The sequence below is a fragment of the Acanthochromis polyacanthus genome, chromosome 3 (assembly GCF_021347895.1).
Source record: "Acanthochromis polyacanthus isolate Apoly-LR-REF ecotype Palm Island chromosome 3, KAUST_Apoly_ChrSc, whole genome shotgun sequence".
Taxonomy (NCBI): Eukaryota; Metazoa; Chordata; class Actinopteri; family Pomacentridae; genus Acanthochromis; species Acanthochromis polyacanthus.
This window is the reverse complement of record NC_067115.1, coordinates 5,742,261-5,803,186: the sequence shown is the minus strand read 5'-3', so window position 1 is coordinate 5,803,186 and position 60,926 is coordinate 5,742,261. Positions and strand designations below refer to the sequence as shown.

Below are 60,926 nucleotides of genomic sequence, written 5' to 3'. Positions count from 1 at the left end.
TAAGATTATTAAATTTGCTTCATAGTACAGGCCTAAGGTTTATTTCCCTTTGATGTCATTTTGTTCTGAACTGACTTGCACCGAAAACATGGAGGCAACAGAAGAGCTTTTCCAAAATGTTTCTGAACCAGGATGATTTTAATGGAATCCCATCGTAGTAATGCTGTTGTGAAGAATAATTTGTATACATTACATAGCCAGAGTCATATGATATCAAAAGGGTGGCACATGAAACCTGATAAAGGAGTTTCCATCATTGCCAGGATGGAGAACAGTAGCCTTAGCAATGCTCTGGAGGGAGTCCCAGAAAACGCAGAAGAAGAGGAGCAGCCCAGCAACTCAAATCTTCAAAGATCTATCTACAAGACTTATGACATTCCTCTAGAGTATCCGAACAATCTATAGATATGTAAGGTCTCCATACAGTCCATGAAAAATTCCCTTCTTAGCAGGATTTGGGTTGTGAGTAAGGTGAGATAATCTGTTTGCTCTGTACAGAAAAATCAATTCTAAAATTCAGCTGAGGCTCCCATGATCATAATCACCGAGAATGTTTCTTTTCAAGTTAGAGTCTTAAATACAAATTCCCTCTGCATGTGTCCCTGTTGAGCTGCAGAGACGAAAAACAACAAACTGCAGACAGCTGGCATGGTTACATGAAGTTTTTTAATTCGGAATTATTAATTTGGAATTAAAGTTTTGTGCTTCGCGTTTACATGGAAATATTAATTTCGAATTAAGGTTTACATGGACCACACATTTGGGCATTGAAAAGGATTCTGACTGGACAGGGAGTGGACGTGACGTATCCTTGTTTACCGGAAGAAAACAAACTCCATTTGCCAAAGCATTTCTTTTCCCCAACAACACGGAGGAACAACTAAAAAGCACATTTTTTGCTTTGCTTTTTATTGTCGTTTTGAAACAGCAACTCCACAATGGCGTACTACTTCTGTTGCGCCAAGGTCTCAGAACGTGTACGTCGCTTCATCGCTAGGTGAGTGGAATTAACTGTATACATGAACAGAACGGGGCTGCACAGTGGAGTAGTGGTTAGCGCTTTCGCCTTGCAGCAAGAAGATCGCAGTTCAAATCCTGGCCTGGGCCTGGGATCTTTCTGCATGGAGTTTGCATGTTCTCCCTGTGCATGCGTGGGTTTTCTCCGGGTACTCCGGCTTCCTCCCACAGTCAAAAAATATGCTGAGGTTAATTGGTTACTCTAAATTGCCCGTAGGTGTGAATGCGAGTGTGATTGTTTGTCTGTATATGTAGCCCTGTGAGAGACTGGCGACCTGTCCAGGGTGTCCCCTGCCTTCACCCGAGTCAGCTGAGATAGGCTCCAGCCTCCCCCCCACCCCCAGTGAGGATAAAGCGGTGTATAGAGAATGGATGGATGGATGAATAGAACGTACACAGGAATTAGTTTATTCGGAATTAACATCTGAATAAACCAGGTAGTTTATTTGGAATTAACTTTTAAATTCAGAATTAAGTGTTTACAAGGAGATTTTAAAGCAGATTAACTTTAATTCCAAACTAAAGAGGAATTAAAGGTCTCATGTAAACGTACTGATTGTAGTACAGAATTTCAGCAGTTATTAACACTTTCAAAGTACATGGGGACATGAGTATTGCATTAATATATTAAAAATGTAACATACTCTGTAAAGGCTTCAGAGAACCCCACATTACTAGTCAGCAGTGTTCATCTTAATGACCCTTCCCATACCTCCAACTATGAGTAATATGCTTCTTGAGGGAAAAAATGGACATAATAATAAAAAATTCAAGGGCAATGAAGTAAAAACAACATCATTTAACAGCAAGATTTGCGTGGCATTTGTACAAATACATTTCTGAGGTATATTCAGTAGTTGAGCTGCTTTAATAAAAAAATTAAAAATAAACATAAAAGCCCTTTCTGCCTGTATACATTGACCTGCTTTCATTGTTGCTTAACTTCAGGATTGTTCATTGTAAGCACAAAATACGACATTCCTTCTCACCCATAAGACATCACAGACAGACTGAAGTGTTGTCCTACTTCGTAACAGTTGCAAAGTCTTTATATTGAACTGGCTGCATTATTTTTGTGTAATTTTTTCTTGTTGCTTTTACTGTTTGTTTGTTTTTTTAAAATCTGACCTAAATTCAGCATTATTACACAGTACATTTAGCAGAAACACGTATTGTGGCACCCCAGTGTTAATGGCATGCATGTCCACCCTTTGTGCACATGCAAGTGCAAAAATACATGCAACACGATCATAAAAAACGCTGTTCTACAGATCCAGCAGTGGTCAAAATGGTACCATTGCTTTAACTTATTTTCATTTGCACTTTGCTCCACATGTCTGAATCAGTGAACTTTCCCTTCAGAAGTCCCTTTAAAATACACAAAATCAAAAAGTGGACTTGTTTTTCCAGTACAGTAGAAATACATAAATAAGTTAAAGACCCGCCACTAAGTTATTTCTAGGTGCATCTTATTGTCCTAACAAGGAGGTCCAGGCTTCTTTAAGTCTGTCCAGTAATTCACCAATTCTTGTGAAGAACCAAGAATGAAGGTGATGACTTTGGAGAATTGACAGCGATTATATTTTGCGTTATAGGCCTGGAACTGGGAGGGATCTGGTGGTGACGTGGGCGTAAATCCCAGCTTTTTCATGCACATTCCAATATAAGCATCCTCAATGTTAAAAGGCTTGATTGATTTTGAGACCTCCACAAACTTCTCTGGGAGATCATTCGAAAAGACGTATCCCATGCCCAAAGTGTAGGTCGGGTACTGAGGATCTGGATACAGCTCCTCAGAGACGTACCACTTGGAGTTCTTTGATCGGACGACTGGCCTGTTCGTCATCAGCATTCCTGTCAGGTAGTTCGTTGTGGGGATGCCTGGCTTCTGCAGCATGATCACCAGATTGTCAATGTTCAGGAACATGTCGGAGTCAACCTTCATGGCGTAGGCTGCTGTGGGGCAACGTGTGGCCAGCCAGTCCATGATCACCATGGTTTTGATGGTCAGATTGATGTAAGAGTCCATGAAATCGCTCTGGATTAGGTCGTGGTACTGCGCATTCTCTTGCTGTAGTTTGCCAACATCACCTCCTTTAGAGAGACCCAACATGAACAAAGTGATCACCACCTCACCCTGGACCAAGCTCTCCTTGCTCCATGTCTGCCGGATTGCATCCCGAGCTGCCACATTATTTGGTGCCACTGGCACCATGAGGACCAGGAAAGGGTTCTGTTTGCAGACCTCCTTGTTATCCATTATGAAGTTGTAGTTGCGTGGATAGGCTTGGTGGTACTGAGTCTTTACAGGCTGTGCAGTAGAAGGCTCTGTGGTTGTCTGGATTTCATTGAGTATGTCCCTGTGCTTTGGATGGACCCGATAAGGAGGCATGTAAACTTTGTTGTTGTCACTGAAATGCCATTTATAGTGTCTTTGGAGTGAAAGGCTGGTCTGCCATGACACAGAGCTGTTGGAAAGAGCGTAACACAAGACAAAGACCACAAGACAAAGTAGAAGCAGGAACCGGAACCAGGACTGAAACAAAGGATTCGTCTGACGACATGGGTTCTGGATAGGTTGTCTGAAAGAAAAATAGGAAAGTTCAAACTGGTGAGTGTACTACTGCAAAATATGACCTGTTTAGAACATTGTAAATCCAATACACAGTTACCAGTAAATATGTTAGATTGGAAGGAAAGTACTCAGTTTAATGGTACAATGACGATGTAAAGCTGTTCTTTCTAATACTGAAATATTTATCATAACTCGACATGACATTTAAATTAATAGAATGGATGTGTACGTTAAATTGTGGTTCACAGTAAAGTAATCATCTAAATAAAATGAGCACGATTTCCTTGGAAAAAACAACAGAATTTTATAGCATAAAATATATTGTCTAACTGTGTGGCCATGGATAGATAGATATATACAGCCCCTGTCAAACATTTTGAGACGGGTTCTAATTTATTTGAATGAGAAAGTGTCTCAAAACTTTTGACAGGGGGTGTACATCCACACAATATTTCATACAATATATTCTTTGCCATGAGTGCATTACATGTGTGGGGATTATTTTTTTGTCATTTTGTTTTAAAAGAACTGTGACCAGGATATGTACTGACCAGGTTGTTTGCAGGACTTTTTTTGATGAACCTGTCAGTGTTTTCTAATGGACAAACCATGGTAAGTATGGTCACGTTGTTCCAAAATGACCTCAAATAATGCATATCTTTGGCATTTTGGCAATGCTCTAGCACTTTGTGGTGTTAAATCATGGATATTAAAAAGCGGCTGCATTTGTCAGCGCTTAAATTGAATGGCAGCTCACTAATGTTAGTTCTGGTTGGGTCTTAAGACCCTAAATTGCTTGCTCATAGCAGTAATTACAGAGTATTTCTCCTCGCTCCACAAGCACTGGGCCTTTCATTAAACACTGCTTGTGCAGTTTCTTTAATACATGCCCCATGGAAACCTGTCAGGCCTTGCTTGGCACTAGAACTTTACCGACATCTATTTGTGGTCAGCCACCATGGGTCCTTCTGCCAGAAATCAATCTCCAACTATTTAGCAGTGGTTTTGTTATCTTGTGAAATGAGACGATTAAAGTGGCAATATTAAAGATCTCAGCTATATTTGTCTTTGGTAGCACATCTTTGGCAACAATCCATAATTAGGTATGTTTTTGAACCTCACTGAACACTCATTTTTGGCTTCACACAAGACTTGAATCTTACCGTTCTGTGCTAGCAGCAACCTTCAGGGCTGACAGCCAATATTCAAGTGCCAAAAACTGCAGTTTCTTGAATGGCCACTTGAGGCTGTCTCCAAAAGCAAGTCAGTCCCTACAGACTACAGTGGTAAAATGCCCAACAGCCTGATACAAAAAATGGTTTTGGTCTCTACAGCTAATTGCCCTGTTTTTCACAACTGCTTGGGGTGAATTTTAAATGTATTAACCCTCCTGTTGTCCTCATTTACAGGCACCAAAAAATATTGTTTCCTTGTCAGAAAAAACGGTGCATGATTAAGACCATGATCACTGAGTGATGGGTTGATACAATCACTGGAAAGTCAATGGTCACAAGATGCTTGAGTGACTTTCCTCAGATTTACTCATCCTCTGTCATTTTTTTTAAATTTTTAATTGTTTTGCAGAAATAAAAAGCATCAGAACGCACAAACTGCTAAACAACAGGAGAGGACAGCTGCGTGATGGGACCAGGTGAGGCCTGCTCAGAAAGATCTCGTAGCACCAACACCTGGGCCTACAAACACCTACAACACACCTTAAATTATGATTTCTGCAGCCTTCAGCGTGCAAGTTTTAACGAACTCCCCCTCAAAGTACGGCTTTGATGCTAACGCTGTTTTGCTAGCAATGAGGTAACTGGCTTTCACTGCAGCATCGCTGACCTCACGGCTCCGGGTGAAAACAGATTGCCGTTTGCTCGAACCCGCCAACAATTCATTTATGTTCTGCCTTCTCAGTTGTCCTTCCAAGCTGTTGTATTTTTCGCCATGGCGAGTCTCATAATTGCGCCGAAGATTAAATTCCTTGCTTGCATACACACCAAGCACACAGGTTTGTCATTCAACTCGGTGAACGAACAGGAAGTGGTCCATCTGTCTTGGAAAATATTACACTCCATGTCCACTTTTTTCTTTGTTGACAAAGACGTCTTGCCGATGAGGATAGCGTGGACAGAAAGACGCCGACCTCCGCCTTCAGAGCGGATCAGGTGCCAACGGCTGACACGGAAGAGCGACCGAGGATAGCGTGTCCTGGCACAGTCAGGGGCAGCAGCAGGCCCCGCAGGACTGACAGCCAGCTCCGTGGAGCCGGCCTCAGACGCCATGACTGGAGCTGCTGGCTTTGTTCATTAAATTAAACGTGTCTGCACAAATTTTAGCAGCATTGTTGGTGACACTTCAGCAATGACACTGTCAGAGCAAAAGTGAGCAGTGCAGGCCAGCATGAACACAGACCGCCATCATGAGGACAGGCGCGGATGCATGTCACAGCAAGGGGAAGGGAACAGGTGAGCAGCGGTGTGTAAGAACAATGACATGACCAAAACCTAAGCAAACGTGCGTAAAACATGCATCCATCTGTTTGCAGGGATAGATAGGTTGAAATACAGTCTGTTGCAAACAGAATGCACAAGATATGAAGCCGTTAGAATGACTACTAAATAAATGATCAGAATTGATCCTCATTTTAGTGTACAAGCACAGTGTGCTCCAGATAACAACAAACACCTTTAATCTGTCTTTGTTGAACGAAGAAGATAAACGTTCCCAGGGAAAGGAAAAAAGGGGGAAACCTTGAATTTAAAACTGGTCAGACAAGCTCTGACAAGTTTGAGAGTCTCAGAGTTTGACGGAGTGTGTGCCTAGTCCTGGCACAGAAATAACTGGAAACCATAAAATTACTTGAATTACAGTAATCATTTCCTGGCTCATAGTAACTTGCCCTTCAATTTACACCTTTATCTTCTGCTTCAGGTTCAACCAATGGCCCAAACACTGCGTTAGAGGAGCTCACAGAAAACTAATTACAGAGCCAGGCTTTATTATTAATAATGGAGGCTGAAATATGTTCAGAATAAAATCATTGGTGTGTGCTTCTGAGCGTAAAATACACACCTGCCTAGATAGGTGTTAAACAGAACCATCTTTTCCAAACTTATCCCCATGGTTAAAATGAACTATCATAGTAGAGTCAGAAGGCCATCAGTGCTGACCAGTAGCTCTGCTGGGCCTCTTTTGGCTCAGAGGAAATTAATATCAGACAGTTCGGTCAGCTGATATGCGACCGCAAAAGTGATCTCTTTAATGTATTTGTCGTATCGGTGTCATATTTACATACATAGATCTACCAATGACGGTAACTGGATTAATTCCAGCCTTCATTCATCCTACAGGATGATGCACTAGATTAAATACATCTTTCACTTCGAAGGGAGTTCAGTTAAGTTCTCTTACCTTTTCTGTCCATTTCCAACTGAGCCAAAGTCCTGATCCCCCATAACTGCCTTCCTTGTTTCCTTAATTCATCCCACTCTGTTTCTCCTCAGACATGAAACTCAGAATTTGATCTGTGAAATGACAGAGTAGTGACACGTTTGGGACAACTTTTGCGCATCGTACTTCCCACCAGAGAGGGAGGAACTCACCGTGAGTCAGGAGGAAGGAGAGTGGAGGGAGGGCAGAGGGTTGTATCATGTTCACACTTTCTGTTTACCGTGTAGTGCTGGGCGAGGCTTTAAAACAAACTCACCTGGTCCGACACAGACAGAGAGGAAACAACGGTGGCACAGAGGGGGGCGAGGGGTGAGAAAATCTTGGTTTCGGTATTTCCTCAAATTAAAACCAGCTCATCCTCCCACCATCATAACGCTAATCTAAAGATTTATTGCACTGGGTCATGCGGTCTTTCTGGTATTTTCTGAGGGTTTATGGCTGGGAGGAGGAAGGGGTTTCACCACAGTAATTAAGCAGCTGGGAGGAGACACATTCCTGGGAGTAATATGCCATTGTCTGTCCTCTTAAGGAGATGTTGTGCAAAATCAGTTTTGCTGATACAATCCGCTATTTTGCTGTGCGTTATAGAAAGATAGGGGAAAAAAACTCTTGAAATAATTTTTTGGCAAAGGGGATTCCGACCAACATCCCTCCACTGGGTTACATTCAGCTTAAACTACGCTAAAAGAAAACTAGGCAGGCTATCAGGAAATGGTTTGAATGGAATCAGTGAGTTTGTCTCAGTTTCTTCCTCTTCAACTGCATCTTGTTCTTGCATGGTTATCTATTCCACTTTTTCCTAGTAACTCAATGTGCAGTTACCTGTTAGACTTAAGATACCTGTCACACTAAAAATGTTGCAGCTCAAGAGTGATCTGTTTTGTTTAAAGCAGGTTTTCTCCTGAGAACAAAGAGGAGCCCAGAGGCTGCACCCAGAGGAGGAACATTTTTGAAAACACACGTCATTGCTGCCTTAATGGGACTTATGGTATGGGAGAAGACCATACCAGTTTGGTCGCTGTGGGGCCAATGTGAAGCTGCATCCAGTCAGAGAACGCAGAGGTAAACAAATCAGCCAATCAACACCTCTATGACTCACATACACTACCCATTCAAAAGTTTGGGGTCACATAGAAATGTCCGTATTTTTGACAGAAAAACAGTTTTTTCAATGACGATAACATTAATCAGAAATACAGTCTATACATTGTTAATGGGATAAATGACTATTCTAGCTGGAAAAGGCTGATTTTTAATGGAATATCTCCATAGAGGTACAGAGGAACATTTCCAGCAACCATCACTCCTGTGTTCTAATGCTACATTGTGTTAGCTAATGGTGATGAAAAGCTAACTGATGATTAGAAAACCCTTATGAAGTTATGTTAACACATGAATAAAAGTGTGAGTTTTCATGGAAAATATGAAATTATCTAGGCGACCCTAAACTTTTGAACAATAGTGTAGATGTTGTTTTTGGTGTCAGTCCAATGCCACAGCATCAAGGCCTGTTGTGCTGTTTGAAAAGACTGGGAGAAAGAGTGGGTTATCGGGTAACAGTAAAACCACAGTGGCTTGGGCATTTCTACACCAGAATGTCTTTTAAGAATGTTTTATTGTTGTTGTTCTTCCTGAGAACAGTGACTTTGCATTTCACCGCCCATACTGTGTGAGCATGTGACAAAAAAATACAACACCAACTTATACGAATGTTTCTTTTGCATGTGACGTTGAAATTTAAAAATAGGTAAACCGTGATGCAAACTTTGCCCACATGTTGCTCACAGACACACATTCTGAATGCAAACTCAGTGTGAAATAAGAAAAGGGAGACTCTCCTGTCGTGGTCGTGTTTATTGACGTAGAGTCATCGTCACAGTCATCAGCACCGGAGTTGTCCTCAGGAGGTGCTGCAGTGGCCCTGATGTACAAATCACATCTGTTGTCAAGTTGTTAAATTCTTTTTAAAATGTAATGAAAAGTACATTTATACACTTTACATCTGCGTAAATATTTTTTCATATACTGTGTGATATATTTCAGCTGAAACACAAGGCACTTGGACACTTTTGAGATTAGGATAAATCAATGTGCAAACATGAATACAAGATAAATCGACACAGATACTGGCCACTCGTGGCCATTGTCAAACATTTCCCCTTCCAAAAATGCTCAAGACTGCTTTTAACTATTTGGCTTCTTCTTCTTCTGTACCTTTTCATGTCATAACATTCATTTGAAGCAAATGTGTACTTATTATTGCCTAATACACACCTTTGTCTACCTTGTTCCTAAGAGAATGTTTTCTTAAGGTATTTAAAAGAAAGGGCCGATCCTGTGGAGACCATTGTCTTGGAATGATTAATGAAGCAAGGACTAAGACAAGCTAAGTTGCAAGCAAAGGAGTTAACCTCAAACCTACATTCAGTTGCGTCAACACAGTTTTTTCTTTCTTTCCTCTTGCGACTTGAAAAATCACATGGTCAAGCATATGTTCTCTGTGTGGATTTGAAGTGTTCGTCACACATCGTAGTGTTGCAAATGTACACAGACACTGTTTGCTGTGGATTTGGACATTAAAGTGGTGAGGGCTCACCTCAGAAGCACATATAGAAGCTGGTCTTCCAGGTTAGAGTCACAGAAACCTTCTTTAAACAATGAGCCTGTGAGTCGCACTTTAGAGGGTGTGAGTCCAAATCGCCGTAAGTCCATTCTGTCAGCAGGCATCTGTGCAAAATCTCTTTCAATACCACAAAACTCTTGTTTAAAACACTTAAATATTTTTGTAAACAGTTGAATTAAAATAACCTAAAATGCTTTTGCTTGTGTTTTTTTTAAATGTATCATTTAAAAAAAATAATTTCATGGGACATTGGTGTATACTGTATTTTCCGCACTATAAGGCGCACTTAAAAGCCTTTAATTTTCTCAAAAATCAATGGTGCGCCTTTTAACCCAGTGCGTCTCATGTGTGCACTGAGTTCCAAAATCTGACTGTCGGACCATTTCCCGCCAACATAGGGATGTAATACATACGCTACACACGCTGGCAGTGATAAACCTATTAGAGAACATTACATAAAGCTACGTACAGTACTGACTATTGTCTGAGTTTTCACGAAAGCCGGCATCATTGCTGATGATGACCATGTCGTCCGGAGAGTCGACCGCCGCCTGAGCGGGACGCGGCCGCCGGCAACGAGACTGACTCCGACAATGACGAGAGTGAATCCGGCATGTTTGATGTTGAAATTACCCAGCTGTTCAATTCAGATACAGAAGACGAGGACTTTGATGGATTTGTGACAAAAGATTGATCAAAAAATAATGTGAATGTATTTTTAAATACGTAGTAGAATAAAGTTCAACCACACTCACTGTTTTGCTTCCGTTTCCTTGTTTTAGCATGCGCCCAATAATACGGTGCGCCTTATATATGGCTTAAGTACAGAAATAAACCCCTTAATCGAGACTGCGCCTTACAATCCGATGCGCCTTATGGTGCGGAAAATACGGTAATTGTCAAATTATATACTTTTTAGAACTTGTATTTTAATTGCACAAACACAAATGTTGTCTGAAGGAGAAAAATGCAAATGGTTTTAAGATGGTGTTATTTTTAATGTTATATGACATTGTTGTATTCTGACTGTATTTCCTTTTGCTCCCCACATTCCTGCTCCACCCCATCTTTACTAATGGTGAGCAAATATGGGTAAAGAGAAGCAGTCAGTGGGGGTTGTCATTGTGAAAACTACACCTGACCTGGCTTGGTAAATCTCATACAGGTGATTGTCTGCTGAAAACTGCAAAGTCAAGACGTAGATGAGCAGAAAAACATTGTTTAAAGGTATCTAATCATGCAGACATGTTGTTTTTTCTCACTGGAGTTGAATGGAGTGTAAGTTCTAAGTCCAACACCAGATTGGAGGCTCTGCCAAACTGTGGCACTGCTTTAAGCTAACTGAAAACATCAGTGAGCTAACATGCTCACAATAACAGTGCTGACCATAAGCAGGGCGACAGCAGAGGATGTGATGGTTCCAGCATCCACACTCAATGTAAGCCCCCTACTGAGCTACTTTTTAGCAGGACTCCAGTACCTGACACTGACTGACAGACGACATTACGTCATTGATTAGCCATGAAGCCATGAGACTGAGTGACGAAGTTTAACTGTAAAGTTAAATAATGTGTTTCTTAACTCTAACTGCACAGTGAAATGGGAACAAAGTACAAAATGAGTGTCTTTTGCTCCTCTTACGTCTCACTTGTCATTTCAACATAGTTCAAATGAAGAAATTTCACTGTAAAGCTTAAGGATTATTCAAAGTAAAAGGAAATAAGTTACTTTTTTTTTTCAAATATCCGATTATTATTTTTAAAGTTGCCTTAAAAGATAAGTCTGAGATGAATGTTGTACATCATGTCAGTGTCAGTAGATAAAACTGGATCTGCATGGTTAGATACCATTAGGGATGTGAGTTTGTTTCCTTTGTAATTTGGGTGAACTGACAGCTGAAATATACAACCAAGTCCTTACAGATCTTCTTTAGGTTTTTTACAGCCATCACAAAGGCTTCTGCACTCAGTCAGCCTTCAGTTGTTAGGCTGGGCTGGAATGACTAGATAAGTTGTCTTTTTTATGGCTCTGAAGGTGGCAGTGACTTTTGATCCCTCACACACACACACACACACACACACACCACAATCATGCATGTATATTGCATCCAGACACGTATGTACGGTGACACAGAAAAAGACGTAGACACACTCCCTGGTTGGATGCATTTCTGAGTGCACATTCTAGCTGACAACAGCTGGTTTGAGGAGCAGTGCCCTCGAGGGAACAACCACCCATGACAAAGGATCGCTCCGTCTGGACCCCACCCCTGCAGACAGGTTCAGCGCTTCCCCCTCCTCTCCTTCCTCCTCTTCCTCTTCATCCTCTGGCTCTTTCCCAGCCACTCGGCCCAGACCTCCCAGAGCTCCCAGCCCCAGCATCGATGCAGCTGAAAGTCCAAAGTGTAGCAGTGGGGAGTCTGACAGGCCGAGTGGTCCCATGCCGCTGCCTCCTCCTCCACCCATGGAGAAGAGCGGTGCCCCGTGGTGGCTGAGAGCCCTGGCATGGCAGAAAGCAGAGAGCGGCAAGGAGGTCCCGAGACCCCCGAGGAGAGCTGCTGCCGCCCCGGGGATGATGACATGAGCTCCGCCTATGGGGAGCAGTTCAGCAGCACTCTGGTGCCCGGGACCACCCAGCCCCGTCCCCAGCCTACTGGAAGTGCCCTGCTCCTGGGCCACGAAGTGACCGTGAGCTTTGATGTGTTTGCGTAGTGAGCTGGGATCCGTGTAGCGCTTCAGGCAGCCTGCCATCTTGCAGTAGTAAGGCTTGTCCACGTAGTGGGTGCGAGTGTGCTTGAAGCGGTCACTGGAGTTGGAGTAGCGTTTGCTGCAGCCTTCATAAGGGCAGATGTAGGGTTTCTCCCCTGGAAGAAGAGAGAGACAGAAGTGATGTAGGCAATGTGGAAAAATAATGTAGTTGATTACAGAGGTGCTGCACAGTAGCTCAGTGGTTAGGACTGTCGTCTTGCAGCTAAGACCCCTGGTTTGCGTCTTGACCTGCATGTTCTCCCTGTGCATGTGTGGTTTTCTCCGGCTTCCAACAGCATGCTGAGGTTAACTTTGATCCTAAATTGTCTGTAGGTGTGGATGAGTGGGATTGTTTGCCCCTCTGCATAGCCCTATGATAGACTGGTGACCTGTCCAGGGTTTCCCCAGCCTTCATCCTAAGTCAGCTGGGACAGACTCCAACCCCCGCGACACTAATGAGGATTAAAGCTGCTGTCCGGAGTTTCCGTTTGTTTTCAATCTATGTATCATTTTTTAACAAAGCTTAAATGTGTTAGTCTAGTTCGATACTATAATATAAAGTTAGAATAACGCGATATGAAAATTTATTCCTGAGCTCCGCCTTCCTCTCATAGACCCCCATGTTATTCCAAAAAGCGCCGGTCGCTGCCGACCAATCAAGTTCGAGCTTCAGCTTTGTCATGCTGTCAATCAACGGTTACGCGCACAGCAAGCAAGACCATGCAGAGGTGGGCGAGCTACGCACTACGCAACCGCGTGCACATTTGTTTTGCTTGTGGAGGAGAGAGCATCAGGGATCAGCAACTTCCAGAAAAGTTACCAATCCCACGGCTTGTCAGGCCAAGAGACTGCAGGACGTTTTTTGGCTCGGGGTGCTCGCGTCGTTCCCCGACCACGGCCTCCACAGCCCGCCTGACGGCTTCGTTTAGATGCTGTGGTCGGGGTGCTCGCGTCGCTCCCCGACCACGGCCCTCCATAGCCCGCCTGACGGCTTCGTTTAGATGCCCGACCTCTGGAGGAAGATGTTGGGGCGTCTGGGACATACTCTTCCTCAGAGGAGTCATGCAATTCTGAACTCTAGATAGAAATAAATAAACAATGTAACACATATACACGCGTAAATGCACCAAGTTTGATAAACAACGTCATCGAGAGGGATACACGAGTGTAATCACATATTGAAACTTTACTAGTTCGTCCTAGCAGATTCATGTTATTTTGGTATTAGGACAAGTTAGACTCAGTACAGCATTCTAACGTAATTCCTTTATTATTTACTAAATGTACTAAATGTAGAAGAGGGGAAAACAGCAAAACAGGCGAGATGCTGCAGCACTCCAGGCACTTCTCTCATGTACTGCGCGCGTGCACAAATAAAGGGGCGAAATCAGAGGGAGGGACGGTGGGACCAACAGTGTTCTGGGAGACGCTGCGATTCATACTCCGGACAGCAGCTTTAAGTGTTGTATAGATAATGGATGGATGGATAGATTACAGGACAAAACCTGAGAAGGATGTTGTTACTTTTTTTGCTAGCTGTCTGTTAAACCTTTTTTATTTTTTAGTTTAAAACTTTAAAATAAGGTTTGTTGCTGATTATTGTTTGTTGATGAGATAATCCTCAGATCATGGTGGCTCTTTTCTCAAAATGTTTGCATCTCAGCTCACTTCTGTCGCTTTTTAAAGACACTACAGAAGAGTTTTAACAGATAAAGTGAAAATTCTCAAGACAATGAAACTACTCATGCTATGCAAAGGACACACCAGTATTTCTAACAAGCACACCTGAAAATGTGAGCATTATTTGAGTTACAACACTGCACACTCTTGTTATTGATGAAGATCCACAGGCTACTATTCAACCTCTCAGTGTCTCTGATGCACCGTCTCTGCTTGTTCACACGTTGGTGAGTTCGAAGACTTATTTTTATAAGAACACTGGCATTCATAATGAATAATTGAGCCATACAACAGTTCCTGGTACAAAAGGACTAGAAAGAACAGTGAAACATGAGACCTGCTGCAATCTATCTAACATCTCTCTGACAGCAGGTGATATCCACACACCTCTGAGAGTCAGAAAGGCTTCTTTGAAACATTTATTGCATCTCACACCCTGCGCAACACAAACTCACCACTGGACATCAATACGGATCAAATACACAAGACTTCTTATTGTCACAGTTAACCACCATGCAAAACCTTGGTTAAACTTAGAGGAATTTCATTGTTTTCTTTTTTCTCTGGGACCTGGCAGCAAGTAGATCCTGTTGTGTTGCAATGCTAGCCTTTTTGAAACAATGCATTTCTGTAGTGTTGGTATGTTGATGGTGGCCTTGTTCGCAGACATGATAGTGGAAAAATAAAGAGTGAGGGCACATGTTATCTCTTGTTAGAGACATGTTCTGTTCTTTCCTTGTGGCCTCCAGCAGAACATACCAACAATGCTCTGAAGACACTTACTCTTCTTTTCATTTGGTTTGCTGCCATGCTGTTTTGTCCAGGGGTCTCATTTATAAAACATTGCGTAGGATTCATACTAAAGTTTGCCTACGCTGAAAATCCGAAAAGGGCGTATGCCCTTCGCCCCTGATTTACAAAAACTTTGCGTAAGCACAGCTGCATGCAATTTTTTGATAAATCACACACCAGCTGGAAGATTGCACAGGTGGATCCACCTCACATTCACCCCTGCAAATGGGTCTTCTGCTTTCCCCGATGAGCCATACGGGCGCCAGGTGATCAGTAAACAAAATTATTTAATAAAGATCACCGCACCGGCCCCTGATGTGGACCGGCCCTTCGGTCAAACGGCCGAATGAAATAACGTTCAATCCGCCCCTGTTGATATACGAACATAGTTCTGCAAATACAGTCGTCGGCCGAATGACGCACTATATGAACATCTACAATGAGGGTTTATGATTATCCGGCTCTACAAGTCTAATATGTGATAACAATAAAGGTTTGAGATCAATCTGGTTTCAATTCGCCACTTCACCCTCCGGCACTGCCGTTCCCTCTGTCTCCAAAATGTGCTTAAGCAAGCATCAAAGTTGGCGCACCGGTGCGCACATTCTCACGACAAGTTTGTTTTTAGAAATCACAACGTACACAGCGTACGCCACTTTCTACGCAAAGTTTGTGATTTATGCCCTGTTTTGTGCGTAAGCAAGCATCAAGAATCAAGGTTGGCGCACCGTGCGCACATTCTCATGCCAAGTTTGTTTTTATAAATCACAACCTTTGCGTAGAAAATGGCGTACGCCACTTTCTAGCCCTGTTTTGTGCGTACGCAAGCTTTATAAATGAGGCCCCAGATCTTTTTGTTGACTTTATTAAGGGAAACCCACAAGAAAAAAACATTTTAACTTTACAAAACTGATCAGACTTTTATAGTGAAATAATATCCAGCTGTGATTTAGCTAAGGATTCTGCTGTAACTAATAATTTCGCAGTAGGTAATAAACAGCTCACCTGTCTGAGTCCACAGGCTCATTTACTGTTAGACCCTGATATCTGTCTCCATATCAGGGATAATTCACACTTGAATGTGAAGTGCACAGCTCTCTATCTTTGGAAATCTTCATTTGAATCCTGCTGCTGTTTAATGCTGCAGGTTTTTTTAATAAACTCAGAAGAAAGACATCTACATGCATATTAATGTTTTTTTTATATCAGAGCAAATAATAATGATTATCATAATCTGATCTGTTTACACGCTGCACATTGTTATATGAAAGGTGTTGAGTAAACTGGAAGAAGTGTGTGTGCATCCATCGAAACAAGGCACACAAACTGTGATTTTATCACCACAAAGCCAACTAGGTGCTGATAAACGTTGCTGTTACAGACACCTAATGCTGCTTCGCTTGCACTTAGACACTGTAGTTGCATTTACTGGAACTTGAAAAGCGGTTTTAAAGTGAACTGTTATAGACTTGGAAAGTTCACAGCCTGGCTCTCAGATCAATCTGCTGCACCTTTGTGATTGAGCTCAGCTGTGTGCTGTTGACAATCAGCTGGGTGGGGATTTAAGGAGGGATCTCCCAACAGCTCAGTTGGTTGGGGGTAGGTGATATGGAAGGTTTAACACCGTCAGTCGGCCTTCTTATGGAAACCTAGTTGTCGTTGTCGTGCCAGTGCACAGAACCCAGCACTTCTTTGCTTTTGTTTTGGGGAATGTTTTTCTTTTAAGGGTTTTTAGTTTTTGTTTGGTCAACCACCTTAGTAGATTTAGTGGGGGATAGTGGCATAGATGTACTAGATGCCTCGCCGGCCAATGAGCGATGCGTCAGTGTGCTGCCATCTTGGAACGGGAGCAAGCGGGAGTAAACAAACCAGCGATAAGCGTGTTTATCACACACCGATTGCCAAAAAGCTCAAAATGCCACAGTCTTGTGCGGCCTGAGGCTGCACAATACAACGCAACCCAAACACAAGGGCACAAGGAATCACATTCCACAAGTGAGTATGCCCTTTCCATTGAACTTTTCATAGATTTCACCAGATATTGTAGCAGAAACCCATGGTATGATACCAAGACGTTGTCAGTCTGTGGTTATATCTTTGGAGAAGTGCACACAGAGATGGCAAATTGGGTTTCAGAAATAAAATCATACTGAACTTGGAAAAGGATATATTGTGTTTGATGAGCAGTTAATGAAATCAATATGATATCTAGCTTTTTGTCATGCAGGCATGGAACACAATTGAAGAATTTAGGCATGGTTCCAACTTTGTGCCAGCTATGTGCTGTTATTGTTGTTCCCTTTTTTCTCAGAGTGAGGAAAATCTATGCCTGTGACTACTGAATCACTTACTGTTTGTGTTATTGAATTGAGCAAGTACGATGCTGTTGAGTTTGATCTTGTACTATTATCCGCGACCGCAGTGCTAACAGTTAGCATGTCAATGGGTTTTCCCATAGGAATTGGCATCAAGCTAGCGGACTTTGTTTATACGCGTATAATTGTTCAAAGATGTTAATCCCATATGGAAATGCGGCCCAAAAAAGGAATAATCAGTAGACTAAATAAATAAAACTTAGAAGCTGCTTATCATGGTGATCAGAGAAACCTGACATCACAACAGGTCAACACAACAAACAGTTGCAGGAAAAGGGTCCCTAAAACTCGTGCTGATTGACACCATCTCTTTAGGAGTGTAATCAAAAGACGACCTCGTAAGCTTTCAAATGAGCCATACCATGTCGAAATCTATGCATTACAAGGTAAGTTATGAGCGGAAAACTGTGTCTGTGTAATGGCCTCGCATAACTTCACTCCCGCTCCAAGATGGCGGCGCACTGATGCATCGCCAGCCTATGCTGGACTGTGGCATGAGGCATCTAGTATATCTATGGATGGTGGTATTCAACCACACAGTATCCTCTTTTAGACCACAGAACCCCATTTTCTGTTTGTTTGTGCAGTTTTTGTTAGTTTCACCCATTAACAACCTTTGTTCATTTAGTTTAGTCTGCGACAAGAGGGGGGTGAAACTTAACCCATTTAATCCCACTGGCAATAATTGTTGCCGCTCATTTTTCTTTTAATTTTTATTCTCTAAAAGTGTTGCTTTGGCTTTGGACAGATAATGCAAGTTTTAAAATCAAAGAATAAATTGTCTCCTCTAAATTGCATCAATGTCATCTAACTAGTGTGAATGGTCACATGGCTAGGCCTCTTTACTTCCTGCCTGCACTGACAGAAGGAGATGTCTGCCTCAAACTTGTACAAGAAGAATTTATTTAAATATCTTAATTGACAGATATAAATGAGATATTTTGTACATAAATATTTGAAAGGGTCTACTACTGATATATGAGAATTTTATGCCTGCATGCATCTTTTGATCATAAGACGAGTAAATGTAAACAATGCAACATTTGTTGCTGCTAGCATAATACATAGTCCAAGACATACATAGTCCATCCAATAAACCAGATTTTGTGACCTATGGAGGAACTGCAGCAGACTGCATGAAACAAACTAAAGCAGACCCTGTTGATTTGTTTCTGCTGATGGATCCTCTAACTCTAAAGATGCTCACAAGATGATGCTATACACAAAAAAGCTATCAACTGCATAAAAGCTTTATGTACACTCATCTTCTGGCCATGATGTCAGTGGTCAGTAAATAGTCAATCTAAGCTGCTGCCACAGTGTGAATTTATTTTATATTTGTAAACTATGGCCAGTTCTTATTCTGAAAGATCAAACACTGTTAGCTCTACATTACTTCACTGTTTTATGAGACTGTGAAATGCAGTAATTGCAATGTTGTCAATTTTAGTTCTCTTCAGTATGTATTGCCATGGTATCTTTATGTATCCTATAAAGTTGTGAACACATTTGTAACCATGCCTCGTTATGATAGATTATGTTTAAGTGTTGTTCTTCCTTCTTTTTTTTTCTGAAATGTGTAAATAGGTCAAACTGAAGAATTTCTGTAAATTTAGACTGTGGTTTCTCTCCGGTAACAATTGTTGCTGAATATAAAAGCTACATTTGCGCTAACAAAACCAACATAAAATGAAAAAAACCATATATATTATGTGTTGGGGAAGTCTAAGGAGTAAAATACATGCACTTATTTTGAAGGGAAAAATTTGGGATTAAACGGGTTATCAGAATAACTGACCATGAGTTTAGTCTTAGTATTCTGTTTGTCTAATGTTATGCTGTACATTGGGAGGATTTTTGTATTTTCATATGAAGAGAATGAGTTAAACAAGGTTGTGTGAGATGTACCATTGCCTCGGAGATCTGGCTTGTTTTGACATCGAGCTGATAAAGTGAGGCTCTGTTCTCTTTGAGGTCGTCTTATTTTGTAATGGAGCACTTACCTGTGTGTGAGCGGGTGTGAATCTTCAGGTTCTCCAGACGTGAGAAGCTCTTGTTACAGGTGGGACAGTGGTGTGGTTTCTCATTGGTGTGTGTGCGGATGTGAATCAGCATTTTATACCTAAAAGAAAACACACCTCAGACAAGTTAACAGTGATGTAGTGTTTGAAGGCATCAGCATCTTTACTCAGGTGTGGCTGCTGATGTTTGAATGAAGGCTGTGAAACTAGAACAATTTATCACCAGGTGCCATCAACAACCCAACCACCTGTTTTCCTCGAACCTGGAGCCTCACCTAACTCGTTTCCTGCAGTTTCACATCACGATGTCAGTGAGGGTATTACTTCACTTTTCCATTATCACAGTGGCAAGCATGCGGAACCACCAGGTTTGTTTACATTAACATAGTTTCTGGTATTGTTATACACACATTCTCTTTCCATGTGTTTTCTTTGGAAAGGAGAAGTTTCAAGAATGTGCGTCATTCTCGACTTTTGACTTCCATTGAAGGTGAGGTGTTCAGATAAACTGGACTAGCCGGCAGTTCCACCTGCCCGAGTCACTTTCTTTTTTTTTTTGAACATATATTTATTATTTTTGCAATATAACAAAACTCAACAACATTCACACCCAAAACACCCAGTCAAATGGCAGTAGAAAATAAATAGTTAAATGAATAAAATAAAACAAATAACTACATTAGCACACATTGTACACACAAACAACCATCAATCAATCAGATCAGAGGAGGTGATAATAAGGATAAATGTACGTAGACAGTCTTAAAGTTCCACAATTAATAATAATGAAGGAAAGGGGGGAAAAAAAAAAAAAAAAACCTTTCCAAATGTCTGTGGCCTCATGCACTCCTGAGTGTTATTCCATTGTCCTATTCCTCCACTGTCTCCTCTATGTCTCCAGTTCTCAAAAGTTCCAAAAACATCTTCCAAACTTCATAAAATTCAGAAGCCTTCTTTCTGATAATATAGGTCAGTTTCTCAAGAGCAAGGGCTGAGGTTACGTTGTTTAACCAGTGAGTAAAAGAGGGGCAACCAACATTTTTCCAGTATAGTGCAATACAACGTTTGGCCTGTAGCAAACATAGGTCAACCATTTTTCTTTCTTTACAAGATAGAACACATTTATCTGGATAGATGCCTAAAATGCATAGCTTAGGACATAGTGGTACAGGGGATGTTGTAATTTGAGAGATATACTTTAAAACAGAGTTCCAGAATTTTTGAATCTCTTCGCAATTCCACAAACAGTGATATAAAGTACCTTGATGCTTGTTACATTTATAACATAAATCAGGTATGTTAGGGTCAAACTTATTTAACTGTACAGGAGAGATGTATGTACGCATTATCCAGTTAAATTGTATCATTCTTAATCGAGTGTTGATAGTTTGAGTGTGTATTTTTAAACATATTTTAGCCCATTCACTGCTTGTTATATCTTTTTGTAAGTCTCGTATCCACTCCTGTCTCTTACTGTCAGAGTTTTCATTATGCCTTTCCACTATCATGTTATGGAACATAGAAATCAGTTTTTTGCCAAAGCAGTTTTTTGTAACATGGGTTTCTAGAATGGAAAGTGGAGGTTGTTGAACTGAATTGTTTAAGTTTGCCAGAATAAAACTTCTAAGTTGTAAGTACTTAAAAAAATGTTTTTGCGGTATATCATACTTTGCTTTTAACTCATTAAATGACAGAGTATAATCTTTGTATACATCTTGAAGTTTTACTATACCTTTGTTCAACCATGCTTTAAAACCCATATCATTCTTTGCTGGAGCAAAGCGCTCATTACCCCAAATGGGGGAGAAACATGACAACCCTGGAGAGTCACCCAAAAATTTCTGAACAGCGTTCCAAACAACAATAGTGTTTTTGATGAAAGGATTAGTGGTGCTCTTATTCAAAGTTTTAAAGGAAGCGGAAAATAGATAGTTATCCAGTGCTAATCCTTTTGAGCTAAGCTTTTCAACCTCTAGCCAGGGCAAGTGGACATCTTCAGAAAACCAAAACATTGTGGCCCTAAGTTGCGCAGCCCAATAGTACCATTCTAGGTTTGGTAGTTGCAACCCTCCCCTATCATAAGGCAAATATATTAGAGACATTCTAAGTCTTGGCTTCCTATTGTTCCATATGAAATTAGAGAAAAGCCTTCTGGTTCTCAGGAAGAATGAGGGAGGAGGGGCCAGTGGAATAGACTGGAACTTATATACAAATTTTGGTAGCAAAGTCATCTTTATAATGTTTATCCTTCCTAGGATAGAAAAAGGCAGTGTTATCCATCTAGTAATTTCTTCTGAGACCTCCACTAACAAGGAATCATAGTTGGCTATGCTAATATTGTTTATTTTTGGGGTAATTTTGATGCCCAAGTATTTGAATCCTTCAGTGGCATTCACAAACGGATGCATTACAGGGGGGTTCTTTCTCTCCTTAGTATTCAAGAACATGATAAAAGATTTTTCTCTGTTGACTTTGAATCCAGAGAAGGAACCAAACTCACCAAAAAGCTCTAATAGAGAAGGAATCGATTCTGTAAGATTTGATAGAAACACAATAGTATCATCAGCATACATTGCTGTATTATGTTCTATGCTTCCAGTCATAATACCATGGATTGAGGAGTGGGATCTAATGGCTATAGCTAATGGTTCCATGGCTATTACAAAAAGAAGAGGCGAAATTGGTGATCCTTGTCTCGTGCCACGAAATAGTTTAAAAGGTTGGGATATGAAATTATTAGTAGATACCATTGCAGAAGAATCAACAAACAAGATTTCAATCCATTTACAAAAGCTATCACCAAATCCAAATCGCTTAAGTACCCCGAGGAGATAAGGCCATTCGACACAATCGAACGCCTTTTCTGCGTCGACTGAAAGTATTGCAGTGTCAGGGGATTCTTCACATTCATGAATTATATTAAGAACTCTCCTTACATTATGGAACCCCTGGCGATTCTGCACAAATCCGTTTTGGTCTACATGAATTATGGCTGGCAAAACCTTTTCTAATCTCATAGCGAGAGCCTTAGCTATTATCTTAGTATCCGAATTTAACAATGATATGGGTCTGTAAGATCCCCGTTCAGATGGTGTTTTGCCTGGTTTTAAAATGAGAGTGATTAGTGCATTTCGTAATGACGTGGGGAGATAGCCAACTTTAAAGGATTCTAAGTAAACCTCCAATAGTGGAGCTATCAATTTTGTTTTAAATAGTTTATATATATCTATTGGAAGTCCATCTGGACCTGAAACCTTACCTCCTCTCATCTCGGCAATGGCACTGGAGATGCCATTCAAATTAAGTTCTCTGTCTAGTTCAATTTTTGAATCTTCAGAGATGCGGGGACTTATCAATCCATCTAAGAAACTATTTTGGTTGACCAAATTTTGTGGGTAGTCCGAGGTGTAGAGGGTTTTATAGTATGATACAAATATGTCATTAATTTCGGTAGGATCTGTTGATAATTCTCCATGATCATTCATAATTGAGTTAATCGCTCTCTCAGATTCAATTTTTTTTATCTGCCAAGCCAGTAATTTACCGGGTTTCTCGCCCTGATCATAAAAGGATTGTTTTAGTCTTATTAGACCCTCTTCGGCTTTAAGCGAAGAAAGCTCCTCATATTTTGCTTTAAGGATCCTCAATTCCTGTTTCTTTTGTGGCGAATCATCTATGATAATTTCCCCTTCTAATTCTTTAATTTTATCATTTAGTTCACCCATTGTCTGTTTGAATTTATTAGTTTTAGAACTGGTAAAGCTTATCATTTGCCCTCTAATATACGCTTTAAAGGCATCCCATCTAATGGCTGCAGATGTTTGGTCCGTATTTAATGAGAAATAGAGGTCAATGTGCTCTCCTATAAATTTTAAAAAGTCTGAATCCTGTAACCACTTTGGGTGTAATCGCCAAGTAGTTGAATGCCTGTTTGCTTGTTTAATTTTGTAAAATAATGAGGTTGGAGCATGATCTGACAAAACAATGCTGTCATATATACTATTAGTTATGTTGGGTAGGAGAGATGCAGAAATTAAGAAGTAGTCTATTCTGGAGTGAGTTTTGAATACTGCTGAATAGCATGAGTATTCCCTTTTGTTGGGATTTTGCATCCTCCAGGGGTCACACAGGTTCAAATCTTTCATATATTGATGAATTTTTTTCCTTGTCTGAGGGTGGGAAGTATCCGTCCCTGACGAACGATCAATCCTCGGGTCTAAAGCGCAATTTAAGTCCCCAGCCAATATAATTTTACCAGGCAAACTGGCCAGCAATAGAAATAAATTTTCAAAAAATGATGGATTATCATCGTTGGGGCCATAAATGTTAACCAAATTAATATTTTCTCTCAAAAGTGTTCCTTGTACCACCAAAAATCTACCAGCTTTATCATGAATGGAGTTGTTTACTTGGAAAGGGACTGTATTATGAATTAATACCATAACTCCTCTCGAGTGAGAGGGGAAACAGGAAGCTAGCACTTTCCCAGGCCATCTCCTTCGTATTTTTATCAAGTCCTCATTGACTAAATGGGTTTCCTGAATAAATACTACTGAGGATTTGAGTTGTTTGAGCCTGGTAATTACTTGTTTTAATTTAGTTAATTTTACCATCCCTCTAACATTCCAAGAAGTGAATTTAATATCTTTAATTGTGGTCATCAAGTCCTAATAATAAACAAGCTTGTACAGCATATTATCTTTCTTTAGTTGTAGGTGCATTTGTTCAGTATGTGTAGTATCGGGAGTGCATAAGCAGAAAGTGAATGGCAAGGTACTGAAAAGAGAAAAGGAATAACAACAAAAAAACAAAACAAACACCTCAAAACCTGCCAATAACAGTACCCCTGTGTTGTCAACCTGAACAGGACATCACTTTCCTCATCCCACCCCTCCCCCTGACTTGGGGGTCCAGTTAAGTGCATACACTGATCCAATGTAAACAAGGGAGCAGCTCCACTAACCCAAGCTGTCATTATAACAGAACTAGCGAGACAGTTATGTCTCCTGGCAACAAAAAAGGTGTAAACTACACTGACAGAATATTTAAAGAGAAAAATTAAAAAATAAAACAGGTAAAATGTATACCGTTGACATTTGTATCCTGGCTGTCTTCTAGGAAAGCTATCTGTAGGTCTGGCCCTAAAGGCCCATATTATCAATTTGTTACAGGCAAGTAAATGATACAGCAGATCATTTTAGTCATTACTAGAGTCTTTTGTGGTCTGTAAACCCTGGATGAATTTTTCAGCCTCAGCTGGGGATTCAAACTCACGTGTTTGTCCATCAGACGTCACTCGTAACTTCGCTGGGTAGATTATTCCGTATCGAATGTTCATTGACATCAGCTGTTGTTTCACACGGTCAAATCCCTTCCTTCGCCGGTGGAGCTCCGTGGAAAGATCCGGGAAGAACATGATCTCTTGGCCGCTGCAAAACACCTTGCCCTTGGCCCTGGCCGCTCGCATCACTCGGACTTTATCTTGGAAGTTTAAAAACTTCACGATGAGGACTCTCGGTCTTGTTGATCGGTCCGGTTGCGTGCGGCCGGGCAGTCTGTGTGCTCTTTCAATGAGCGGTGGTATTGGGAATGTCGCTGGTCCCAGCGCTTCTGGGAGCCATTTCTCCAGGAACGTCACGGCATCGTTTCCCTCCATCTTCTCTGGCAAGTTGACTATCCGAAGGTTGGATCGGCGTGAGCGGTTCTCGAGCTCGTCAAGTTTGTTTGCGAGGAGTGTCACTTGTTTACCGAGCGTATCGGACTTGGCTTTCTCTGAGTTAATTGTGTCCTCCACATTGCTAATGCGCCCTTCTGCTTCATCCAAGCGTGTCGAAAAGTCCCGCACTTCTTTCTTAACATCCTGAATTGCGACCAGGACCTCGTTAATTTTTAAGGAGAAATCACTTCTTATAATGTCGAGTACCTGCCCGAGGTCCATGCTGCGTGCCGCAGTTGTATCAGCGCCTTCTCCTTCCTCTTGACACACAGAGCTAGCATCGCCTGGTGAGTTAGCTTGGTAGTTAGTATCTTGGACGTCGTCTTCCTCGCACAAAGTTGTTTTATTTTTAGCTTTCTTCGGTGACATGATGTCGCGGGTATACCAGGATCAACGCAGATATGAGTTATCCTTTGTTGTGTAGTTTAAGGAGAAATTGCAGGATTTTTCAGAAATATCGCCAGGAGCCTACAGAAACAACGTGTGCTTAGTTCAGCGCCATAACCACGCCCCGCCCGAGTCACTTTCTGATACAGGAACGAAACATGTTCTTCTGCAACAAATAATTAATGGCTTATGATGATTTGATGGATGAATTGGGAATTTTATGGAATTCCTATCGCTCGCCATTGATAGATAATGGAGTCATCCCGACTTCATGTGATTTGAGCACTTTACAGAGAATCAGTTTTTGTCCTCTCAGAGGCTGATCAACCAACCGACAGCTTTAACATTAACAACACCAGACTACTGATCCCCTGAGTGTGGAGCTCTTTTGGTATCATGCAGTTCCACTATACAATCCCACCAGTCATAGCAAGCAAATTAAATGTAAATCATTGCAAAAAAACAAAACAGAAATGCTTCAACATATTAGCCATAAAACAATAATACTTGTGTTCTGGCTACACTTATCACTCCCTGATGGTGACATCATCTCACCACTCTGTCTCTGAAAAATGATGTTCTGTATATTACTAAACTGTATTCACATTTTTTTCTTCCTAAAACAAAAGACTGCAATACAGTAGAAAAGGCTTCCAGTCTGACGAAGTCCGCATAAGGAGGATGGATGTGTAAGTCAGTTACAGGACTTTGACTTTAGAAGACCAGGGTTAGTGTCCCCAGTAGAAAAATCATTCTTAGATTTAAACCTTGTTTTAACTTGTTGTTTACTGTCTAATTTCTCAAACTGTGTGGTTAAGATTAGGCACCAAAATCTCTTGGTTAGATTTCAGAAAGTAGGACACTTGTGGTTAAAATACAACATTTTTTTGAAGCTTTTTCTCAATTACTTGGCTTACCACTGTGGCAAGTTCTTCCCCATGTAATGTATGTGTGGTTGGCTGAGAGGAAGTGGTAAAGATACGTTGATTAGGAACATATTTGTGTTACGTCATAAACAAACCGGAAGACTGGGAGAAAAGCTGTGTAGAAATGAGACCAGCACATCCCCACACATAACGCATCGAACACTCGTTGTCGTGTTTACACTCCTATGTTTAACTGTTTTTTTTTTTTTAATGTTTTCTAATCTGTTTCTCATGTCCTGTCATGTGTCCTGCCCTTCATGTGACTCCACGACTCATGTGTTTTGTAGTGGCTCACTGCCCATACAGGACATCAGCATTTGCACAGCTCATCTAACTGATACCTGTGCATTTACACATTACCTGGCGTTGAAGCCTCTTCCGTTTCGAGCGCATCCCTCCCACTGGCAGCAGTACCCGGAATCCTTTTCAGGCTTGACGTGGAAGTCGTTGATGTGATCCACCAGGTCCTGCAGCGAGTCAAACAGGAGGTGGCACTGCAGCACAGAGGAGGAGAGGGAAGGGGAGTCAGGGCATGAAACTGATGATTGATGACAGTAAACGCTCAAATGTGATTGTTGTATTTAACTTCACCCAGAGATGATAATATTCTGTTCTATGATCTCATTGTAGTTTATTTCATTCAAACAAATAAAGAGCTGTTTCTCAAATTATAAGTTTAGTGATCTGACTGACTCATTTACGCTTTTATGAAGCCGTTAAATCATCAAAACCATTTGGTAATCTTTTCATTTATAGTAAAATAAAAGGGAGTTTCACTGCTGTTGATTGATTGAATTGATTCCAGATGGATGTTTCCATTCCAAAACACAGTCATAAAATATTTAAAAAAACAGACAAAAAAACTGTGAAGTCCACCAGATTAACCACAGTTTATATAAAGAGCAATAATGACTGATTCAAAAGCAATGAGATAATTTCATCATAAAAATATTGTTGAAGATTTCATCATTGATCTGTTCCATAAATACTAATTTATATCTTTATTTATATAACACCATTTAAAAACAAAGTTTAGAAGCAGAGCAAAAATAGAGAGTAAAAACAAGAGGACAAGGCTAAAAGTGATGATCCATCCTCTATACACCGCTTTATCCTCACTAGGGTCGTGGGGGGTGCTGGAGTCTATCCCAGCTGACTCGGGCGAAAGCAGGGGACACCCTGGACAGGTCGCCAGTCTGTCACAGGGCTACATATACAGACACACAATCACACTCTCATTCACACCTACGGGCAATTTAGAGTTATCAATTAACCTCAGCATGTTTTTGGACTGTGGGAGGAAGCCGGAGTACCCGGAGAAAACCCACGCATGCACAGGGAGAACATGCAAACTCCATGTGGAAAGATCCCAGGCCCACCCCGGGATTTGAACCAGAGATCTTCTTGCTGCAAGGCGAAAGTCCTAACCTAAAAGTGATGATAATAATAGTAAATAAATTAAGAAATGCGTAAGAAAACAACACCTGGCTCTATAATAGCTAATCATGACACCTCAATCAGGACAAAGCTGAAGTTTTTATCATAGATCCTCAAGGCCGGAGAGAGAAACTTTATCAAAATTACAAGATTTTAAACCAGCACAAGCCATAAAAAACCTGAGGTTGACTTTCGACTCTGAGCTGAATTTTATCCCACACATTAAAAAAAATTACAAAAATAAGCTTTTACCATCGGAAGAACATAGCCGGAATCTGCCTGTTTCTCTCTCAGGCCAGCATGGACTTGCTAATGCATGCTTTTATCTCCTGTTGTCTCGACTATTATAATTCCCTGCTCTCTGGTCTTCCCAAGAAGAGTATTTTCAATCTCCAATTATTGCAAAATTCAGCCGCACGTGTTCTGACGAGGACCAGAGGATGGGAATACATCACACCAGTTTTAAAGTCGCTGCATTGGCTCCCCGTCTGCTTTGGGATCGATTTTAAGATCATTTTATTAGTTTGTAAAAGTCTTAATGGCCTTGCCCCTTCTTATTTATCTGATCTTCTTTTAACATATCGACCCTCGCAGATCCTGAGGTCCTCTGGCAGCAGCCTTTTATCCATACCACAAGCCAAAACTTAAACCCACGGTGAGGCGGCATTTAGCCACTAAGGCCCCCACCTGTGGAGCAGCCTTCTGGAGAACCTCAGGACTGCAGAGACAGTCGATATTTTTGAAAGAAGGTTAAACATGCGCCTTTTTAATCAGGCTTTTAATTGACCTTTAAATCCTTATGTTCTTATCATTCTTTATTTATTATCTTACGTATATTTATTCTTTTAACTGTTCACTTTATCTTATTGTACAGCCCTTAGACTTTAAAGTTGTTGTTTTTTTTTCCAGTGTCTCCAGTGTTTCCTCAGGGGGCTTCTCCACACTGGAGGCTGTATCTGGTCTGCTGCTGGTGGTTTGGGGGCTTCCCACCTCAGCGTGGGGGTCCACCCGTCTGTCAGGGTCCGGGTGCCGGCGTTTCCCAGTATTCATGGGCTGCAGCTCCTCCCAGTGTGGACGACCATGATCGGTAGTGCCGTGTGTGTGTGTGTGTGTGTGTGTGTGTGTGTGTGTGTGTGTGTGTGTGTCTAGGGTGGGAGGGACAGGATGTCTTGTTTTTAATTTTGTTTTTAAGCTCTGGAACTCACTCCCCCAATCCCTCCGTGATTGTCACTCCTCTACTTTCAAATCTCTGCTCAAAACTCATCTTTTCAATAATCATTTTGCCTCCTACTCCTTGTAGTTTTGTTTTGTTCTTGTTCTCTTTGTTTATGTAAAGCGACCTTGGGTTTGTGAAAGGCACTATATAAATTGAACATATTATTATTATTATTATTATTAATTCAATGTTTTTAACATTGTAAACCACTTTGTGTTGCAATTTTATTGTATGAAAAGTGCTATATAAATATAGCTTGATTGATTGATTGGTATATCATTATGTTACAACCCGGCTGTCTAGGGTAGCCGAGTGGTAATAATGAAAGGAAAGAATAATAGAACTAACAGGAATTGGAGTGACAAGCTGGGATTTATTTTTACAGGCTTTTACATGCTCACAGGCTGCTCACAGATGTACACAATGAAAATGAGAATGGAGGAGGAGCCCAGCGGCCCAGAGCCGTAACAATTATCTGTGCAGCCAAATCAAAATGACACTTTATCAGTGGTGATACGGAAACTGCCAAAATACCTCATCCTGCCAAACAGACACTTAAGTTTGTCATTTAGATCATGCGACAGCAACAATAGAGTCACACCTGAGTGACTACATGGTCCAGTATCAGTCCTAAATATGAGACACGTGTCTTAGGTTTAGTTTCAGTATCATTGCAAAAGACTACCAGTGTGTTTCTGCTTGACAGGATCCTATCAGTTTCACCCTGCAGCACTAAAAATGTTTTTTTAGTGTTGCTCTATCTGCAACTTACTGCCACTCCTCTGACATACTGTAGGTCCACCTTGTACTACTACTGGTACAAATATCAGCATGTGGATCACAGCATTTCTACTTTTACATTGTTTGCTTTTTCACCCAACCGACAACCCAAAACCCAAAGATTTACAAAGGTGTAAAACAGAGAAAAATGGTAAATACATTTTATGAAAGAATAAGAGAAGTTCCTTTACTTTTTGTTGTTGCTGTGAATTATTTCTTTATTTGTCTTGATAAACATTAAATATTATTCAGTAGTAAATTCTAGTGGATGCACTCATTTTAAGTATTTAACCTTTGGTGGTCATCTGTCTCTTCTATGATTCTTAAGTTGTTAGCTCCACCTAGTGGTCACTGTATAAGTTGCAGTCTTTTTTTTTTTTTCTTACAGCAAAAATTGAACATAGCTGTTGTTCAATCTGGTTGGATGGTCATTTTTTGTACTAAATTAATATGAAGCAAACTTATTTGAAGAGGCCGAATGTTCACGCAATTTCAGGTGAGATTTCATGAACAGAAACTTTCGTGGAATACTGAACTAGACATGTTTACCTTCATCCAGCGGCAGGCCAGCTGACCATCCAGCGAGGGCTCCGGGGAAACCGGCTTCTCTCTGTTCTGACCAATGAACAGGGAGGATGGGAAGCTGTAGCCTCTCGGTGGGCTTCTGATCGGGAAATAAAACGGATAACCCGGCGGGGAAGCTCCGCCTTCCACACCTCGATGATGAGCTGCTTCCTGAAAGAGAGGAGGAGAAAGGTCACGGAGGTCACATTCAGACTGTAATCATGAGGAGCCAAGAGGGAATAACTGCTCAGATGAACTTCTGACCTTGATTCATAGTTTTTAAAGACTTTAATTTGATTTAGTTCAACTTTATTCCAACCAAATCACACCATAAATCCTCTCAGGGCAGTTCAAATACCAACAATTTAGGTTTTTTCTTACTTTAGTTTTAGCAAATACTTCACTGTGAAAGTGTAAGATGTGTAGTAATAAGACTCTAATAAAACAATGTAAATAACAGTAAATAAACAAAACTCTGATCTATTATGCTCCATTATGAACAGATACAGGATTCTTTAAAAGCACTAAGATATCCAGCACTGCTGGAGAAGAACACATTTTAGGGGAGCAAGGCTTTAATTTCATCAGTTCTTTACAAGAAACATAGAATAAATTTTAATTTCTACGCTCCAGGCGTCACCCTGAACAGTGAAAGCAGTAAGCAGATGTAATATTGAACCCTGTAATGACTGATCTGAGCAAATAGGAGATGGCAGAATAAAGATGGATAATTACTGCAGCAGAGTCTCTTGTCTTGTTTACACTGAAGTCTATGATTGTTGGCAAAGCTTTAAACCACTTTAATATTGTTAATATTGTAGCTTCAGTGCTATGTAGCTTGGCTTAGTGTAAACTTTATAAAAAGAAAGAAACCACCTGTTCTACATTTGTTCATGAAATGCTGAATTTGTGCTGTGTTAAAAGGGGCTTTTTTGGAGTTCTAAATTTATAATGGAAATTTACACTTACCGGGTAAATGAATTACTGTGTACAAAAACAGTTTCAAAGGCATTTTTGCCAAACTAATAAGTATGTCAGGGGAACATGAATGAATGCTTCTTAATTCTGATGATTTAGACCAATTCAAAAAGGCACTTTCTGAGCTAAACGATTAATCTGGGCCAAGAGGGGAGATTTGGTGCTCTAACAAAAGAAGCTCTGTATTTGATGTTTTACCATTCAAGCATGGCTAGAATTTGATTTAGACAGAGTCACTGGCCGACTGTGTGCTGTGTGCAGACACTGCACCGACAAATTAGATTCACTCCCAGGATCCCAATTCAATTCAATTCAATCCTGCTGAAGAAGAGTGGAGCACATTCAGCCACAATCAGTCCCCGCTCGGATTATTCTGAGAAGACCGTGGTCATGCCTTTCCACAAGATTCACTGATTAGGGGAAGACACACACCTACACAGAACAGTGCATTTTTTAATGAAACAGAGGGAGTTTTATTCCTCCAGTCACATTTAGCACACACTGGTCATGTCTGTCAAAGAAGACAAAAAGCTCCGTCAGACTGCAGCAGCTGTCCAGCAAAATACAATAAGGACAGTGGTTTCTTCCAACAAACAGACACAAGGTAAAGAAATAGTTTGACATTTTCAGAGACATTTGCCTTCTTGCTGAGAGTAAGACAAGAAGATCGTGTCTGTCTGTGTATTCTAAATGCAAATCTGCAGCGAACAGCAACTTAGCTAACTTGCATCTTGTGCGCCTTTTCGGCAAATCAATCAAAAAGTCACTCGTGTCTCCAGAATGTGTCTCTTTAACTTTCAGCTCAAAGTACTGCAAAGATGGCTCATGTTACCATTAGTGTGTAACCTTCTAAACCTACAAACGGTCTGTTTCGGTGTCTGTAGCTTCAAACGTAGCTGAGCTGCTGCTGTCTGTGAAGGAAAGTTACTCTCTTTCCCCTCACTGAGGCACTTCCTTGTAGCTGTTAGTTGAAGACATTCCAGAATATTATGCAGGTTGCATCCGTCAACTTCAATCACCTTAAATCAAGTGGTAGATCCTATCATCAGCTCAAATTATTCTATAGGTTATGACCTTTGACTCTTGTTCCTCTTTGCTTCTCCCAAACTGAGGAATGGTTAGGCTCCCTCTGTACTAAATATGGCCCTGAGAAAGGCAAATGCTGCAAAGACAAGTGCTGTATGAGAACATTATGATTAGATATTGTCTAGTTGACATTCTTGAGCAGACAAGTTGTCTCCATATTGGGCTTAATCTAAATATGGCATTCCTCCCAACTCCTTATACACCCGAAGAGAATCCTCAGAATTGATGCTGGTAATGCTCATATGAATGTGTTGCTTTGCTGTATTGCTTCTCCTGACATCACTTAACCTTATTCTCAACCTAAGCCACCTGAGTCTAACGAGTGTCTGCCTCCTCATTCTTCTCTCGACATCGCAGAGTTTCCATAACACTGTCTACGCCTGCTTCAGGATGAAGACTGTCTCTGTGTGTTTGATTGACAGCGTGCAGCGAAACAGCTGACACATCCACTGCTGTTCAAAAGTTTGGGGTCACGTAAAATGTCCTTATTTGTGAGAGACAAGCATTTTTGTGAATGAAGATAACATTAAATGATTGATAAATCCAGTGTAGACATTGTTCATGTGGTAAATGACTGTTCTAGCTGGAAACAGCTGATTTTTAATGGAATATCTCCATAGGGGTACAGAGGAACATTTCCAGCAACCATCACTCCTGTGTTCTAATGCTACGTTGTGTTAGCTAATGGTGTTGAAAGGCTCATTGATGATTAGAAAACCCTTTTGCAGTTATGCTAGCACATGGATAAAAGTAAGAGTTTTCATGGAAAACATGAAATGGTCAAACTTTTGAACAGTAGAGTACACGAATGGTTGTGTGAGACCGGGACTTTCTGTGACGTCTAACCTTCTCTGTGAGCGCTAACTTTACATGGAATACACGGACACGGATTTACAGCGCAGACGATCTTTTTAACTCGTGTGTGACAGAAAATGTCGTGGTAGTTTGGCAGTGCAGAGCCACAGTTTAGAAGTCACTCTGGAGTGAATGCTGGTTAACACGAAGTCATATTGGTTTTGTTTCAGTCACTATTTTATACTTGTTCTACTGTCTGACAACAGACACAGAAAAAAGTGCAAATGACAGCAACCTTGTTGGTAATTTGTCTGTATTAAAATGCAAAAAATGAAACATAGTGTCACAGTGACTTTGTTTCAATTTGATCTTAAAGTTTCCACCACCTCCGAATGTCCCTCAACAATACAGCATTACACACACTGGATCTTTGTTTTGGTTCATATTAATGCAGAAGTACAAAAAATTTAAAGGGTTTACAAACCTTAAGGCACCACTATAACGCTCTGCAAGAAAGCAAATAAATTCCAAAAATGCTGAACATTTCTTAAACTTGGAATAACCACTGTCACATCATTTCACCTACAGTATATTTTAAAAGCCACAAAAATGCAAAGCAACCCGTCATGTATTGTTTTGATATTTTAACTTTCATCTCTCAGGCATAACAGAAAAAGCACACAGGACAGACTAAATTAAATTATATGACTTTAGAAAAATCTGCCTGTGGGTAGGATCACTTGAAGTTTGACTGCAACACCAGCTTCATCACATCTGTGTCTCAACAGAAGACACGTCACCGACTGGACTCTGATTCAAAGCAGAGAGTTTAGTCACCAAATTTGCATCATGCAAGCTGACGCATTTTGCAAATCAAAACAAATGTCCTACATGTGATCCAACCTGCAAATTCACATGTAATAGTGAGCAACATTCATATGCCAGACTTTGTGACCTGCTCAGCCAGCAATAATAGACCTGTGGCTCCATTATGAAAAGAGCCACAGGTCTCTCTGTTATGAGATCTTCAGGTGAGATATGGAGGTGGCCGGACTCTTTGTGTCCTTCATGGAGCCGCACTGTGCAATGGGAGTTCAGTCTTTAGAAATACATCTCGTGAAATGACAAAAGAAGTGCAGCTGTGACTATCTAATCTGATGGAAACACACACATAATACTGGGACCATCTTGTGAAGGGATCACAGCAGCTGCAACGCTGGGTGTTGTGACACATGAGTGCTTAATAGTCATTAACACATTAGATAATGATTACATGAGTTCATGTGTCAGACCACACCCATCTACAAAGCCAAACAACAACACACCTGTAAGTTCCAGTGTTGAGCTGTAGTGAACATGCTGTCACACAAAATTAATGAAAAATAACAACTGAGTAGTCTTGTTCTGTTCATTTGAATTCCTTATTAGTTTTAAATTAACTTTAACTGACACCCTTTTGCCGTATTGAGCTCTTCTTTTTCATTTGCTTCCGAACCACCACATGCCCACAGCAGTGTTGTGGTGTTTGGCTTTGTGACTAAATCCATGACGTAAATGTCAACAGATGTTTTCTGGTAAGTGGTCGTTCGGATATCAGAAGTAAAGTGCCTTTAGACGAACAGTCAGTGGCATGAAACTACAGAAGAAGAAGGAGGTGTAAACAGCGGAAAACAACATGGACACAGTGACATTTCAGGTGAAAGGAAACAATTCCAACATTTGTGCAAAACGATCATAATCAGCTGAAGTACTTGTGGTCAGGAGACGATGTAATGTTTGTAACAGGAATACTTGGATGTGTGGACTAAATCCGTCCAAAGACATTGTATCTGCATTTACTATTGTTTAAATGCGTTGTTTATAAAAAATAATTGTTAAATCAATATGACATTTAATCAAGCGCATCTACCAAAAGCATTTTTCGACTGAAGTGGCTGAATTACTCGGGCCAAAACATTAAAAGTGCCGAAAACAAAGCAAGCATCACATCTTTGTGGTGTTCTGATCCACTATTTAGCAGCCATTGCTACATTATAATAGGAGTATTTAGTAAGTATTCGTAAGTCAGACCACATCCGTCTTCAAAAGCAGCTTTTATTTTGTTCTCAAATACACACCACACTGCAAAAACTCCAAATCTTACCAAGTCTATTTGTCTTATTTTTAGTCAGAATGTCTCACCCCACTTGATTAAAGATAAATTCACTTAACAAACGACATTTCAGCAAGATGGAGGGACTTGTTTTAAGACAACGCATCTTAAATATTTTTTTAAGTCAAACAATCTTGAAATTATCTTGTTTAAACCCTCGTGTCGTCCTGGGGGTCAAATTGACCCTTTTAAAAGTTTAATAATGTGGAAAAATATATATATATTCACAGTGAAAACTTCCACATTTTCAAAATTTTTTGGGAAATTTTTGAACATTTTTTTGGTGGAAAAAAAGAAATGCTTAAAAAATGTTTCTTTAAGAACATTCAGAAAAAATCAAACAAAATCCAGAGAAATGTGAATGTTCGTAAAGAAAATATCGGAAGTTTTACTAATGTATATGGAATCACTTTAGATATTTTTAGGATTTTTTGGAAGATTTTTATTCATTTTTTGAAAATATTCACATTTAAAAAAATATATATATTTTTTAAAATTATTTCTTGTCAAATTTGGAGATTTTTTTTTAAATAAAACTTTTAAGGAAAACTTTTAAGGAATTTCCTTCCTAAAGATTTTTGCAAATTATTTATAAATTTGGGGAATTTTTTGCAGAATTTTTGGATTTTTTTCAGACAAGGCAACAACATTTTTTGGTGCCGTAAATGAGGACAGCGGGAGGGTTAAGACACCTAAGCTTGACAATCCTGGAAAATACACCTTAAAATAAGTTTTCCCAGCTAATTTTAAGATCTCAAGATTCTAAAAATCACATCTTATTTCAAGAAATCTTACCAAGCCTTTTTTTCACTTGTTCTATTGGCAGATATTTTTTTTTTACTTATTTCAAGGTGAAAATGAATAAGTTTTTTTTTTCTTGTTTTTAGAGGGGCATTTTTTCCAGTGCACAACACACACACATGGAGTGACAAAGTGAGAACAATCTGAGCCTTGCTGTCCCGGCAGCTATTAACTGCTGGAGAGTCTCGTTGTTCAGATGCCTGGACTCACCCGAGAGAAGAGATGTGGCTGAGGGCTGCTGCTGCTGTGGGGGGACTCCAGGGGTGAGGAGGGAGATGGGGAGGAGGGGGAGGAGGGAGATGGGGAGAGGGACGAGGCGTGGCGGGAGGAAGGCGACAGGCTGAGGTCCATGGCTGGAGGGATGAAGCAGGACCCGGGTCGTTCTTGAGAGGAAGACTGCGAATCTAGATGGGACACAGAAGTAAAGGATCTTTGTTGGTTTTGTCGGGCTGTGCAGTGTTTCATCACTCTCCTGGCTATTTTAATATCCACCAATTTATGTTACAATGAGGGCTTTTTCAATGGATTCATCATTTCAATACAAGCTACCACTGCAATGCTCCTGACACTCAACTTTTCTTGTTAGTGAAACGTGACGATCTCAGTAATTTAACCAATCTAGATGACTGTCTGAAAGTCACAAGAGGTCGGGCGTTTCTAAATTTTCTCCACTTGATTGAGAATTAACCGATGTCCTCATTATAAGGCCCAAGAGTTCTCAAAGACCCTGCAGCAAACCGTGGTGTAACATTTGATTCTAGGTAGAGGTTTTCCAACCCTGAAGCGTGTGCAGTTCTCTCTTAACAGGCACAATCTGCTTTTGTGTCTTCACCTCCGGTAATTCTGTATATTCTTTATTTAGATGAAAAGCTGCAGCTTGTCTACAGAGCATTTGCCTTGATTGACAATAAGAAAACACGCAGCTCAATTCAATTCGATTCAATTTTATTTATATAGCGCCAATTACAGGTCAAATTGTCTCCAGATGCTTTACAGAACCCCTGAACCCCCAGAGCAGGACTAAGGTGACAGTGGCAAGAAAAAAAAATCCCTTTTAATCCTCATGTTTTCCTGCAGGTCAAAATTGACCTGTTTTAAAGTTTAAAAATGTGGGGGAAAAAAAATAATTTTCACAGTGAAACTTCTGATGTCCACAAATTTTCAACATTTTTGGGAAATCTTTGAACATTTTTTTGTGGAAAAAAAGAAATGTTAAAAATGTTTCTTCAGAACATTCACAAAAAAATAAACTAAAATCCAGTGAATTTTGCTGGATATTTGGATATTTTATGATTTTTTTGGGGGGGGGGGGATTTTTATTCTTTTTTATTAATATGTACAATAATTTTCTTGCCAAATTTGTTTGTTTTTTTTAAATAAAAGTTTGAAGGGAAACCTTTAAGGAATTATTGGAATTTTCTTCCTGGAGGTTTTTGCAAATTTTCAGAAATTTGAGGAATTTTTTGGCTGAATTTTTGGATTTTTTTTGGTGTCCAAAAATGAGGACAACAGGAGGGTTAACGGAAAGAAACCTTGAGCAGAACCCGGCTCTTTATGTGGGGGGACCCATCTGCTGCTACAATAATCTCTGTCTGCCAACCTCTAACAATGAGTGAAAGAAATGGTGAACCAGAGCTACCCTGGAGGTGACAAAAGGATATCTGAGACAGTGCACTGTAGTTTCAATGCAGAAATAATAAGATGGAGCTTCTTGTTTCACTCATTAAATGTTTTCTGGCGTATCAAAAACATCATAACAACCTGCTGACAGGGTGAAAACCTTTTCAACAAGAAGATTCTGAGTCCTAACTTTGCTTGCATTGAGGTGACAGCAGGTACAGTCAGCCACTGTGACAGACGATATTTTGAGATGTCACATTTAGAAAAAAAAAAAAAAGATTATACCAAACCCGTACGAAACAACACTAACATATTATCAACCCATAAAGCAGATACAGGCATGCTTCTGACCACCTGGCAGATAAAGACAGTGTTTACTGTATTTTTAGCAGAGCAGAGAAAGTATCAGACTGTTTAGCAGCTACATATTCCACGGCATTCACAGGCTGCACATGGGTGACAAATTAAAGGAAAATCCCCCATAAAGGGTCCTAGTTAGATGGTGGACTACTGTGCTCCACTGAAACAGCTTTGGTGCACCTTCACATTAGTAGTTTAACTCTACAGGAGGGATGAAAACACTCATCTTCAAAGAAAAACTTCCTCATTTGGTGTTTTGATGATGGAGAGTGCTGTCTAACCAAAACCTCCGATAGATGTCAGACTGGTTGGGATTAAATAACTGCAAAGGCCACGGAGTTTTTCTTTTAATTTGTCATCCGTCCAACTCTGCGTGGTGTTGGCAGGTATCACTGACACTTATAATAATGCAGAGCCAGACAGGAGCATGGGAAGCTCTTAAAGACGACGGCACAGGAGCACACCAGCATTCACTGAGGCCGTGCTGTGGTTTTCGCATCATGTCGGTGTCACACTCCTCTTGTTATCACGCTGGCACGGGACAATTAATGTGCATTGAATTGGATTTGCAATATTAAGTTACTCCGACAGTGAGAACAGAAAACGGACTTATTCCACTATTGCATTATCACAGGCACAGGGTCAGCCGCTGCATCATCAAAGGCACGTCGTGTGTGTTACTGAGAGTGGAAATGATGGCAAATAGGTTTAGGGATGCTGCATGTTGCTCTTCAGTGTTTCTGGTGAACTCTCACCTGGAGAGGAAGGTGGTGATGGGAAGGTTGTACACTGGAGTCGTGGTCGTGTGGCACTGAGGGGGGCGCAGATGGAGGAAGGACAAGCCCTCTTTCCGAATGTCACTGGACCAGCCGTTCGTCCCGACGGGAGCTTCAAGTCCAGCGGCTCGTCTAAAGACAGCATGGTGGCTGCTCGCTGCTGCCTGCCTGAGAGGGGAAAAAAACAGCTTTACCAACGGAGTGGATGACTTCAAATGCTGATTTCTACAAAGTAGTCAAAGAAAAGGCATAAAGTTATTTTGAGCAGCTTCACTTTGCAAATCATGACAATGTAGCTTATAATGTGTTTTGACATACTGATTAGCGCAGCTTTGAATGAGCTTTATGTTAGAATCTTAACCTGCGTGTGTCCTGCAGGTCAAATTGATCCGCTTTAAAGTTTGAAAATGTGGTGGGGGGGAAACAATTTTCACAGTGAACCTTCTGATGTCCACATTTTCAACATTTTTGGGAAATTTTTGAACATTTTTTGGTGATAAAAAAGAAATGTTAAAAAAAAAGTTTCTTAAGAACAACTCACAAAAAAAAAAAAAACGGGATTAAATATGTCCTCATTTTGGTTGATTTTTTTGTGAGTGTTCTTAAAGAAAATGATAGAAGTTTTACTGATATATACAGAATCACTTTAGATATTTTAAGGATTTTTTTTGGAAGATTTTTACTCATTTTTAAAAAATATTTACATGATTTTTTGCCAAATATGGCGATTTATATAAAATAATTTTTAAGAGAAAATTTAAAGGAATTATTGGAATTTTCTTCCTGAAGGTTTTGCAAATTTTCAGAAATTTGAGGAACTTTTTTGCAGAATTTTATTTTATTTTTTTTCAGACAAGGAAACAATATTTTTTGGTGCCCATAAATGAAGACAACTGGAGGGTTAAAGCCAATTTTACTACTGTGTTTTATACTGTATGTGTTGAAAGCCGGTGTAAATCTACCCAATGGAAAAAATAAACGAGCATGAGTTCCTACGGCACAAATAATCCTCTTTCTCTCCCCTCTCTCTCTAATCCACAGGTCTCTTGTGGGTGTTAACCACTACAGGAAGCCTCTCCCCGCCCTCACAGTGGGGTGAGACAAGTCTGATGAATCAGTCAAGGCACATGTGTGCTACACAGGAGTCAAAACAGCCTCATGAACAGTCTCGCACAGCGGGCCATCGACCAACCAGGAAAGCATGACATTATTCTGGCACCACTCAGCAAGTGACATCAGTGTGAAGAGGAACAGTTGGATCTGAAGTGACGGCAAAGCAGTCCGATAACCACACACTGTGGGGAAACAAAACAACTGTACTTGAACCTAAAACACTTTGCTAGACAGCAAAACTATCGTTTACATTGTTTGCTTGACTAAAATCAGTTAAACACACCATTCCGATTCTGGCTGACAGAAAAAGGCAGCCATATGAAGGCAGTGTGCAGCAGCAGCTATGATAAATGCAACACAAATCACTTAACCTTCCTGTTGTCTTCATTTACAGGCAGCAAAAAGAGTTGTTCCACTGTCTGAAAAAAAAATCCAGAAACTCAGCAAAAAACTCCACAAATTTATAAAAATTTGCAAAATCTTCAGGAAGAAAATTCCAAAAATTCCGTAAGTTTTCCTTAAAAGTTTTGTTTTAAAAAAAACACCAAATTTGGCAAGAAATACACTGTAAAAAAATTTCAAAAATTAAAAATATTTCAAAAAATGAATAAAAATCTTTGAAAAAAAATCCTAAACATATCTAAAGTGATTCCATATGTATTAGTAAAAGTTCTAATATTTTTTATCAACCAAAATCCAGCGAATTTTCACTCACATTGCTGTTATTTAAGATGCATCAGTGATAGTATTCAGTGAACTGTGCATGCTAACATTTAACCCACTCCCTATAAGTTTTATGTATTCTAAGACAATTAACCCCCCGAACCTCAACAGGTTTCGGGGCATTTTTGCTTGTTTTCTTGCCCCCTTCACATCGTATCCACTGTAGGTGCACTTCTCACCGCAATGTAAAGTCTTGCACGTCTATGGAAACTGCACAACCATCTCTAGTAGTCGAGAGAGCTCCAGCATGCCTTCTGTGCTCAGCTTTAATGCCACAAATCGTTACGAAACAGAGGGGAAATTGACTATTTACAAAAATTGGGAAAACCTGGAGTCAACATGTTTCCCAGATCAGACACAGATGTTCCCAGTACTGGAGAAAAGGTGATTCTACATACTAAACATATTTTTCTGCATTTTAAATTTGCTTCCATACTTGTCTCCCCCACTAAACACAGCCTGCAGAGTTTCACTCTAGTAGTCCCTGAAGTTGTTTCACACGTTTGGTGGTCATCAATGAGCCACTAAGGGCTTCATAGCTGCAACTAGGAGCACAAAATGTTTAGTTTTTTTACAGAATTTTTTTAGTCCAAATGATATATTTTGGAGACTATTTAAGGAGACACTACGTAAAGTAATTCTGACTAAAAATTACAATTTTCTGCCTCGATTTTGTTCACTTCTTCAACAGAACAGCACATCACAGATGAGTAGATTAAGAGTCATCAGAAAGTTGAAAATCTAATGATTCTGTCTGTTTTCGTAGTTTCTGTGTGATTAATGATATCATTCTGGTCATTTTTTTAACCCACCGGTGGGTTTTGGGGTTCAGAGGGTACAGTCAGTATGAAAATAACAGAGCTCAGTTCAGTGCTGACGATTCTAGTCGAAGCTTCGTTCCTGAGGAAAAACCTCTGAGAGGCATTATGATGTGGGTTTGTTACTGTGATCTTTTGCATTTCTGTGGTCCTCTCCTGAGGGGCCGAAGGAGATTTTACAGTAGTTTTCCACTTGTGATGGTATGATATTCTGGGTGAAGCATGAGACAAACATCTATCCTGATCCGTGACTCAACTCATGGGTTCTTGTTAGATGGAATGACTCAGGGCCCAGATATCTGCTTCAAAGACAAAAATCTCACAGGAGGAAACCAACAGGGGGGGAACTCTGCAGTGAAGTGGACAAAACCTGCTGGAAAATGTTGGACAGCTGCTGGGAGAGTTGACACAGCGAACGGACGTTTTTCACACCTGAGAGCTTTCGAGCAAATCCACTGTTTTAAGTTCAGTTCAGCAAGTTGAACGTCTACAACCACACTGTCTTTGTGTTTTTGTTACACAAGCTACCATTATTAAAGGCAGAGCCATGACTGACGTATCAAAACAGCTCAATATCTGAAGCCAGTTTCTCAGATCTGCCAAAAATAAAGTGTAATACAGAAATATAAAATAATCTCAACTGACTTCAAAAAGGGGCTGCCATGAAGCATTTGCTTTTGTCACTGTTTGATCACTTGATATCTTAATGGCAATTCTCTAATAACCTGATATAAATTGGGTATTTTAAGGCAACCTTCATGTGACATACTAATGAATTACATCCTTTATTATAAAAAGAAACCGAAAAACAGCAGTAATTGTCAGATTTTGATTTTTTCATCTGTGAAGAATGATTTAATCAGGAGCATATTAACAAATTTAAACTTAAAATCAAGATATTTAATCAAAATCACTTGTGCATGTTTTATTATAAAAACTGCCCAAACTAAATCCTTTGCTGTAACTAGATTCTGTAAAATAAATGAATAAATAAAATAAAATCTGCACCTCAGCACAACCGTGAAGCCATGAGTGACTCAGCTGTGACCAACAGTCAGGCGACAACATCGTAGGGACTTTTCGGCTGAAGTGCAGACTTTGGTTAAACAATGAGGTGAGGAGACAGTTGTAGAAACAAAATAAAAATTCAAGTGCTAAAATATATGATGCAAAGTTTGTTTGTGCTCAGAGAATTTTCCACATGGCTACACTTGGAAATTCCAGGTTTCTCCAACTTTTCAGAGAGAAATAATGAAACTAATTTAACTTTGTTTTTTTGTTTGTATGATTGTGTTCTACTGCACAGACTTCTCTCTCCTTGTGGTTTTGTTGTGTGAAAAATGTATCCACAGTGGTTAAAAATGTAACAGCAGTTAGTTTTTTGTTTTTATTTTTTTTCAAAACATGACCCAGAAACTGCTTGGGGTTCAGAGAGTTAAAACCCGTTGCGCTTCAGTGTTGAGATCTGCATAAGCATTTCCTTAAATGTCTGAAGCTGCAAATGCGATTATACAAACACTATACACCGATGGAAAGTTTAGATTCTCATGAATCCGCCGGTATAAACCACTTTCAGATGTGATTACCACAGCGGGTAATATAAACACATTTGTCCGACAAACAACGAATACCCATCCATCCGTTCTCTAAGGCTTCAACATACACAGCGTGACTCACATTTCCGGGTTCATTATTACACACAGATGAAAATATTCCACAAAAAACGGCCATAATCCAACCTTGGACATCCAGACGAAACAAGCCAGTAAACTATTTTGTCCAAAACATGTCTTGAAGTCGGTATAAAATCCAGGAATCGGTCGTTTTCGAGGAAAAGCACCTTGCGATGCGCGTCCAATATTCCCTGTATTTCTCATCATATTTTTATTTACAAATGAAATATTAGCGATTTTTTGTACTGAAAATGGCTGGAATTGACTGCACCTTATAGGGCTATAGAAACGCTTTTGGTAAGTAAACATTTCCATTTTTGTGAAAATATGTTGACAGGAACTTAGTGCCAGGCTGATATTTGCCAAGTCAGTGTTGCACCACAGTGCGGCCTGTAAATCACTTAAACTTATCATTCTTTCATACAGTATTGTTCAAAGGTTTAGGGCCGCCCAGATAATTTCATGTTTTCCATGAATACTCACACTTTTATTCATGTGCTAACATAACTGCACAAGGGTTTTCTAATCATCAGTGAGCCTTTCAACACCATTAGCTAACACAATGTAGCATTAGAACACAGGAGTGATGGTTGCTGGAAATGTTCCTCTGTACCCCTATGGAGATATTCCATTAAAAATTTCCATCTAGAATAGTCATTTACTACATTAACTATGTCTGGACTGTATTTCTGATTAATGTTATGTTATCTTCCGTGAAGTTTTTCTTTCAAAAATAAGGACATTTCTAAGTGACCCCAAACTTTTGAACGGTGGTGTATCTGTTTGCGCCCACATCAAAAAAAGCAACATTAAAGCAAGACACATGAGGCTCATTTGTAAGTTTTAAACTTTTCAATTTTGGAAAGAGCCAGTCTAACTGTTTTCCTTTCTTCCAGCCAAGCTAAGCTAATTGTCTCCTGGCTCCAGCTCCAATCTGTATGCGCAGACATGTGAGTGGTATTGATTTTCTCATCTAACTCTCTGCAAAAAGGCAAATAAAAATATCACTTCATTTAACCATAGTCTGGAAGCAAATCTATCCTGCAGACAGTTTTGCTTGAAACCTTACACCCACGGCATGAAAATGTTTGCAGGTATCCGTTTTTCTAGACAGTAGGTATGTATTTAGCCACTGGTTGCCTCCTGAATGGCGCCAGACATGGGTTGCAAGTAGTTTTGGGACACAACTGCAAAACCTCTATTGGGTCTCTTGCTATATGACTCTTTAATGACAGCTGGCAGTAAGAGCGCTCTTAATTTACTTTCACTGGATTAAAACCGGCAACTTTCCAGCTGCATGTACACCTCTTTAACTTCTAAACTCGCTGTCGCCACAAATTCTTCCACAATCACTGACACAATCCCCCCCCACCACCCCCTCCCACCTCGACATAATATAAGGCAGAGGCTAAACCACAATGAAGTCAGTGTTTAGGTCCTTCTGCCGGCCTGCCAGCTACCTCACCACACTGGTTTCACATTCCACAGCAACCTCGCTGACTTCTCTCGCACACACTCGCTGCTATTTGGAGGTATTGTGAAGGCACGCACATACAGGACCATATGCATCCAGGCACGCATGCAGACCAGGGTCACACCAGCAGACATGCGCAAGACTCATAATCACACGTGAGCCCCCCAAACCTCCAGCAGCTCCTCCTCCCCTTTTTCCCCTCAATGACCTGCGTTTGGGCAACATGCCCAGACCCTCTTATGGATCCCCTACTGCCTAGCAAAACACATACTTTGACTATTCACAGACTCAAACATACGTTCTTGTGCGCGCACGCATGCACACACAGTCACGTATAGTGTATATTCTAAACACATGTAAGGAGTCGCCCCTCGGAGAAAGCAACACGCACATTTGTCTGTGTATACTCTAAGAGCCCTTATTGACAGACTGCATTTACTAGCTTCAAACCTTCAAAATAAAAGCCACACCCCACCTCTTGCACTAATGCTAACTGTTTACTTGAAAATCGTGTGTACGAAATGTCCCTGCGACACATTCACAGTGCATATACGCTTGGTCACACCCATAATCTGAGAACTGCACCAACATTAACACACAAATAAGCATCAGCTCACACTCAGATACAGTGTGAGCTGATGCCCACTGTACTCAGAGCACTAAAGCACTCCACTACGCCCATGCATATACACTTGAAACCTGCAAATACCCACCGAACCACACTTTCTAAAGCAGTGGAAAGATTCGGACATGAGATTATTTCAACCAGCAGAGACACACACACAGATCTGATGACCCCCGTTCAGGTGTAGCACACACATAGGAGAGCCTTTCCTCCTCTCACAGGAAACATTTGCTTCCACGGTGCCCTGATCTGGCCTCTCCCTCCCCGTTATTTTTTTTAACTCCCCTCGCTCTCCACTTCTCTCACTCCTTCCTGTGGTTTTCCTCTCCCAGTCCTCCAGTAGAGCATACCTCTCCTGTTCCCTGCACCTCCCACTCCTTTTTCTTCTCTCTTATTTTTTTATCCTCCAGTGCATTTTTTTGAGCTCCCCTCTTTCATTTCGCTTCAGTTTCTCGTCTTTCTGTTTCACCAGAGACGCAGCGTATCACTTCTAAGACTTTATAAGACTTCAGTGACACATAAGTTTTAGAGAATTTCCTCCTCATTCTCTTTTTTCTCCCTCCTCAGAGAATAAAAGCAGAAAAAACATAAAAAAAGGTAAAATTGAGATGACAGAATTTCAAGTTTTGCTAATCTTAATGAGGAGTCGAGGAAACGGAAGGAAGGAAGAGGTGAACAAGACAGTCCTTCCCTCTATTAATGATGTCAGCCCTTATGTTTTCGAGGTTATATCTTTTGATCTTTCCATCCCAGGTCCTTATAAGGTCTTACGCAATGCCAGTGCAACAGTGGGGATGACAGCAGGCTTTGTTTTTGCGACTTGGAGGCATATAGAGGCAAGAAGAAGACTGACTGGAAAGGCTGAGGTGTGGACAGTTGACAAAAGCAGAAAGACCGAGTGGTTTGCGTTGAGGAAAAGCATGGTTTCTTAGTACACAGAAAGGGGCTGAGAAAACAGCAGGGGGCTCATCTTACTACACAGACTGTGGTGAGAAGAAGACAAGAAGAAAAACATGGTTCTTGCAGACCAAAGTTGCTTTAAAAGTGGCAAGACAAACAAGAGTTCTACTTCTCCTACTGACATCCGAGCATTTTCGCGTTGCACAATATGTTTTCGACTGTTTTCAAAGACCCAAAACGGCGTGGAGCATCCAGCACACTAATGACCATATCACATTTCAAACTCCAGTCACAAAAACAAAACCGCTGCCACTGCAGTTAGATGGCTTCTCCCGCCACGACAACGAAAAGGAAATTTACTGTCAGTGTTCACAAGTTGTGAATGTGTTGAACCACTGTTTTATATGATGTCAGCTCTGATTCACAGCACACGCTCTCTGTGCCAACATTCAGGACAGTGAATTTCCCTCTGGACGAGAAAAATGGCGTGGTGCGAGGAGACGGAGAGTGAGTAGGTGGTGAAAACAGCAAGCAGAAAACAGAAACTGTGGGAGTCAGACGTGGGCTCCCACCCTTTCCTCTCCTCACACTTTTCCCATTATTTGTCTGAGTATTACCCTCCCTCTCCCTCCCGCTCTCTCGCTCTCTCTCTCTCTTGCATCTCGGCAGCGCTAAGTGATGCAACTCTGCAGAGCAAGTCTGCAATAGCCACCAGTAGAGCCTGCAGTGTCTCTCGCTCTGACACTGGCGTCTTCACCACTTAGGAAGGGAGTGGTGGTGGCTGTCAGGGGAGGAGGAGCGGGGGAGTAACCTCTCAAGACGGGGATTATGCAGTTTTTAACAGGAAAAACGCTCTATCCCGACTCTCTGCAAACCCCAAACTCACAGACTGACCTTTAAAAGGAGTTGGAGCAGCCTGCTACTACTGAAAATGCTCATAAAGGTCAAACAGAAAAGTTTCATGACGGCAAGAGATGCGCATAATTCTATTTATTTAAATTAAACCCGACTGGCATAAACAGCAGGCTGTGGAATTCAGCAGTGAATAGATGGATGAGATATGTGCTAAATGCTGCACATGATGATTAATCTAATGAGTAACTTTACTTCAGAGCTTACACGGACATTAAACCTCACCAGTCAGCTGCTGTGCGACATGATCACATAGTGTCTGCTAAGCCTAGGAGCTACGTTACATCCTCGTCTTCAAGGATTCAAGGATATTTATTGTCATTGCATTACTGTAATGAAACTTTGTTGGAACTCCAGAAAAAATAACATTGTATAACAAACAACAAAGAGCTGTATTAAAAAGTGTAAAAGTTTGATTGTGCACCGAGGTGCAACGCCTGCTTTAAAGTGTCTGATGCAGGTAAAATGCTCAGTATGAACTGGTCATTGCACATTAAGATGATTATTGTCCACATATTCTCTGCAACATGTCCTGCTTCTCTGTTCTTACTCATGGATCACATTTATAATGGTTGTTGCGAGAGGTACGGACCCGTACCCGTAGCCTGTGGACTACGGATACGGCACTTGCCATTTGCCAATCAGATACGCGAGATCTGGTCACGTGACTCCCGGTAGACGCTAGCGGTACGAACCCGTAGCATCGGTACGACAGGTACGGACCCTAAACCTGACCCTAACACTAACCCTAACCTTAACCTTTGCTTACCTTTCAACAGTTTGCAGTGGTTAGCAGCTTCTTGACTCGCGAGACTCGCGTACGGGTCCGTATCTGTCTGGCAAATGGAAAGTGCCGTATCGGATACGGACCCGTATCCATAGACACAACCTTTTATAATCGTTATGTGTAGCCAGTATTTTTTGTTTCTTTGCATTTTGGCATCATCCTTATGTCTGCCTCGGTCCAGACCATTATTCCATCCACTCCACTGAGTTGACTGATTACTCTGGCATCCTGACATGGAAGAGCAGCTTCTCGGTTGAAACAGCAACCGCTCCACAGACTGCATCAGGAGGACTCATGATTATAGCCAATCCACCTTTGATATGACCCCGCCGGATTAACAAATACATTCAACATGCATCGCATGCATTCTCAATATCTTGTGAGACCGTAGTTTAGTTTTTATTTACTCCAGTAGCTTATGCTGGTATGACTTGATGTAAAATGATGGGATACTCAGCAGATATAGATACTGGTCTCTAATGACTGGTTAGGGCAAATCAAATTTCCTCTTCCACGGAAATTGGTTGAAGATGGAAACAGAGTGTAACAAGATGGTAATTCTCTTTAATATCAGGCAACCCTTTGTGGCATTACAGATGGATGTATTCTCTTAGCTGTCACAAGTCAGATATCATTGACATCCAAGTAGCCAAAGTTAACTTCATGGTTTTGTTACACATCTAATACCGTCTGAAATGTCACTAACAGTGGTTCTCTAGTGCTTTAAACAGACTACTGCCATTTATCCACAGATAGATAGATAAAGGGACAAAACAGCAATGTATTGTGTATGTATGTTACACCTATGGAAACATTTGGTGAGTTAGTTATTCTTGGAGTCTTACATAACAGTCTGATTTTCTTCTGTAAACACTAAATGGATGCTTAGTTCTTCTCAGTCTTAGACTGTTGTACTTGTGGGAGCTGGCAGCCAGATTGCAAAACAGCTACAACCCAATGCTGCATTATGAGCAAGAGACAGAGCTCCTTCTTACCTGAAAAAGCTGAATTTGCTCTCTACAATAACAGTGGAACAAGCTCAGACACAATCGCTGTCAAATGCCATGTTGGAGAATGTTAAAAATCAAACTAGAGGACATTGGGCAGTGAATTACATGTTTCATGGTGCCTGTGATTTACCAGATACATGAGCCTGAAAATTACCTTTAAATATTGGAAGCAGACAGGTAGGATTGTAGAAGGAAAATGCTGGAGAGTTCATTCTTAGACATACAGGAGACATGCAAAAGACAAATATTTGGAGTCAGACAGGAGCTGTGCAAATGGAAAGGAGATCAGCTGGGGAGGAGAGAGAGGTACAGCAGGGCTGTAATAAAGGATAAACCCACCTCATCCCAGTTTATCCCCTTGTAACTCAAAGATGACCTTAACCATGTATAGTAAACTCCAAGTTGGTACCAATTTGGAGCATGTTTGCCTCCCTGGCTTAAGTGGGGGCTACCTCCTTCATGGACGACAACAAAGTTTTAATAATTTTCCCATAGAGGAAAGCCAGAGAGAGACAATTCACATTTACTCCTAAATAGGAACAGATCATAATAAAACTGCACTAATCCGTATGTCTATCCTAAAATGGATTAAATTACCGCATGTCTTATTAAAGGCGTCACTCATAGTGAGGCTCTACTGAGAATTAAAGTCTAACTTTTCAGTTTCCTCAGCACTACGGTGCTTTTGGCTTTACTTCTCTGGTGCGTTCTTATGGCTCTTACAGTGTTGCTTCCTGACTGAGCAGCTGCTTCGAGCCAAACAGTTAGTCAGACTGTCCGTACAGTCTGTGCCCTGCACCAAACCAGAGGCAGACAGCGTAAACGACTAACTTGTGAGCATATAGAGGAGCAATTAATATTGAAAAAACTGATATTTCCCTTTAGGGGTTACAGAGTGAGATAGCTAAAATAGAATGAATAATGAACTTGATTTTTTCAGTCCTGTACTTGGCTCAGGTTACTCCTGTTTATAGTAAATTTACATTGTGATTAATGGCAGTTTTTGTGTTTAAAGAGTGTCCCAAAGATGAATTATAGCTGCTTTAAACTTCCAACATTCACTTAGTTCTGTTTTATTGCTTACCTGGAAAACTAAAACAGCAGTTTAACATTCTTGGTGTATTGATCTGAAACAATGATTTGTTAACCAAATTTTTTGTTCATTGCATCCTGTCGTATGAGTTTACCAAAAATACCTGCCAGCCAGTCTGAAAGTATTAATTTTCATGGCATTTAGGGCGAAAAAAGCTATGTCAATGTTAGATATATAGCAGCACATGCAAAGTTAAGTTTTCCCTTTTGAAGTTGAAGTTAAAAATACAACAACATACAAATCTGCAACAGATAACTGTGAATGCAAATCCCAGTACATAAAGCCTCACCACATGGAGCGACATGCAAACCAGGGCCTCATTCAGTAACATCTGTGCACCGTGGATAAAGAAAGAGTCAGTCTGTTGGTCCAAATCAAGCGGCAACTTCTGGGGCCTGAACATTGAAGCCAAAGTGAAACTGCCAAAATCAGTGTCTTTAAAAGGCCACTTGAGGCAGGCTGCAAAGACCACTCAGTCCTCATAGACCTCCATATAAAAATGGCCAACTTTACTTCAGAAATAAACCTGTTTACAGCCTGATACTCCACAGCTAATTTTCCTGTTCGTAACAGCTGCACAAAGGGGTGAATTTTTATAGAACTGAACTGATTGAATTGTGTGAAGGACTGAAGTTACTCATTAATTAAGGGCATGGCTGCGCTGAGTAACAGGTGGGTTGATATTATAGTGCATGACCCAGAGGTGGTTGGATGGTTCAGCATAAATGTAAAGGAGACACTGTGCAATTTTGAAACTAATGTTTTAATGTTAACAGACCTCGTGAGCTCAACCGTCTCCATCTGCCTCACGAACCCCAAAAACTATAGAGAGAAACAAATAAATCCAAAGACTCCCTTTGGGCAGGTCTGTGGCGACAGTGGGAAGAAAAAAAACTCCCCTTTAACAGGAAACAGAACAGAACCAGGCAGGGGAGGGCATCAACTGGGTGGGGTGAGGGTAAATGGAAGACAATCCCAGATAAAGTGCTTTATGAATAAATTTTGGGACTATTTATTTCCTTAAATGTCATCAGTGATGACAGCGCAAACATAGCATGACCCATAGAGCCACAAAAGCCATATTAATGAAAAACAAGGTGGGTTGAAATTAGCAATCCTTTAAAAATCATTTCAAAAAACTGACCCTTGGGTGGAGTGAACTTCTGACTCTTGGTCTAGGGTCACAAGGATTTTAAAAAAAAAAAGAAAATCACGACATTCCTGAAACTTGTTTAGGAGATTAATTCCTATCATTTCATCACAGTGCCACAGAGTAGAAATAAGGAGTAAAGGAAGGACACCAACCCAAACACTTTTGGCCCTGCAACATCATGAAAGACAAGAAAATGACAAGACACTAAACACATCACAGCAGTTACACCACAGGGGGTGAGGCGGGGAGGGAGGATGGCATGTCTCTGTTTATTTCTGCTGTCATGTGTTCTCCTTGAAGCTCAAATCCTTGTTTTTAAGCAGTTTAATCATGTTAGATGTTTGAGGTTGTTTGCTCATTCTCTTAATTTTTTCCTTCCATAACAACAGACCCCCCCAAGTCTCCTCTGTTTCTCCCTTCATTTATTTCTCTCTCTGTCTATTCCCACTGAGAACCCCCACCCACAAACCCTTGCAACACCACCATCCCACCGTTTGGCAGCGGGACAAGGTCAACACAGAAACCTCTTCACTTCTCCTCTCTTCTTTCCCTCCCTGTAATTCCTCGCCATCAGCGGAGCAACAGATCCCTCCCCTTGCCTTTCATCCCCCGCCATCCCTCCGAGGAGCAGAGGATGAGAGAAAGACTAAAGATGGAGAGGAGGATGAGATGGAAGAGGTCCGGGGTTGCTGAAAAAGAACGAGTGCGCACATTGCGAGCTGTGCTGAAAGTATGACGAGAGGGAGAAGGAAAAAGGGAAGGACCATCAGGAAATGAAAGACAGAGTAAGGAAGGAGTGGAGTTAGTGGAGAGAGACAGAAAGACTAAAGGAGAAAAGTGTTTTTGAACCTCGTTGTCAGGCGAGACACACAAGGCCAAGAGTAGACTGGATCCCAGAAATCAATCTCTGTTTAAAACACTTATTTTCCTTCTCTTTCTTTTAATTACATCTCTTTTTCTTTGTCTTTTTTTCCAGATTTTCTTTCTTTCTTAGCATCATTCTCTCGTTCCCTCAGCTCTGTCATCCAGACCTAAAACACACAAACACATGTGCCTCACATTCCTACGTGCAGAGCAGATTCACCCAATTTGTTTCCAACGTGTGTGTGTGTGTGTGTGTGTGTGTGTGTGTGTGTGTGTGTGTGTGTGTGTGTGTGTGTGTGTGTGTGTGTGTGTGTGTGTGTGTGTGTGTGTGTGTGTGTGTGCGCATGTGTGTATGTGTGTGCCAAGCCAGTAAATAATAACCAATCCCAGCTGTACTGTGGGCCGTTCCTCTCATTCTCAGTGGGGAAACAAAGAGGGAGGGAAAGGAAAAAGGCTCCATCAAATAACAGAGTAATGAGCTGGAAAAAAGTCAGCAGAGACTTAAGCAGGAAGAATTAATACCATTTTAATGCTAACAGACACTCGGAGTCCTGTGGATGTGGCAATTAGCATAGGCGTTAAATGCCATTTGAAAAAAAGAAAAATCTCCAATTTGTGCACATTACCGGAGAGTTTCACAGTCAAACCCCCTTATAAGTTTTTCAGTTTTCAGAGACATGGAAGCTGCTGCACAGGTAAGTTAATGCCACAGTTTCCTTCCAAGTTCCATCACTAAATTGGCTTCCAAACTGGTGACTATAACCTATGGATTTCATGCTGATTTTCTGGGTTTCTGTGAAATAATTGAACCCAACTGAGACTGAATCTGAAACCAAAACAGAGCAGTGATTTACTACCTTAAGGGTAAGCTAGATTTTATGCCTCACAGTTGTAAGCCTCCGCCAGCCACTCAAATTGCAGTTTACACCCATGTCTGTCAAGACTTTAGCTCAGGCCTTTTGGATATAAAATGTCACCACGTCATTATTTTAACCTGTTCGGCGTTTGTGTGAAATTGGGTGGTAAGTAAAGTATGAACTCTTGAGTTGAAACGTGTTTCATGAGGTAACGGTGACCTTCGATCTTTAACCACTAAAATCTAAACAGTTCATCCCAAATTACAAGTGAACGTTTGTTTCACATCTGCAGAAATTCCCTCCTGGTGTTCAAAGAGAATGAGACAGACAACTGAAAAAAAAGCATCTATTCACAGCTACTGCCAATACAGAAACATAAAAAGCGATTACTAGGGAACAACAAAACAGATGCATAAGGACAAACAGCAGGAAATATAGATGGAAACAAAGGGGATAACAAGAGAAAGAAGTTAAATGTTAAAAGTTGGAAGTTGACTTGAATTCATTGTTTAATACATTATTCAAAATATACAAATAGAGGTATGACATGTTAGTTTAAGGGCCCAGAACTCACCAAAAAATGTTTTTAACAAATTATTTTGAAGGTGGAGTAGTGATGAGCTGTTTCCTCCCAGGAGGAATTCTATAGCGCCACATTAGTAAACTTTAAAATTCATGCACAGTGTAATTTCTGCCTAGCCTAGCCGCGCTAGAATTTAATTCTCCCCCAGGGTGGGTCTAGTTACCCTCGGTAAGCCTCGAGGTTGGATGCTCCTAAAACTGGCCGGACGAATCACCATGAAGTGTAGAGTCAGAAGGCGGGCGTAACTAAGTGATGACAGAGGCGCGACGATTCTGACAGAAACAACCGGAAACAACCATAGAAACAAGGATAGACAAGAAGATGGCTGCACACAATAAACAACAGTCGTTGAGCTCCATTAGCACCGAGTCTGAATAATCTTTCTGTTAACATGTCTGTAATATACTTGAGCTTCACCCATTTACTGTATAAATAAGGTTTCACCGAACTACCGCATCCTCTGACTTCCGGCGCTCTCGGAACTACGTCAGCCTATTCGTTGCGCTGATTGGTTGTATACCTACCCAATTGCTGCAGAGTGATTTGATAGACAACCTTTTAGCCCGCCTCCCTCCCTGTCGAGAGTTCCTAGACCCTTGCATCTTCAGACCTGGGTCTCGCGCGGTTAGGCTAATTTCTGCCATTAGGGGTCTTAAATTAAGACCTATCTACTGACTTTTTTGGTATTATTATAATCTGTTGTCTAAGTTTGCGAAGAATAAGAATCTTAATTTCTTAGCTCGATTGTACTCTGACCCCCACTCAAAAGCAAAAAAGTTCAGGTTTAGGATTATTTTTCACTTTAAACCCTGCAAGTGTGGCTGCAGTAACAAGCTTGCTGTGCCATATATCGGTATCAGTTGATATCAGCATCGGAAATTCGGAGTTGGACAATATCGGCATATCGGTTATCGGCAAAAAGCCAATATCGGACATTTCTAGTCTGAATAAAAATAATATTAAAAAATGTAGCTTAATGTTGTGATGAAGTAGCAAGTGATCCTGGAGGATGCTGTTTTCAACACAACGGCAGATATGAGAATCTGACATGACACCGACAGAATACATCATGTATATTCACATTTAATCATTCACTCAAACAAAATAGCCGTATGTAACGTTAGCTAACATAATGTTAATTGCTGACTCACAACCACCTGTACAGCTACTGCAGCTAAAATAAGTGGCGATTCATGCAGTTATACAACACTTGTAGTGTGGAGGTTGACTCCCAGAGTGTAGCTAACATGAGTTGACTCGTGTGAATTTAGGCAAACCTAACAGAAAAAATGTGGGTTCAGGCAGTTTGAAGGTGACAATGCAGTTTTTGACGACTATAAATAACATAACATCCACCTTCCACGGTCTCTTTCCCTTAATCTGCCACTCTCTCTGTCAAACACTGGCTGTCAGTAAAAATTAAACAAAATGGAAATGTAGAAATAGAAATGTGGCAGGTATGAATAAGGCTTCCTGCAGCAGGGGTTACGTGTGGGATGAGGATGTGGTGGTTGATTAACACACATTTTTGTGGGTTGAGAGATGTAGCTAGGCTTTCAGGTGAGGGTACTAAAAGAAACCTTAATGAGCACATCACTACCCAGCGCTGCTCTCTGTGGTCAGAACAGTCAAACTGAAATAACTGTGATTCATCACGACTGTGCAACACAAACAACAGAATGAAAATAACAACTCGCAGCCAACGTCTTCACCACCCTTTTCCGCTCGCTGATGTTTCATCGGATGTTCACCGTGTATCTGAGACGGTTAGAGATGGCAAAACGATAGCTCAGAATAAATACATCTACGGATTTCTGTGGGACAATCTAAATGCACACAAGATGACAAGATATGTAAAGCTAGCCTACTTGTTTTCAGATATGTTAATGGCAAAATGTTGTATTGCAGATTAAATCATTTACATCTAATCAGGAACCCTTGAAGTTTTTATTTTAAGGCTGATTAGTGATAAATGTAGAGCTGCACATACTTTTTTCATGTGACTCACCTGTTTCTAAAACTTACTGAAATTCTTAAAACGATAGCAAGATGTTAGTTTTATGTCCCATTTGTTTCAGTGTGTTACTTTTATTGGTAGAGATTGTTTTAACGGGGATCAACTTGGTTTCTTGTTGAAACAAATGCAACATTTTGATCGACTTTCCAAATGAATGCCTTGTTGTGAAGCTGAAAACTGGTTGAGACTGACTTTGAAGCAAATTTCACCATCACTGAAGTAGCACAAGAAAAAGGAGCAAACAGTCTCTCCATTGTAGTTAACATCGACGGGCCACTGGAACACAGGAGAAGCCCCGTTTGTGATCCCACGCCCATCTGTACGGCACTTGATCCCCCTTTTACGATCATAATTCCCAACCTCTAGGAGATATATCTTTCTTTCTTTATCCTTCCCTCCTCTCTTTCTCCCCTCGCAGCTCACTCCCTCTCTCTCTGGCAGGCCTTCTTCTTCCACGAGGCCAGTGCTTCGTTTGCCTCCTTCCTCAAACACAGACCCAAAAGAAAGAGAGAGGCGGCGAGTGGGAGGGAGGGGAGAGGAGAATATGAAGGGGAGAGAGGGAGAGACGGAGTGGAGGGGGAGGCGGGTGTTGAGTTGGGGTTTTTGGAATTTGGTCTATGTTTGGTTTGGAAGCGAAGGCCCCGGCGCTGGGCTCTCAGGAGGATAATGGAAAAGAGAGGGAGAAGAAAGGGAGGTTTATGGATGTGTGTGTACCCTCACAGGTGGTCGGCACATACTGATGGGGGGCCTTTTGTGTGTCAAAATGTGTGCGTGCACGTGTATTTGCTGGATTGTGTGTGTGTGTGTGTGTGTGTGTGTGTGTGTGTGTGTGTGCGTGCGTGCGCGCGCTCGGAGCATGTGAGCGCATTCGGTCTGTTTATTTGCAGATGTTGGCACCAATGCATGTGAGCTTTTAGCATGTAAGAATCAGAGAGAGGGGAGACAGAGAGAGGAGGTGAATAAGACATTCCTGAGATGGGGGAGGAGGGGGGGAGGGAGGGGGATGCAGGGAGCCAGTGGTTAGTTAGTGGTTTGAAACTAAGAGGAGAAAAATGAATGTCTGGTCCAGGGCTGGGCCCGAAAACGTTACCACAGCCAGCCGAGGAGCCAAGTAGGGAGAGGAGAGGAGTTATGGAGAAGAGGAGAACCAGGGAGGCCTCCTACTCCCCCCTTCTCCTCCCTCCTCCTCCCACATGAGGCCTGCTAACTCCTGCCTGTGCCGCAGGGGAGAAAGAGGGGGAGTGGTGCTTTTATAGCTGGGCTGAACCCACTGAACCCATCATGTACAAACAGCAGGGAAAGTATGGAGACAACGGAGGGCTGAGGCCAGCAGCCACACAGGGGGCTTCAGGGGGGTTTCAGGTTGAGGACCACAGCAGAGCTGGAGGTACGAGGAGGAGGAGGACAGTGATGAGGAGCAAGAGGGGAGTCATCACAGAGCTCCCCCACGCTCGATTTCCAACCACACAGCACCACTTTTATGTTGCCTCTTTCTTATTTTCACTTCTTACATACTTCATGCACCTTTTTTACTTTGCTCTCCTTTCTTTCTGTCTTTTCTTTCTTGTTTTTCTCTTCCTGGCTTCTGTCATTCTGTCATCTTTTTCTCTGCTACATTTTCTGGCCTTCACTCCTTCTTGCTGCCAGTGTTTATTTCCTTCATTTTTTCTCTTTTTTTTGCATTTCTTTCTTTCTGCCATTCCTTATATTCTGGCATCGTTTGCTTCCTTAACTTCTTGGCTTACTCCCCTTAGTTTCCATCCTATTTTTCTTTTGTTACTTCTTTCATCTCTTCCGTCCTTCACTTCTTCTTTTTACAATCCCTTTCTTCCTTCTTACCTTTTGAATGTTTCTTTCATCTACCATTCTTTCCCTTTGCTTTTCTTTCTTTGCAACATTTCTGGCTTCCATTGTTTTCCCTCTTTTTTATGGATCACTTTTTAAATTGCTTTTACTGTTGTTCTTTCTTCACTTTGTTCAGGCTCCTTTCCGTTTGTTGCACATACATTTTAGTCATCCACTAGAGAGCTAAAGGCCCGAAATGAGAGAAAAAACAGTGTTTCTATTCGGACTCAAACTGGTGACATTGCGGTTGGTTGGCGCCATGAACTCTTTTCCCACCAGGGCGCCATCATTCATTCCTTTTGCTTACTTTACATCTCGCCATCTTTTCTTCCTTCCCCAACTTTCATATTACTTTCTTTTGCTTTCTTTTGGCGACCTGCCCTCAATTCATTTGCCCATTTCTTTCTTCGTAGTGTTATTTTCCATTCCTCTTTATTCCATTCTTATCCCTCTTCCCTTTCTGTAACTATTTGCTCATATACACACATACACAATCATTCAGGTCTCCATATGTATGAGCAGCGTTCCCACCCTGTAGCAGACAGTGTGGGTGGAAGGGGGCTGTAAGACAGATGCACCCAACAACAACAGGAAAGGCGTTTGCTTGGCTCAGAGCCTTTTTTCAAATCCATCCCTGAGCGTCTGCCCAACCTTCAGAGAACAGCACACATGATGCAACAAGCCTGCAACCTGCACATCGCCGCCGTCACAAACCTCACATCTTCCAAAAAATTCTTCCATCAGACCACCACGTTGCATCGAAGAGAACTCACTAAGGTTTCGGTGGCACTGGTGGACACAAGGGTCACGCACCCTGCCCTCTGAGGCCCTGGAGGGTTGAAGTTTAAGTGAGAGTCTCAGTGCAGCTGGAGTCAGGAAGTTTTCTGATAAAGAGGCGTATCACCCTTTAGGGAGGATGAGGAGTCGTGATTGGTGTCACGGGGGAGGATTGTGGGATTGGATGACTTATGCTGCAATGGAAGTAAAGGTCTTGTCTCCACCCTGCCCCACTTGGGAGTTTTTAGGGTGGTGGTGTATGCAGTCTGTGCGTCAACTATAGAGCTTTTAACTTACACATTGGGTTTCTTGTTGGGTTTTTACATATTTATCAGCTCTCCTCTTGGTGGTCTTGTGGCCAGAAAAACCATTTGCTACACTCATACACTAAGTTGCTGTAATGGATCACTGCTAAACTGACATTCGGTCCATTAATGCCACCAAAACATCCTAATGCACGAACGTAAAAATAGATCTTTTGTCAAAGCAAATACGGATGTTTGCTGTTCCAGCTCCTACACAAGCAGACTGAAGACACACGAGCGGTGCATTAAGATAACTAAAGCTGAGTTAAAGGGAAAGAAAACCGTTGCAATAAGACTTTTCAATGCAAGCTTCATACAAAGTGTTTGTCTCCCCCCTCAGACACTTTTTACCCCACCTTTTGCTGCTATAGTTCGTTTGGAGCATGCTGAACCCCGACCAACATCCTCCCACTTGCTGTTATGTCACTAGGAATAGATGCTGTTTTAAGCAATGCAATCTACTTACATTTATATAGAACTTTTATGAGCATAACTTAAACAACACGCCAGTATTTCACCAGTCCCCATCCCCGTGGTATGATTGCACCTTCTCTAGTGGAGTTCTGGCTTTTAACCTTGTCCATATGGTGTTTTTCAAATGCTGAAAGACACACTATGAGTGAAGTAAGCTGTTAACACTATGGCTAAGAATTTTCACTTTAAAGCTGCAGTGGTTTGATTAAAGTCTCGAAAACACAGATCCGTACGTTCATACATAACAAACCTCCAAAACCAATCCTGTCAACTTCCAGAAACAGATTCTTTAACTTTCTGTTGTGTAGAATGCTAGAAGAGTAGTGTTTCAGCATTAGAGTGGGGTCATAGGTGAGCTGGTGTGCTCAAGCTGTAGCCAGAGGGGAGGGTTGGGTGGAGAGAGAGGCAGGGAGGTCATCGATATGCACATTCAGTAGAGCTGCATCTGTGCTATTTTAAGCAATTATGTCCATGAGAAAAAAGTCAAAATATGCAACTTTGACACACAGAGATGAGTTTTAAGGGGTCAAATCAAAAGAGCGAAGGAAAAACCATTGAGGAACTCGAAATCTGGGACGATGAGAGGAATCAACAATTCTTTTCACTGTCAATAATTTCTTCAAGAATCATTTAGCCCATTAAAATATGAACTACAGAAAACACATTTCCCCAGCTGCTAGGTGATGTCTTTAAACATCTTATCGTGCCAAAAAGTAATCTAAATACACAAAAGAATATTTAATACAGACAGCAATGTTTAGATAGAGATAGAGCATATTTGATTTTTTGAATGATCGACTGTTTTTTTTTACTATTGAAAAACTGTTTTACGATGAGTACAACAGAATGTTTGGTATATTTCATTCTTCTCACAGAAACAATCATCCTCCAGCTGACTCAAGTTAACGTCTAAATAATAGCATTGCTAATAATTATACTCAGATTACAGCTTTTTCTGCATTATTTCATACTATATGAATTATAAAATAGCTGTTATGCACATGGTTTTACACGTGCTTCATATATGCAAGGATATTCACACAGGAGCTGACTGTACGTAAAGGTTAATACTGGCCCCTTTAAATATCCCTAATTCATGTTAAAACACATGAAAGTGTGCAAGTGTGGCAACAAACTCAACGCTGAGCAGCAGTGGGTCATTTTCAACCATTAACAGGACCACCAGTGAGTCATGATTTGGTTAGGATTAAGCAGAAAAGGCAGTTTGGAGAGGATTTACCTTTTGTCAGCCTGTGGACCGTCAGTCAGCCTCCTCTGCTCCCTGTCGTCTGTCTGAAGATGCTGGAGAGCTTCAACCTGAGCACACAATTCACCACAATCAAAGCCTGTCAGTCCGCTGTTTCCTTTACCATCTCCGATTGAGTTATCGGTTGTCACTGGCTGCTTTCCCAATGAGACAAATGTGTGTTGGATGAAATCAAATCCCCGCTGGGGCTCGTTCACGATGAAGAAGGGAAAAAAACGCCTGTTGCGAGTGGTCAGTTTTCACAATCGGAAAACCTTGTCCTGGAGTAGTTTTCTGTCAGAATCACTCTGACGCACAGAAATTAGTGTCGAGGAGGAGGAAAAAGACAAACTAAATGCCGCTCAGGTGCGAGGATCTGCGATGTGAATGTCAAATCTGCCGCAAAAAGGTAGAGGCTCTCCCGGAGGCGCATCGCTCAGTTGCGACGCTGGTCAACTGAGCTTCCAGCGGCGGAGAGGAGGGAAGAAGGGAAGAGGCTGTCTGAGGGGGAGACAGGGAGGGAGGGAGGGAGGGGGAGGGGGGGCAGAAAGAGACAGAGAGAGGCCAGAATCTCCTCCTCCTCCTCCTCCTCCTCCAGCTGTTCTCTCTGCACTGACAGATGTTCCACTGCTGTCATCTTCTACTTTGCCATCATTTGTAAACTCAAATTAAATATTTTCTATATTTTTACATAATGAGCAGCATCCAGTGCCCAGTGTAGGATTTATAAAATAATCAGTCACCACTACAGCGTCTGAGAACGTTTTGAACTTTTAATTTCTGGCTTTTAAACAAGCTGC

The 60,926-nt window shown here is 41.1% G+C and overlaps 2 protein-coding genes across 2 annotated transcripts; both read right to left on the bottom strand.

Moving 5' to 3' along the window:
* Positions 1-1,440: 1,440 nt before the first annotated feature.
* LOC110967098 (beta-1,3-galactosyltransferase 2-like) lies at positions 1,441-5,877 on the bottom strand. Its single transcript, XM_051945910.1, has 2 exons — positions 5,776-5,877; positions 1,441-3,637 (listed from the first exon to the last, which is right to left on the bottom strand). Exons 1-2 carry the CDS (start codon positions 5,875-5,877, stop codon positions 2,495-2,497), a joined length of 1,245 nt encoding a protein of 414 aa, XP_051801870.1. The 3' UTR covers positions 1,441-2,494.
* A 3,007-nt stretch (positions 5,878-8,884) lies between these two features.
* Positions 8,885-60,630, bottom strand: LOC110963588 (zinc finger protein GLIS2-like). The gene is made up of 7 exons (XM_051945816.1): positions 60,121-60,630; positions 38,857-39,045; positions 36,332-36,525; positions 30,295-30,480; positions 26,673-26,806; positions 19,266-19,384; positions 8,885-12,531 (listed from the first exon to the last, which is right to left on the bottom strand). Exons 2-7 carry the CDS (start codon positions 39,020-39,022, stop codon positions 11,852-11,854), a joined length of 1,479 nt encoding a protein of 492 aa, XP_051801776.1. The 5' UTR covers positions 39,023-39,045; positions 60,121-60,630; the 3' UTR covers positions 8,885-11,851.
* Positions 60,631-60,926: the final 296 nt, after the last annotated feature.

What these genes read in the sequence shown, in the direction of transcription:
- LOC110967098 (XM_051945910.1), bottom strand. Translation starts at nt 5,877, where the DNA reads ATGGCGTCTGAGGCCGGCTCCACGGAGCTGGCTGTCAGTCCTGCGGGG. An exon ending in ATCCTCGGTCGCTCTTCCGT is followed by an intron (nt 3,638 to 5,775) that starts GTCAGCCGTTGG and finishes ATTTTGCAGTAG; the next exon opens with TACACTCACCAGTTTGAACT.
- LOC110963588 (XM_051945816.1), bottom strand. Translation starts at nt 39,022, where the DNA reads ATGCTGTCTTTAGACGAGCCGCTGGACTTGAAGCTCCCGTCGGGACGA. An exon ending in AGCCACATCTCTTCTCTCGG is followed by an intron (nt 30,481 to 36,331) that starts GTGAGTCCAGGC and finishes CCTCTCTTTCAG; the next exon opens with GAAGCAGCTCATCATCGAGG. An exon ending in GGAAGAGGCTTCAACGCCAG is followed by an intron (nt 19,385 to 26,672) that starts GTAATGTGTAAA and finishes GTTTTCTTTTAG; the next exon opens with GTATAAAATGCTGATTCACA.